Here is a 72,089-nt window from a genome sequence, read left to right as displayed (position 1 = left end):
TTATGACCTCACATTAAAGAACTGGGTAAAAAGAGAGGATACAGAAAAGTCAAATGCTTAACCCTCATTAATTAAATTTCTATTTCAATTTTATTTCAAATAATATTAAAATATTTATAATATTAATCTCATATTCATTTGACATATTTAACCCACCAAACCAATCAAGACACCATGAATGGACTATTAGTTTTGACATTAGATGGATAGTATGTAATGATTATGAAAATAAATGTTTATTAAAACAAAATTATTAAAGAAGTGCAACCACCTAGACTATGTTTAATTGATCCTAGAAAAAACCTATGAAACCAATAATAATTGAAAAAATTCTTTTAATCCAATAAAACATCATGAAAATACTAATTGAAACTACCTAAATCATTTATCTTAGAAAAAACATGAGAAATATTTACCCATAGTTTTTGTATCTCAATTTCAATCCCTTCCCAATTTTAAACCACACATATGTTTGTCATAAAATATACTGATAAATAGTTTCACATAAACTACTATTACTGTTAAAGCTATCAAAAAATTATGCAACGTAATTTGATGTCATGTCTCACATTTTGATACTCGTAAGTTTTCTACTTATGTGGTGAACTTGTCAACTTTGACTTGGTCAAATTTTTTTGAGTGTTGACGTAGTGATGCAGGGAGTTCAGAGAGTTATAACTTCTGACTCAAATCTTGATTTTCTTAGATTTTTCTGGATTTTTTTCAAAATCTATAGTTCAGGTGGATTCCAACTTAGCTAGCTTTGTTGGGGCTGTTTTGATTTTTTTTTTTTGAGAGCTAGAAATTCCATCTTGACCTTCGAATTTTAGTTTTAAAATATCTTAGGAGTTTTATTTTTATTTTTCTGCTTTGTAATAATTTTGAAATTTCTTTCTAAATTTCAAAGATTAGTTGGAAATTCACCTTTATGGTTTAAAGGGTAGATATAGGAAACTTCAAATTTTCTTTTGGAGGTTTCTTAGAAGTTACCAAAAATGGCATATTTTCCCTGTTGTCAAAATCTACCATATTTGGAAATTTTCAGTTTTCTCATTTTGGAGTCAATTGTTATTTAATGGAGTTAGAGATCCATGTAGGAGTTTTTTGGTAATGAGAAATTTAGAGTTTGAATCTATATTGGGTTTTGTCATGAGTTATTAAGTTCTCTATGAATTGAGATCAGTGTACTACATCATTTGGTATTAGAGCCACATGATGGCTAGGAGAGGAAGAGGAAGAGGAGGCATTGCTGAATTTCAAAGAATCATAATGGACTTGCAAAGGCAGGTTGAGGAGCTTACTAAAAGAGTTGATAATCAAAAAATATAAAATGATAATGTATTGAAGGAAGAAATAGATGGAGGAAGCAGTGATCAAATAGAGGGAAATATAGAAGATGAAGCTGAGGAGTTAGAAAAAATAAGCTACAAAGACAAAGTCCTAAGGGCTTTAGAAGGAAAGAATGATGGTATCAAAATTGAAGTCTCAGACTATGCTGGTAGCCTTAAAGCAGAAGAATTGGGGTAAAAGTACAAAGCTGTGTCACCTATAGGCTGACTTATCAAAACAACTAAATTTGAGTATTTCTATTTAAAATCCAATTTTATTCAAACATATGATCTAGAAAAATTCATTCTAGCTATGTTATATGTGGTCTCTATTAAATGTATGTTTTATACAACTTTTTATCCAATTACTAAAAAAAAAATATTTCAGAAAACAAATGTTTCAATAACTCTTACTATTTTTTATGATATTTTTATAATAACATATAAACACCACTTTATACAAATTAAAGTCAAGAATATTCTCATATAGAGTTTATAGTATTTTAATTAGATATAGTATATTTTAATTAAAAAATTCTTCAAGTACGTATTTTAACACTTGAGAAGATGTTAGTTTTGAGAAAGGAAAAAATATAAAATCATATCAAAAAAATTTAAAAATAATATGACGTTATAGAGGAGAGAGATCTCTTCAAGAATGTATAATTTTTATTTTGTTTAGAATATATTTATTTTGAAAAATGTGGTGGGAGATGAAAAGTATCAATTTTAAGTGAGTTGAAATTTGAATCATTATAAAAGACAAAATATAGATCTAAAGCCAATTTTTATTTTTGATTGTTCTAGATATATATGTTATCTATAATATAATCTAAGATGAAAGGCAAATAAGTTTATTTCCATATAGTTTTGTGGTGGGAACTAGACCCCTAACTTTCAACATTTTTCAACAAGTAAAAACTTGTGTTTAAAAATTACAAAAATATATCAATTCTTATTCTAAATAATTATTAAAAATGATAATCCTAAACTTTGTCCATTTCTATAGATTTTATTATTTTACATCATTATCAAATTCTAAATAATACTACCATTTTTATGTCATTGAAGATGAACAATTATACTTTTGTTAGCCTTTTCCTTTATAAATGTATGACGCAGGTTTGTGCTTTTACCCATTGATAGATTGGTTAAATGAGATGAGTAAGTTTTTTGATTGGAAGCCTATGACAGAGGAAAAGAAGATGAAGTTTGCATGCATAAAATTAAAATCTCATGCCATGATCTGGTGGGATCATCTCCAAAAGGAGTGGGTGAGGAAAAACAAGGACAAGATCAAGACATGGAGTAAGATGGAAAAGAAATTGAGGGAAAAATTATTGCCTATAGATTATTCTCAAACTCTCTTTTGTAAGTTACAAAATCTGAAGAAAAACTTATCTTCTATGCAAGAATACACAAATGAATTATATAAGCTATCCATGCATATAGAACATCAAGAAGATGATGAGCAGATGGCAGTTAGGTATACAAATGGTTTAAAATTCACCATATAAGATGAGTTGAGCATGCACCATGTCAATAGTATGGAAGCGGCCTATTAGTTGGCTCTAAAGGCTAAAGAGAAATAGAATAGACAATATAACTACAAGAATAGAGGAGGAAAAAGAGGCACATCAAACCATTTTCAAGGAAGTTCTAGTTATGGTCGAGGAGACTCATCCTTGGGATTTGATAAAGCAATAGATACTCAACAAGAATCTCAAAAATCAAAAAGAGGAAAGGGTTTTCAAAGAGGATGAGGCCATGGTAGTGGAACAAGATGGGAAAATCAAAGAAGGCCTTTTTTTTGCTTCAGGTGTGGAGAGGAAGGACACAAGGCTTTCGAATGCTCAAACTATAACATGCCAGAAAAAATGCAAGAAGGATAAACCAGAGTGAACCTGATGTAGACAGGAGAAGAGGAGAAAGAATTATCACCAGACATAGGAGAAAATCTCATGATGAGGAGATCAATGATCATCCTAGAGAAGGGTGAAACTCCTACAAATAACTCTAAGAATTCATGGCTGTGAACTAACATCTTCAGAACCAGGTGCAGTTCAGGTGGAAAGGTATGTCAAGTTATTATTGATGGGGGTAGTTGTGAGAATATGGGGTCTAGAGAAATGGTAGAGAAACTAGGTTTACAATGTGAAAAACACCCTCATCCCTATTGTATTGAATGGTTTAAGAAAGGAAATGAAGTCACTATTGATAAAATATGTTTAGTAAGGTTTACCATAGGAAAACTTTATAAGGATGAGATATGGTTTGATGTTATCCCTATCGATGCTTGTCATATATTGTTGAGGAGACCATGGTAGTATGATAGGAAGGTCACACGTGATGAAAAGAAGAATACATACACATTCTGGAAGGATGGCTCAAAAGTGGTTTTGTTACCACTTAAGGATGAAATGAAGAGTGAGGCCATGTTATCTGCAAAAGAAGTTTCCAAGGAAACGAAGGTGAAAGGGTGTTGCTATGCCTTGGTAGTGAAAAGGAAATAAGACTAGGAGAACCCAATACCATCTGATGCAATGAAGGTATTAGAGGAATTTTTTTATGTTGTGTCTGATGAATTACCAGATGGTCTACCTCCAAAGAGGGATATCCAACATCACATTGATCTTATCCATGGAGCCACCCTACCTAATCAAGCAGCCTATCAAATGAATCCAACCCAAAATGTAGAGCTAAATAAATAGGTCACAGAACTCATGTAAAAGGGTTTGGTTAGAGAAAGCATAAGCCCATGCATAGTACCAGCATTGTTGACTCCAAAAAAAGATGGTACATGGAGGATGTGCACTGATAGTAGAGAAATTAATAAGATTACTATTAAGTACTAATTTCTTATTCCTTGTATTGAGGACATGATGGATGAATTGGTAGGTGCTGAGTACTTCAACAAGATTGATCTTCAAAGTGGTTATCACCAGATTGGTATTCGAGAAGGGGATGAATGAAAGGCATCTTTCAAAATAAAGGATGGTTTGTATGAATGGATGGTTATGCCATTCAAACTTTCTAATGCACCAAGCACATTCATGTGATTGATGAATGCTGTACTGCAACCTTATATTGGTAAGTTTATGTTTATTTATTTTGATGACATCTTGATTTTTAGAAAAAATAGAGAAGAACATTTACAACACCTAAAATTTGTCTTGGCTATACTAAGAGAAGAGAGACTCTATGCAAACTTAAAGAAGTGCAGATTCATGCAGACTAGCTTAACCTTTTTTAGGATTTGTCATTTTTGGAGATGGTCTTCAAATGGACCTAGAGAAGATCAGAGTGATTCTTGAATGGCCTACTCCTACAAACATAATAGAGGTAAGGAGTTTCCATGGGTTAGCCACTTTCTATCAAAAGTTTATCAGGAATATTAGTAGCATTGTAGCACCTATAACAAATTGCACAAAGGGAAGGAATTTTTCCTAGAGAATAGATGTAGAAGAAAGTTTCAAGTTTTTGAAGGAGAAGGTAACTATAGCTCCTATACTTGCACTTCTAAAATTTGACAAAGTTTTTGAAGTAGAGTGTGATGCCTCCCATATCAAAATAGGTGTTGTTCTTAGTCAAGTAGGTAAACCTATAGCCTTTTTAAGTGAAAAAATTAATGATACAAGGAAAAATTACTCCACCTATGATCTAGAATTCTACGCCATTGTTCAAGCATCATGCCATTGGAGACACTACTTAGTGCCACAAGAGTGTGTGCTATTTATTGATCACCTTGCTCTAAAATACATCAACACCCAAAAGAAGTTGAATACACAACATGACAAGTTGGTCTCTTTCTTATAGGGATACACCTTTGTTTTGAAGTATAAGTCTAGGAAAAATAATCAAGTTGTTGATGCCTTGAGTAGGCATACTTCTCTATTAGCCACAATGGTAACCAAAGTCATTGGATTTGATACTATTAAAACACTATATGCTACTGATGATGATTTTTGGAAAATTATGGAATAGTTGAATGGTTCAAGCATTGGTAGGATGTCTCATGTCAAAGGTGATTATTTTTTGCAAGATGGTTACCTCTTCAAGGGAAGACAACTATGCATACTAGCTAGCTCTATGCGAGAAAATATTATTTGGGAATTTCACAGTGGAGGGATGGTTGGACACTTCAGGAAGGACAAAACAATACACTTGGTGGTAGATAAGTTTTATTGGCTAAAGATCAAGAGAGACATTACTAAGTATGTGATGATGTGCAAGATCTGTCAAATGGCTAAGGGACATTCATAGAATATGGGTTTATACATGCCGTTGCCAGTTCCCATTGAATCATGGAATGAATTGAGTATTGATTTTGTATTGGGTCTTCCACAGAATCAGCAAGGTAATGACTCTATTTTTTGTTGTTGTTGATTAGTTTTCCAAAATGGCTCACTTTATTGCCTATAAAAAGACTAATGATGCCACTAGGATTGCCAAATTTTTCTTCTCAAAAGTTGTCCACTTACATGGTCTACCCCAAACTATTACTTTTGACCATGATACCAAGTTCTTGAGTTATTTATGGAGGACTTTATGGAAGAAATCAGGAACCAACTTATAGTTTAGTAGTGCCTACCACCCTCAAACTGATGGGAAAACAGCGGTAGTCAATAGAAGTTTGGGGAATTTGTTATGATGCATTGTTGGTGAAAAGCCCAAATAATGGGACTTGGCATTACCCCAAGTAGAATTTTCTTATAATAGTTTTGTTAATAGGTCAACAAGGAAATCTCCTTTCCAAATTATTTATGGTAGAAATCCTTCAGGTGTTCTAGATCTCATGCCTGTACCATTGGGTGACAGGATTAGTGATGATGGAGTGGCCTTTTTTAAACACCTTCAACAACTCCAACAAGATGTTTGACACAAGTTACAACTCATGAATGATAGCTACAAGATTCTTGCAAATGCTACTAGAAGACACCAAACATTTACTGAAGGTGACTTGGTCATGGTTTACTTGCACTAAGATCAGTTTTCCTACTTACACATATCACAAACTAGAATACAAAAAGATTGGGCCTTGCAAAATTCTTAAGAAAATTAATGATAATTCTTATGAAGCTAGCTTACTCGACAATCTAGACATCTCTCATGTGTTTAATGTTGTTCATTTGTATAAATTTCATGGAAATGTTCCAGAGGTAGCTGATGGATAGGAAGTTGAGTGGCTACATCACCTTCCAAATAAGAAACATGATACCATTGCCCAAATTCTTGACAAACAGTCTACTTCCACAAGGCACGATCAATACAACCACTATTTAGTATAGTGGGATGGCTTACCAGACACTAAATACACATGGCTATCTGAGTGGGTAGTGTTGTAGTTAGATCCTTCCAAGTTGTACCACTTCACCAATAGTCACTTGTAGTAGAAACGCTTCTTTCAAGAAGGGGAGAGAATGATGCAAGGAGTTTGGAGAGTCATAACTTTTGACTCAGATCTAGGTTTTCTTAGATTTTTTTGGGTTTTTTTCAAAATCTATAGTTGAGGTGGATTCCAACTCAACCAATTCTATTGGGGCCATTTTGATTTATTTTTTGAGAGCCAAAAATTCCATCTTGAGCTTTGAATTTTAGTTTTAAAATATCTTAGGTGTTTTATTATTTTTTCTTCTTTGTAATTGTATATGAGCAATGTTAGTATGCTAATAGAAACCAAATTTAAATAAAGCTTCTAAAAACTAAAAAAAATTCATAAACTTCAAGATAGACTAAGATGAGCTCTCAATTGAGAATATGAGCCATTAATGGACTCTCTCAATAAGAAGCTCTCTTTTTTAGTGGCTTTGTCTAAATAGATACGATGTATGCTCAAGCTTATGCTTCAAAAATGGCTTCAAATGGAGTTGGAATTTGGGTGTGAGTGTATGGTTTTGATGTAAAATGGCTTCTTAAAGTGGCATTATAACTTTACTTCATGGATTGTGTTGTTTTGCAAAGGGGAAGGATCCAATTTATAGGCAAGAGGCTTGAGGGTTTGAGGGCTAAGATGCAAGAATGAGAAAAAGCTCATGGAGGGCTCAGATTGCATGAGAGGAGAGCACATGGATTGTGCTTCTTTACAGCCAATCAAAGAGTGACACATGTTACAGGGTGAGAGGATGGAGGAAAGGGGAAGGATGAGTCAACAAAGGAGGCTCAAGGGATAAAATCTTCATAAAGACCCTCATAATGGCTTGTAAGAGCAATAAAAGGGCTTGGAAGAGTCATTTATGGCCTAGTGGGCTTCATAAAGTTTTATGGTTGGGATATTTTGAGGGAGATGAGAGGAATTTTGACTTGGGCTTGATTAGGAAGGTTTTAAGCTTGCTTAGGCTTGTGCAAATGATTAGAGGATGGATTAGGATGGCTTAGGATTAGCTTAGGGATAGACAAGTGGATGACATTTAATGAGGGCAGTTGAAGGAGGAGATATTTGTTAACTTTGGCTTGGGTTAGTAAGTTTTAACCCATGTTTAGGGAATGTGACAAGGTTAGGAGGGGATTAGGGTTAGGTTTAAAGACATCTTCTAGAAGAGTCTAGACTTTCGATGAGGATAAAGACTTTCTAGAATAGTCTAGAACTTCCTAGGATGAGAATGAAGACTTTCTAGAAGAGTCTAGAACTTTCTTAGGATGAGGATAAATTAGATTTTTAGGAAATAAATAAAGTTTTATTTATTTCAAGGGTTTGGGTTGACGAGATATTTATTAAAACTTTTTTAATAAACATGAGGATTAATATTTAATCTTAATTAAATATTTTGAGTTGGGATTAGGGGTAGGAAATGATGGGATTAGCCTTTAATCAAAATTAAAGAAGGATTAGAAGATTTTGGAAGAGTTTAGTGGTCTTAAGGAAATTGGCCAAGTTTTGGGCAAATTTTTATTTTTTTTTATTTTGGGTTTTTTGGTCAATTTATTAATTAAATAATTAATAAATAAGGAAATAATGTTTAAATAAGATTTAAACATTTTTGGGAGGGATTCCTTAATTAAATATTTTTAATTAAGATAAAGGGATTTAATGGCATAAAAATAAATTAATTAAATAAATAATTAATTAATAAATGATGATGTCATCAGGAATTTTTCAAAAAATAAAAATACTTTATTTTCTAAAGGTTTTTAGGTGTCTACTATAATAACTTCAAAATTTCTTTCAAAATTTTGGAGATTAGTTGGAAATTCACCTTTATAGTTTAAATGGTAGATATAGGAAACTTCAAATATTCTTTTAGAGGTATTTTAGAAGTTACCAAAAATGACATATTTTTCTAGTTGTCGAAATCTACGAAATTTGGAAATTTCCTATTTTCTCATCTTGGAGTTAGTTGCTATTTATTGGAGTTAGAGATCCATGTAGAAGGAGCTTTTTAGTAATGAAAAATTCAGAGTTTGAATCTATATTGGGTTTTGTCATGAGTTTTTAAGTTCTCTGTGAATTGAGATCAATATGTTGCATCACTTAGTAAATATTCATGAGTAATGTTTTGATAAATGTTGATCAAGTTCACCAGTATCATAGTCCAAAATCTTTTCAAGATTTGATCTATCCATTATTGTTTATGAACATTCTTAAATTCTAAAATTAAACTTGATCAAGAACCATATGAGCCAATCACAATCCTATCTCTATGGCCTATCCATGAGCTTTAAGGGACATCATCCATAGGAAGAACTAAAAGAAATTTCTTTGTTGTGATAACTGCTAAGTTGAAGACTTTTAGCCTAAAGAATTTGCTATGCGTAACCCTATCAACTTGGAGTCACGTGGGACAAAGAAACTCAAATTTGTGACAAAATGTAATTCAAAATATAATTATTGAATGCAACATTCATCTATGCTAGAATAAGCTCTCTTTTGGTATTCGTGCATTCTTAAAATAAGTTTTGGAATATCATTTGGACCTATTTGGTTGACCTAGAAGAGGAATCGAAACATGCATATAATAAGTTTTTAAAAAAAATTTAATATATTTTTTAGTTTGGTAATCTTTTAAATAAACTAGATATTTTATTTATAAAAACTAGTTTTTAATTAATTTTTCAAAAAGCCAAATTGTTTTAATTAGACTTTATTTTAATTTTTAAATTGACTTTATAAGTGAAAGATATACCACAACCTTTGAAGCTCATCAAAATTCAAAGGACATATTATATTGTATATTATAAATTTAATTCTAAATTAAATCAAATTATTTAATGAGTATAAGATAAAAAATAATATCATTTTATTTTTAAATATATTAAAGAAAATAAAAAATACAAATAAGTCGAGATCATTAATATGATATTTAAATGATTTCTCAACATAGTTTTAATTATAAGACTAAACATAAGATTTATTTGTAAATATAATTATATGAAAGTTTAGAAAAGATATCAAATCGAATATTAGTGTTTTTTTCATTTTAAAAAAAAATTAAACATTAAATAATGTTGACCTAGTTTATATCTTATGATGAAGGGAGAAAATAGTCCAAAAATGCATTTGAGCAGCAAAATATAATCAAACAGAAAAGTCATAGACTCGACAACCCATCAAATTGGGCTTATTAAAAACTAGAATAAGAATAAGCTATTCTTATTTCATCTTCTTTTAGGAATTTTGATATGCTCATTTTGGGATCAAACTAGGATAGGTGAATTCTAATTCCAATTTTGTATTTTGTAAAAAAACGTCAAATTGGTGAATGCAGGTATTTAGATTTTCCTATTCCTATCCAATTCCTGTAGCCAAATGGGGCATAAAGGTCACTCAATTTACCCAAATATCTCAACAAACATTTGAAGGGTCTATAAGTCATTAGAGTTTTTCAATCGTATGGATTCTATCCTATTAACCACTACCAAGTTCCAGGAAAAGATATGAATCAGAACTATGATATGGTCTTCAATTTTTGTAAGGAAATTCCACCATTCATAAATAGAGTATAATCAACATCTATCCCTAAATATCAAAGATTTTTAGTCGATGACTATGAACTAAGAGAGGAGCAAAATAATTTCAAGGTATTAAGAAAAATTTCATTGAGATTTTGCTATTACCCCTATATTTTAATTCACAAACCCTTTAATTGTGAACATTCAATTTAATTTGACATTATTTAAGGAAATCTTCTCTATTTTAAATTTAGTTTTAGATAAATCATGGAAAACAAGATTCAAAATAGTAAACTATGAAAATAAGAAGGTATGGAAATAGTAGTTGTTGCCAATTATCTTGTTGAGCTCACTTTTTACCAAGACCTTTCTTTTCCTTTAGTCGCCAATGTCTTATCCAAGCTTCACATATTGGTTATATCAAGGAATCTATAAATGTAACTAACTCAATTCTTTTCCCATTCACCCCCACAAACCCATCCTAAGAGAGAGAATGTAAAAAAATAACATAAAAATAATACAAGGTTCACATATTTTATATTGTCATTTTCCCTTTTACATTTCAAATAGAATCAATCACATTAGAATCATTATTTTAGATGTAATTCATTGTATATTTACTCATCTCAATTATTTAATATATTAATATCAACCTTTTCATATAGAAACATATTCTATATTATTTTCTATTATTGAGAGTTTACTATTTATAGAATTAGGGTAGAAATAAAAGGCAACTTGAAATTAAATCAACACTTGAATATCTAAGTGGTATGTGGAGCACTCGAGTATCCCATTGTCCCTTTCTAAGAAGGTACCCTTCTCTACCTCAACCACATCTGAACGTGTAACCACTCAAACACTCACAATAATGAACATGAGTCACTAACTATTCAAGTATGAAATAAGCATAAAGCATAAATTAATAAACCACTTAATTATAATATTCACATAATGAGATATCATAGATAGCTACATTAATATCATGATTCCATTTGCATCATCATAACATACACATCTATTCATTTAATTAACCATCTAGATCATATTAATTATTGTATCAAATAGTTTCATTGAATGAAAAATTAAAATAATTAACTTTATTTTTTCCTTTAATCAATGTTCAAAAAAAGTTGACCAAGTCCAAGTCGACAAGGTTGCCACATAAGTAGGAAAACTAGGATTGTTGAAAGATGAGATGTGACATCTTTAAGGGAAAGCGTAGAGTATAAGGTTGTATTTAAATTCACATTCCCCATGCCTAGACTACAAAAGTCAACTAAAACTGAAATCCAAAAACTCTAGATGATCTAGAAAAATACTTTCTCATATAATATCATTGTCTAAATGCCCGTTCATGAAAAATAAAACAATTCCATTAAAACCAAATAAGAAAAAAAGTTCTAGTCATTGGACTTGGAAGTGAAATGGAGGAAACAACCATCTCAGTCCCTACCATGTTTTCTTGTTCTACGATCATCTGATTGCATGATTCTTTTATTATCATTACCATCTCATCTCCTTCACCCCCATCATCTTCCTTTCTCGCACTTATGGTTGCTACCACTGGAAGGTTTTCATAAGCTTTGACTCACTCTTCATCACCATTATCTAATTAGTCTGTGATCTACAAACTAATTGTCATGTTAGAGGTATTTTTTTGGTGCACATCACTATCATTATTTTACTTATCCAGATTCACAACAAAAGAGATAGGTTGGAGAAATCACGTCAAACTAACTAGGAGTTTTATGCCTCATCATTAAAAATCTTTCATTCATTCATTGTACTTAATTATGCTCTCTTTCTGCATCTAATCCATCAAGAGACAGGGAAGCAAAAATAAATGGGAGTTTTGCAGAATACATATTATTTCCAGCATCTTTACTAGTTTGAAAAGTCTTGCAGAAGTTTCGCTTTCCATAAAGTGTGACTCAAATAATGCACAGACTAGTTAGCTCTCTAGAGGAAAGTGGCCAACCACTTTGCCATCTGCCACTCTCTCTTGGCCTGCAAAAAATATTCAAACATCTTTTCTTTCGGTAAAAAATTGTTGAAAGAAGAAAAGGCGGGTTGATGGGAAGAAAAATGAGTAAGTGTATATAAGTATAAATATGGTGAAAATAAAACATGTTCTCATAGGAAGAAAACTGATTATTGTATATAAATATTCATATATATATATATATATATATATATATATATCAATTATATATAATAAATATTTATGAAAAGGATAGGAAGACAAGGGTTCTCATGAAAAGAAACCTAATACATATAGATATATATATACAATATATATTCATTCATTTTTTAAACATGGATTTTTATTTTTATTTATTGATTTATACTTATTTTTTAATAATTAAGTTTACCTTAGTTTTAAGATCTTGAAAAAAACTAAATTTTATATTCTAAAGATTTGTATGATCATAAGAAACCCTATAAGGAATATATAAGTAAACACAATTATTTATATATATATATATATATATATATATATATATATATATATATATATATATATGCTTTTGATAAAGGAGGTAGGGAGTGGTCCTTGGAACCAAAGTTACAAATATAGCAAGGCAAAGCCCAAGGCCATTACAGTCCAACAGGTTGCTAGAACTAGCATAGAGATAGCTCCCAAAAAATAATAAAATACACATATTGAAGACTATTATAGCTACTGATATATATCACAAGAAGAAGAACTAAACCAATCAAAGGTAGCATCAAACTAAAACTACTAAATAGCTTGCAACCACCAAAAATAATCCAAAACATAGGAAGAATGCTAAAAGAGATTTCGTCCCCTCTCATGATGAACTCTTAATTAAGAGGGTAGAAAGAAAAAGAAAAAAGGAGCTTGCTCAGGATATGAGTGATGAGAATGATATCAAGGAGGTGAATGTAGATAGTGATGTATCAACTTACATAAGTCATAAATTTTGACTCGAATATGGGTTTTGGCTAAAATTTTATAGACAGTCACATGAGGAGTTATTTAGATTGCCAATTGAGCACAACTCGATAGGTGGCCATTTCAACATTTTTTTAGGAGTCTAAAATTTTATCTTGACCTTCAAAATTAAGTTCTTTTGCTTTTTCCAGTTTTTTAGAATGTTGTTTTTTAATAAATCCAAAATCATACTCTTGATTTCATAGATTAGTTGGCAATTCATCTTGCCTTAGTTGGGGTATTTTCTTGGGAAAAATTGAGATTCATAGGATGAATTTTGGAAATTACCAAAAATGGAAAAAAAATATTTTTTCTAAAAATCTACCAAATATGGTAATTTTCAGAATTGTAATAAGTAGGCATTTTCTTTCATTGTAAGGGATATATAGTTGGAGAAGTTGAATGAAGAATCTGGTGTTTTGAAAATTTATGTTGTGTTATTATTTTTTGAGTATTATTTTGAAAGTGGTTTGGGCTACATTAGATAGGAACAAATAGGGGAGCATGAGGACTACTTTGAGCATAACAAGGAAGAGGATGACTAGGGGTTCATAAAGGGAATCGTGGGTAACTCGAGAACAATGATGAAGGATATTGGTACCTTAAAATATAAAATGCAAGATATATCAAGGGACTTTGATCAGCTCAGCAAGATGGAAAGGGGGGAGAGAACACTGGGTCAACACATTGATAGACTCTCTAAGGTCATTGGCAATGTGGAAGAGGTAAATAATTTGATGAAGTGTGTGCCAAAAATTGAAACTAAGAATAGGAATTTAGATCAGTTAGGCAAAGATCTTTAGAAAAGGATGGATGGTCTAGATTCTAGAGTGAGTAAATGGAGAAAATAATCAAGAAACTAGCTAATCAAAACTGCATTATTTTGATGGTTGCGGTTGACAACTTCAACACCTTACTCAACAAGTTGGAACAAAGTAAAGGCCAAGAATCCCATGCCGTGAATGAGGACCATGTAATGGACACCCAGGAATGCCCAAAAGCTGAATCAACTGCTGAAATTATATTAATTCTAAAAATGTTGCAATCAAGTACAAAGAGATGTATTCCAAAGGCCAAACCCTAAGGGAATGACGTCTAGAATATTACAACAGAGAATGAATGTCCCCTATTGCCAAAAAAGAGTGTGATTCACACATCCAAGCTGTTATCAAATGCAAGTCATAATCATTCGATACAATAATCCCATGCTAAACAATGAGACTCTCACCCCTATTTATCCTATTCCTTCACCCTTCTAGAAAGAACTAAAATATTAATTAATTGCAAGTGCTAGAAGCTTTCCCCTTCCAATAATTAATGCACTCTCTAGAAACTCCTCTCTTGCAATAATTAATTGTGCTTCTAGAGGCTTCCACCTTTCCAATAATTAATACACACTCTAGATGCATCTCCTTTGTAATACAATAATTAATTAAATTAATTAAATATAAAGCCACCTTTTAATTTTAATTGAATGACTTTATAAGAAATTAATTTAATTTCTTCTTATCCTCCACTTAGACTTTGGAGAACGTGAAGGCCAAAAGATGGGATCATTACAAATCTGCCCTCCTTGAAATTGCTTGTCCTCAAGCAATTAAGTAACATAATGAACACCAACCTCCACCTGGATCCCAATTGAAGTAATATGTGATATCCATATGGACATTAAACAAACTAAAAATGAACATCATTAGGACCAACCACATGTCCTACAAGTTAGCTCCCAAAACTTGTGCTGATGAAGTATAAGTTTGGATGTCACTAGAAGGCGGCTCCATAGAAGATCTATGAAATCTCTTCTTCCCAACTGTTGCAACAAAAAATTGAATCTTTGTAGATGGTGAAAACAAAGCCCAACTCCACTCAGGAGAGTGATCAATATCGACCACAAACATCAAATTATCATAAGACAATGTGGCATCCATGTTGAACATAGTACTATTGCAGAAGTGAACATCAACACTTTGTTGATCAATAGTATAATATGACTTTGTTACTATATTACTCACCTCATTAGCAATAATAGGTATACAATGATCATCAAAGCACATATGTACAACTGCATGCATACTACTAAACTCCTTGTTGGATGGTTCAACGGACATAGAAGTGGCTGTTGATATGACAGTATCCTCGCATTCTCCTAATTCCATTATTGTTGCATCGCCATCCCTTGACAAAGCGTCATATGTGGACTCCTGACTATCACCAATAGCATAGCCCAGTGGTGTCTCGATCCCATCTAAAGAATCAACTACCTTCTGGTTTGGAGCAACATACAAATCGTCAATGTTGATGCCCATCTTTTTTTCCATAAGTTGCAACATCATATCCATTCGCCTATTTTTCTCCTGTTGCGTACGACGCCCCTTCTCTAATGTACCCAGTAATCTAAATATTACATTTTCTTGATTTGGACTGATATACATTTTGTCAAACACTTTTCCCTCTATCCGGCTATCTATAAGATCTCCACAGGATGGAAGGACTAACAGCTCTGATACCACTGTAATGGACACCCAGGAATGCCCAAAAGCTGAATCAACTGCTAAAATTATATTAATTCTAAAAATGTTGCAATCAAGTACAAATAGATGTATTCCAAAGGCCAAACCCTAAGGGAATGATGTCTAGAATGTTACAACAGAGAATGAACGTCCCCTATTGCCAAAAAAGAGTGTGATTCACACATCCAAGCTATTATCAAATGCAAGTCATAATCATTCGATACAATAATCCCATGCTAAACAATGAGACTCTCACCCCTATTTATCCTATTCCTTCACCCTTCTAGAAAGAACTAAAATATTAATTAATTGCAAGTGCTAGAAGCTTCCCCCTTCCAATAATTAATGCACTCTCTAGAAACTCCTCTTTTGCAATAATTAATTGTGCTTCTAGAGGCTTCCACCTTTCCAATAATTAATACACACTCTAGACGCATCTCCTTTGTAATACAATAATTAATTAAATTAATTAAATATAAAGCCACCTTTTAATTTTAATTGAATGACTTTATAAGAAATTAATTTAATTTCTTCTTATCCTCCACTTAGACTTTGGAGAACGTGAAGGCCAAAAGATGGGATCATTACAGACCAAGGCCTAAGAAAGTACACAAGGGCTAATTCCAAGAAGAATGAATGAGTGGAAGAAAAAAATTGAATGACATGAAAGCTTCTATAGAAAAAATGAACATCCTGACAGACCAAGTGATGAACCTTTTGAAGACATTGTAGCTATCTGAGGGCTATCTTTTTGCTTTTCTTTTGTTGTCTTTTAGTCCATAGTTATTTTCTGACCTCTTATTTTCTAGCTTATACTATCTGTTCTCTTTTGGCTTTAAGGCCTTCTTTTCTCTGAACTTTTATGTTCTTTTTTCTTTGATACTTTGTTAAAGGTTTTGGGTCCTTTAAAACCTATTTTTACATAATCAAAACATTAACTATCTGCAAATAATAAAGTTGTAATTTTATAAAGTATTAATACTACATAAGTTCTTATCATCAAAAAAATTAAAGATCATAAAGTAATGTAAGTTTAGAATAACTAAGTGCACCTTAAACTTAGTACTAATAAAAAATTTAACACTTTTGCAAGAGGTGATAAAAAACCTGAAATATAAAAGAGAACTATGCTTTGTTAATGTCATTTTAATCCTTGATCAGCTAGGAGAGCTCTCCTATCCAATCTATGACATCTTTAGCCTCATATTCCTTGTCCTTATCCTACCAATTAGGTCTACTTCCTTAGTCTTGTGTCTACTTCCTAGATTTTCTAGTAGCCACACCCATAACAAAATTTTCCATAATTTTCCTCTGTATATGACAAATTGTCTCAGCAAAGACCCTCATCTCAACTTTGATGATGCTACCCTTGTACATTTTATCTAAGGATTCCATTTTATCCTATGGAGAATCCATACTTCTAGAGAGCTTTTCTTAAATCTCTTTAACCTTTATTAAAATGTTTCCTATCTATGTTTCTTTATTTCTCTTCTTCGGTATAGCCTTTGTCATCTTTCTCATTAGCCTTAATAGGATCAGTTTTTTTCTTAGCAACCCCTTCCAAGTTGACCTCAATAATTGCCTCATGTTTAGTCATATCAACATCCTTATTCTCCCCAACATAACAAATATTATCTTCATCTATAGAGTCTACATCTTTCATGTCCTCATTTTATGTTTTCTCCTCTACTTCTGTCTATGCCTCTAGGAATTTTTATTCTTCCATTCCAACAAGAATGTTGATCTTCTCATTCTTCTATTATTATTTTTCTTTTTTCTTTCAGATCCTTTTTTATATTCTCTTGGCAAAGGCCACCTCTTGTTGACCTCCTTCCCCCATCAAATTCCTATCTTTTCTCCCTTTGTCCTCTTTCTCTTGAATGTTGACATCCATGATGTCTTTATCAATCTTTCTCTTTTTAGGAGTTTGGCCTTAGCTACTTTGGGGATATTTCTTCCTTTTAGAAGATTTTTTGACCAACAAGGCTTCCTTAATGGAATTTTTAGAGCCACTAGTAGACATAAATAGCTCATTGGTAGTCTTTTTTAAGGTCTCAGGATTAACACTTTCTTTAGTATGGCTCCCCACATAGGTAGGATTAAATTTCTATAAATGAGTTGGTCCCAACCAACTCTTTCCCATCGATTAGGCTTCTGCTATATATATATATATATACATACATATATATATACATACATACATACATATATACATATATACATACATACATATGCATACATACATACATACATATATATATATATACATACATACATACATATATACATACATACATACATACATACATATATATACATACACACACACACACACACACACATGTATACACACATATATGTAAATATACACATGCATATATGTATGTATGTATGTATGTATATATATATATATATATATTTGTGTATGTATACATATATACATATATACATATCTATATATGTATACATATATGTATATATGTGTGTGTGTGTGTGTGTGTGTGTGTGTGTGTATGTATATCTATATATATCTATCTATATGTATATATATACAAACACACACACACACACACACCCACACACACACACATAAACAAAAAATTATGTTCAAACCTTTTGGAGTCTCATTGTGATGTAGTTAGAGAAAAAGTGAAGTTCAATTTTTTTGACAAATCTTTTCTCGCAAAGTTAAGTCTTATATATCTACAAAGTGTTGGGTGGTTTTAGCACTAATCATGTTTGATTTATTTTTAAAGTGGTGAACATTTCATTTGAGATGAGGATTTAAATGCAATCAATGGGATTCAAGTCAAGGTGGAGGAAATGAAGAGAAAAAAGAAACAAAGAGATGAAAGTTGTGGCAAAGAAGGGGGTCTTCAATTGGTGACTAAGAAAGGCATTTCTTCTAGCCATACAAATTTATATTAGACTCTCAAGAAGGAAAATTAGAGAGGCACAATGAGTTGAGAAAATATAAGTCTCAGGCTATGATTATTGGTCCTCGGTGGTAGTGTGTAGTTGCTAGTTTTTTGTTATATCATACTAGTTGTTTGTCTCTCCTAGTTTATGTTTAGTTGTTAGTTTTACTTAGTTTTTGTTTTTGTTTCTTTTTGCTATCTATTATGTTTAATAGTGATATTTCACTTCTTGAGAACCCCTATTTTTCCATCCACCAAACTTGATGTTACTTTTTGTTTAAAGTTTTAGGCAATATCTTGTTATCTCTTATCAAAATATTTTATTTGAGAGAAAAATTATTGGGGTTTTTCTTAAGTGATTGTCAATCATGTAGCTTATATGCATCCCAAGTTTATCTAAAATTATTCTCACACCATAATCTTTGAAAAATTAAGTTTTTTCTAGAGAAAATGTAGATCATGTGAACAAAAAACTGATGCAGGAATGTCTAAAAAAAAATATGAACAAGAAATATTTAAAAGTATAGGTACATCTCTTTCCAATATCAAAGATAGAACGATGATAACATATAGGACAAAGGAGATGCAAACCAATTTTTTTGGAAATATCAGTGATTTAAGTTACTTGGTGTAGTCAATATCTAATTATCCACAACTATGATAAGAGTGTTTTTTTACTAAATCTTAGTTGTAAATTATGCATGTGGCTTGGAAGTTTGAAAATGAAAAATCCTCCCTTTCTTAGAATTTAACTCTTGCATTAAAAAAAAATTCTTTCAAATTTGCCACCCAACCTTATCCATCCACTATTTCCTATGTCCAATAACATCAATTATCTTCCAAAATAATTTTCCAATTAATCCATTTTGACATTTCTCTAAATTCATTTATTGTAAGAGTTCTAATCATTTATGAGTATGATATCTCTTATATATATCTTAACCCTTCAACTCTCATGGTTGGAACTACTTTAAAATTATGATTTTTTTTTCATATTTATTAATAACATAATACCTCCGTATGATCCATAGTTCTCTCCTTGCTCTAGTGAAAATATTCTCATTCATTATCCATCATTAGTATGTTTAACATATCTCAACTATCTATTATGTCATCCAAAAGTACATTGTAATAATTATTACATCTATCTAAAGTATATTATATTGATAGGGGATCTCTCATCACATTGTACAATCTCTTCATATCCTAAATATACCTTTCCCAATTTTAAAAACTACCTTATACTTATTATAAAATTATGTTTTTCATTGGACCATATTTCATCTCAATGTTATTGTCCTATTATTTTTATATTAAAACTAATAAAAAATGGTTGACTCACCTATCAAAACATTTTTTTTAAGCCACTTATAGGAGACAAATAGAAACAAAAATAAAAGCACAATGATAACCTAGCCAATACCCTTTTTTAACATTAAAAACAACCAACACTATAAGAAGACCAACTAGGTAGTGACCCTAATAGATAACCACTTAAATTAGTTCTATATAGTATCAATATACACAAAATTACCAAAAGAGCATAATGAGATAATACTACTTTTACCCATAAAATAATTTTAAAATATAAGTTCTTAATGGCCATGCAGGGCCTGTGCTAACCATAATGGGGAAAAGTTCCTTTAACCCCTCAGTATCCATCATAGTAGTAAGGTCCACTAACTCCATTTTAAAATTGATAGAGACATGCAAGATCTCCTTGCACATTATTGAATCATCCTTCATTGGAGGGATACTAGCACTCTCTAGTTCCAAGACCTCTTCATCATCCTCAATATAATTTCTCCTCTTTTATTTCTAATGTTTCTTGTCTTGAATCTCCTTCTTCACTCTTTTCTTGGACACAAACATCAACTCTACCTCTGAATTTGTTTGCCTATCCTCAATTTTCTTCTTTTAGGGGTTAGAATAAATTATATTGGAGAACCTACTTCTCACACCCAAATCTAGTATAGGATTCCCCAAATTTTAAAAACTCCAACTTAGGGTTAGTCTTGGAAAAAGAAAAAGAGGGGGAGGCGAGAATATTCTTTCCACTAGATGAGGGGAAGATTTGAGTGACATGAGGGAAATGGGTAATGGAAGAAACAATAATAGCAAGGTTGGTATTATGTATGAGGGGTAATAGGATGATGTTATCAACAATGAACAAGAGAAGATGAAATTAACACAAGAAGAAAATTAGGCCCTAGTGAAGGATAGTAAAAATTTTCCTTCCTCCCTAAAAATTCTAACCTTTGTAATCAAACCTTCAAGATCATGCAATAACAAGAACAAATAGGAAATCTCACCATAGTAATGAAATTTTTTAAGCAAGGGAAAATTGTAGTAGTAGCAAGCATCCAAACTAACCTTCTAGAGTCAAATACTTCGTAATAATAAAAATAGACATATTCCCATGTCTTTGACAACTTTTCTCTATTAAATCCCCCACATATGTGAATAAGTTCTTCATTATCCTTAAAAAACACTTTCATTCTGGTCTCATCTACAACTTTGCTAACCCTTTTCTATTTTTTATCATCTAGACAGAGCCCAAAGGCTTGATTGAAAGCCTCTTCATTGATCTTGAAGGTGATTTCATGAATAGTGACTTCTCTATCCTTTGCGGTCTTCACAAGTTGCATCAAAAACATTTTGTCATGACCTTCCATAGCTTCCATGAAAGGTAGAAGCCCAGCCTCAATTATGGCCATACAAGCACACAGGTTATGATGCCATTCATATTTATTTTTTGTAGGGTCCATCTTCATCATTTTACCACCTAGATGAATAATCAAATTTGACTCTACAAGATCTTCCAAGGTGAAATTATTGAAATCACACAAATGTAGGAGATGTAGAAAATACAAAGACTTGACCTATTGAAATATCATATGCTAGCAAAGTAATTTAGATGAACCCCTTTACAAAAAATGTTTCCACAAAATTATTTCTAAAAATTGGATAGTAAGAATTCACATTGTGGATTTACATACCAATTTGAGAGGATTGTTTTGAACTAAACCACAACCCAATATTATAATTTTAAAAAGTAAGAATAAATGTGAAGATCAAACCTTTAACATCATAATTTATAGGACATCTTAGAGTGCATATGATGGCATATCCACAAATATTTTCCTAATCCCATTCATAATAATGCCACATTAAACCCAATTCTAGAAGATAATGACTAGGCTCCATTCATACATCTTTAAAATCTCCAAAATTCACCCAAAGAAATCAAGCTTTGTCTAGCTAGCTACAAAGATTATATAACCCAATAATCATTTAAAGGATTACATGAAATTTCACTCTCAATTATATTTTGTATTTTCACTTGGAGAAATTTCATAATTGACAAAAACCTCACACCATTGATTCCTAAACCAAACCTTGCTAGCTTATCTATCATCCTATCAATGTCCTAGTATTAGTGTGATGATTAACACTATTTAATCTATCAATACATCATTATAACTTCGAATGTAGTTAATTTTATATTTGAATTGATTTTGTGTTATTTAAATTATTTTATTCTACATGTAATATGCATTAATTTATTATTGGCTCATATTGAGAACTATTCAACATTATTTGGATATATAAAGAAAAGTACATGTTAAGTATAGCTCAATAAAATTTAACACATTACTAAGAAATGCATCATACTAATGCATCTACATGGATACATATTAGTGTCATGTACCTTTCAAAATTGATAATAAAGTGAGTCTTATCAAGTGGGTTGACCTAGAAAAAAAAAAATCATACTTTAGTGCATAAATACATGCAACGAGTAAGTTAGTATATCCAATTAAAAATAGGGATATATGTAATAGATCATATAATTTTTATCTAGAATAGAGCAAAGCTCCCTAGTCAATTTTCATTTAATGTTCATAAAGATCATTATTTTGCATAGTTTATTATTCCTAGATTCCATTAAATAGATATAGGTTCTATTTATCTCTAATTATGTGCATTCATTCAATTAGCATAGAATCAAGTATGTAAAGGGTATATTTTCATCACAAAGAATACCAATGTTGAAGGGGCACTATGTAAAACCATATTTTGAAGAATTTATGGGCTTTCCATAGACTCAACTAGACTTGGGAGTTTGTAGGTGTTAGAAATAGGGAATACTTGAGGGTGTTGGGGGGGGGGGGGGGGGGGTGTGTGGGGGTGTGAATCAGTATTCTAAAAACTTTTATCACCAATTGGATATTATTTATTACTTTGAACCATGCATAAGAAAGTAAACAAGTAATGCTGAATAGTTATAACAACCATGCATAAAGAGAACTCATAACACCATATTTTGTTAACTAGGGAAACCTTGGCCAGGGGAAAACCTTGGTGGGGATGATACCCACTAGATTATGTACTAATAGAAATGTTCCTTGTTAGAGGATGGACCATAATAGGAGTCTATAAAATAATTTAGTACATAGGAGACCCTATTAGGATATTCGAACCCTGTTAGGAGTTGTAGTACAATGGATGCCAAAAGAGCTCATTGAAAAAAAATGCACTTCCAATTACAAGAAGAGCTCACTACCTAAACAAGTAATTGAACTTTAAGTTCCTCAAACATAGATGTATAGATGTTGTACCTTCTTCTTGGCTAATCTCCGACCTTAGCTCAATTTTGAATCACAAAATTAGGTTCCTGAAAAACTTTGCATATATTGCTTCACAAAAAGTTTTCATATCACTTTATAAAAGTTCGTATATCACTTTTCACATCAAAATGCACACTTAATATCATAAGATATCCTTTGTATAAATATCATGGTTTTTCACAAATTTTTTCTAGGTCAACTAAGACCAAAATATACTTTTCCAACTTAGAGTAAACATCTAGGATGTCGGCCCTAATTGGTCAAGTAATTATTTTATAAACAAAATAATTCTTTACCTTACATTTCGATGTCCTATATATCTTAATTATTTTTCTTTTGTATTGTTTGTACTAATGTTTAAGGTTATACATATCATTATCAACATTTATACTATCTCCATTTGACTTCACTCTCACAGATAACATCATATAAAGAAGTTATACATCAAAACAAGACACTGCTATAAACCAGTTTCATACATAGAATATTTTGTGAGTACCAAAAGCTAATTATCTTTATTTTTGAGGTTTTCTACAACAAGTACATCATGTGTTTCCATTAATGACAATAATTACATCACTACATATAGCCAATTTTCCATAATCTCACCCTTTGGCATTGATGGCAACAAAGTAAGGGAAATTGGCTAAGTGACAAAAACTTTATCAAAACTTACAATACTTATCATCTATTACATTACATATACTTCATATTACAAATTCTCCCCCTTTCAATGTGTTTACTACATACATAACTCACTGCAAAATTTTCTTCTACAACTTCTCCCCCTTTGACATCAATGAAAAAGGTCAGAAAGTCAAAAACTTTCAAACACTATCAATTTTTTTTGTCTTACTTCCTCAAGCTGATATTATCTTCATATAGTCATCAAACTTTTCCTACAAACTATTCATACCTTTCTTCCATGTGTCCTTTTCTTCTTTGGTAGTAGTGAGCATTGCACATAAGGCATATGATGCAATCTCAACTACATTAAGTTTGGAGTAGGTGAAATTGGCATAAGTGTCCTTTTCTTTGACACATTCTTCTAACTGTCTCTCAATGGTTGATATCTTTAGAATAATAGATTCTCTAAATTTTGATAGTCTTCTCAAAATTTTCTCTTTTTCAAGTTGTGGTTTCTTGATTTTTGTGTGAAAACCAACAACTTGTCCTTCAAAATCATCAGCTCTGCAAGAGGGTTGTATCTAACTAGTTAGAGCTTCTAGCTCACTTAGCTTCCCTTGAATCTTTGTGTCCAAATTTTTGGTCAACTTATGAGATAAAGTACATTTGATGTACATTACCTTTTCAACTTGTTGACATCTTTGGAGTTCCTTTATAAAAGTATGAAGACTCAACAAATCCTTTCGAATGTTTTGACAAATGGTGCTAAAAAGATTAGCATCATGTGAAATTTTATCCTTAGATGCAACAACATTAAAAAAATGTGTAAACTCATAATCAAATGATTTTACAATTTCTTGAGCTCTTTGTTTAGGGTCTTCTTCTATATGTTTGACTGTGAGGGTGCTATGCAATTTATCAGTCACCTCCACTAATGCTCTCTATAGACTCTTGACTTTTCTATTTTTCTCAATCAAATTTTTCAGGGATGAGATCAAGTTATATTGATCATCATCATCATCTCTAAGGTTAGTAAGAGATATAGGAGTGGATGATCTAGATGGTTTCATCCCATCTTGCTCTTGTTTCTTCCCTATTGCCTTCCTTGATTTCCTCTCTTCTTCTTCCTTGTCCTCTCTTTCTTTTCTTCTTCCAACTACTTCTCTTTTTCTTCTTCTCTCCTCTTTTCTTATTTTTTCTTCTTTTCCTCTTCAAGCAATTTTAGCTTGGCTTCTTCAATCTTCTCTTTTCTTCTTCTAGCTATCTTTTCTCTTCTTCAACCAGTCTCAACTAATCCTAAATATCTTTAGAGCAGGGCTCAGGTTGATTAGAACTTGTGAAAGGATCATCATCAATGTTAATTGTAATACTTGTTTGATCAATCTACATAGTATCACCACTTATTGATACTTCTAAAGTTTTCTCTATAGTGGTAGGAGCCTATCTCTACCTCAATCATCATTTTATTGATAGGTGCAATAGTTTCACTTCTTATTACATTCTTATTACCTCCCATAAATAGAATTGGCCTCATTTTGTTTCGTATATAGGGTGCTAGTTTACCCATCAATTTCTTTACTTCTTCATCTTTAGTCTTGCACATAGTTCTTATCATTGATTTTTGAAGTTCCATATCTTCTTCCCAAACTTGTGTCTTCTTTGTTATAATTCTATCATATACTTCCTAACTAACAAAACCTTTAATGTCTTCAAGTTTCAAGTTATTAAGAATCATATATCTCATAGTAGAGATATCAATCCATTCTTCTTCAATGTCATTGTACAAATCATATAGCTTATTCATCTACACAAATTTCCCTTCATTAAAAATGGCTATGTTAATCTTCTCTATCTTTGGTTTCCAGTGTTGCTTTGTTTTACCTATTGGCTTCTTGGAAATAATAACTTTATCTGACTGTTTGTCTTCTTTTTCCTCTTCTTCTTCATCACTAGAGTCTTCAATTGTCAATAATATCTTCTTTATTTTCTCTAGTCCAGTAGCTTGCTGCTTAACTCTTTTTTACTACCTTTTAGATCCACTTGGTTGTTTGACCGATACAACAACATATGAGATGCTCTATGTTGTAGGTGTTTTTGCAATGGATACATCGGATGCTTGACAAACTGATAGAGGTGTCACATACATTACACCTTGTTCACCAGTTTGTTTAGTCTAGAGATTGTTTGTTTAATTTCTTGTGATTCTTCTTCTAACATACTGGCCTCAAATAGTGCTTTCTTCATTATAGTTGTAATCTTCTTATCAGATGCTTTCTCTAATGACACCTAGTAAGATGACTAAGTTATTTCCTCATACATTCCAAATCCGTATGATGCTTGATTTATTTTGGATTTCAACAATAAATTAGTATAACCAATAGATACATCATCAGTTAACTCATAACATAGGGGCTCAAGAAATGTTTCCCAGGTTCTACTACTTCAATATAATTTAGGTCTATATCCACCATAAAACATATATCATTCTTAAATCTATCAACAATTGCAAGGGCAATTCTAAATCTCTATTTCATCTCATTCTAAAATGTCCTCATAATTATATTTTTGCTATCCAAGATTTTCTCTACAAGATGCCTATAATCTTGTCCATAGTACATCTTTCACTACTCATAATAGTAGTAACTGATAAAAATTGAAATCTCTTAAGTACATGAAAGAAAATATGATTAATTAAAGATTGGAATCTAAATACACCATTCTTAGTTCTCTTAAAATTCTCAAGGAGTTGTACTCTAAGAATCTCACTTAAATTTACTTGCTCCTTCTTAATGCAAATCTTTTAGGCTGCATAGATAAAACTTGTTGACAAATCATCACTCTTAGAACTTGCATAAATAGAATATGCAATAATTCTGCTCAAGAATCTCACATCATGTTTTTTGATGGTGTTGATCACCATTGTCTTACCATTATAAACTACCTTAGTGTTAAGTTCCACCTTCTTCTTAACTAGTTTCTCACCAATAGGTACATTGCCTTGTTTGCTAAGACTAGTGACCTCATGAATAAGGTTGAAAGAGATGTCAACTACATCTTCTCCCATCCAAATCTTTCCATTATAATTCTACTTAATATAATCTAAGTCCACTCTTCAGTATCAAGTTTGTGGTAAAATTGATATTTGGCTAAGTCTAAATCCTTTAGATGCTCATATCTAGGCTTAATAGTCACATCATGATTCAAAAAAAATTCCACATCTTTGTTCATAAACTCACTTCCAATAGTTTCAAACTTACTATAGAAGTAGCTTCCTACATCTTCCAAGAAAACTATGTTGTTTAGAGTTATTGATAAATCCAAATTAGGGTTTTCCTCTAGGGGTTTCATAGGAACAACCTTTAATTTGAGTCTCTCAACATTCTCAACATTTTGAACTACTGACATGTCCATGATTACACCAAATTTAAATTTATCAAAGAATTTTTGTACAAAAAATGATAAAAATACCTTTTTCAAAGTAGGGTTTTGCTCGAAATCACTTCTCCAATTTGCTTCTAGGTGCTCTAGTCTTTTGAGATGATCACAATGTAGAAATAATCAAGTTCATACTCTATTTATTAAGGTAGAAATTGCATTAATTACGTACTTTTCCAAATAAAAAAAGCTATTAATTTTATTTTGAAATCAAATATCTACTCAGGATCATCTGTTTGATCTTCAAATGCTATCTGAGGTTCACCATAGTTTCCTTTCATCATGACAATGCTTCACAAAACTTCACTTCATGAGATTTACTATTAAAACATAGATTTCATTTTCTATCATAGAATAAACTTTCTCTGCTATAATAATAACTTTTATATCCTTCATAACTTGTTTCAATAAGCTCCAAATTGCAAGTGAGCTTAGCTACAATCCAAACCCATCAAGATACATCTTCTCTCAACCTCACTACTCATAGCTTGATCTTTAAATGGATTTTCAAATTCTAGTGCTATGAACAATCTTAATTCAACTTGGTTGAATCAAACTTGATTGTTGACTTCAATTTTCCTATCTTAGCATCATCTAACTTTTCCTCTGAAATATCTAATCCCTTTACAAATGCCTCATTAATTTTTTCTCTAAGTTCACTTACTACATTTGTTTGATCTTCATTGTCTTTCTTAGTTCCAAGGTTACTTTCATGATTGCTTCTATCATTTCCAAGGTTTCTTCCATTGTTGCTTCTATTTTTGAAGTTTTTTTCATGATTCCTTCTATCATTTATGAAGTTCCTTTCATGGTTCCTTATGTCCATTTTGTAGTACTTTTATATATGTTTGAAGTCATTGCATAAATGACATACTAGGGTTTTTCTTTTAGGATTCTATTGATCAATAGGTGCTTGACAATTTTGAGCTATCTGTCCAAAGTTGTTACACTTATAACACATGTTTTCTTTCTTTCTTCATAAGGTCTTCTTTCTCTTGATGTCCTTTCATTAGATCTTCTTCTATCTATAGGGTTAATGTTTCTAGAGATTCTACTATTTCTTCTATCATTATCATATTTAGGTTTCTTACAATCAATTTCTTTATAAGCAATACCATGAGAATTATGACAATAAAATTTTGTAACATGATTAAATGACTTATTAGTACAATCTCTTTTCTTATGACCTATTTCATTACATGAAAAACACTTGCCTCAAAATTCATACCTAGTTTCCTTAGGAGATTCCACTTCCTTAGGTTCATTCATTTTCTCAGTTTCCTTCTCTTATCTAACTTACTTGGATTTATCAGAAGATTGACTAGGTTTAGTCTTATCATCTAATTTCTCTTTCTCTTTCAGATCTGATCTACTTATAGGTTTCTTTGTAGACATGTTAAATAGATAACCAAGGCTAGTCTTATCAAAGGTAGGTCTTTGTATTGACATTGATTCATCAAGCTTTTCTCTCCTAGTATAAAGTTTTTCAAGCTCTAGCTTGCTCTAAGTTAATTCACCTTTCACAATAGTTTTGTACTTTTGAAGTTCTTCATGATCAAATTTCAATGCTTCAAGCTTAGATGTCTTCTTTGCTAGATTGGTTCTAAGATTTGAATTTTCAATCTTCAAATTAGATTCAACTTTTCTAGGATCATTCTTCAAACTCAACTTTAGATTGGTAATCTTCAATTCATGCTTCAAGATCTTGTACTCTATTTTTAGTTTTGAATATTCACCATCACTAGTTTCAGATTCATTAGATTTGGGCTTGGATTTTAGATGTTCAAACTTGTCCTTCAATTATCCAATGTATACTTTGGAGTCTTCATATCTATCTTTTAGCTTATCTGTTTCTTTAGTAAGGAGATCAATTTGTTCAAGTGCCTATTCTTCATCAATTGTTCCATATCCATACGAATCTTACTAAAGTTGTTAAGCCTTTTTTGAGTAACTGTGCTTTCATACCAATTGCTAGAAATAGGGAATACTAGAATCAGTATTCTACAAATTTTTTTCACCAACTAAATATTATTTATTACTTTGAACCATGTGTAAGAAAGTAAACAAGTAATGTTGAATAGTAATAATAACCATGCATAAAGAGAACTCATAACACCGTATTTTGTTAACTAGGGAAACCCTGGCCAAGGGAAAACCCTGGTGGGGATGATACCCACTAGATGATGTACTAATATAAATGTTCCTTGTTAGAGGATGGACCCTGTTAGGAGTCTATAAAATCATTCAGTACATAGGAGTCCCTATTAGGAGACATTGAATCCCTATTAGGAGTTGTAGTACAATGAATGAAAGAAGAGCTCACTGCCCAAACATGCACTTCCAATTACAAGAAGAGCCCACTGCCCAAACAACTAATTGAACTTTAAGTTCCTCAATTATAGATGTATCTAATGATTTGCATTCTTCTTGGCTGATCTCTAACCTCAGCTTGATTTCAGATCACAAAATCAGGGTCTTAAAAACTTTGCATATATTGCTTAACAAAAAATTCACATATCACTTTACAGAAGTTTGCATATCACTGTACAAAAGTTCACATATCACTTTTCACATCACATTGCACACTTAATCTCGCAAGATATCCTTTATATAAATATCATGCCTTTTCAAAAATTGCTACTAGGTTGGCTAAGACCACAATATACTTTTCCAACTTAAAGTAAACATCTAAGATGTTGTCCCTAATTGGTTAAGTAATTATTTTGTAAACAAAATAATTTCTTTACCTTACATTCTGATATCTTGTGCATCTTAGTTATCATTTTTCTATATTGTTTGTACTGATGTCCAAGGTTAGACAGATCACTATCAACATGTATACTATCTCCATCTAACCTCACTCTCATAGATAACATCATATAAACAAGTTATACATCAAAACAATACACTGTTGTAAACTAGTTTCATACTTAGACAATTTTATGAGTACCAAAAGCTAAGTATCTTAATTTCCAAGGTTTTGTACAACAAGTACATCATGTGTTTCCATTAATGACAATAATTACATCACTAAATATTGCCAATTGTCAACAGTAGGCATGTTTATTCAAGTTACAAAAGACTCATGAGTTGAGTTTGAGAGAGTCAAATGGTAACACTTGCATGTTTTTTGGTGGACTCAATATGAGCTTCATGTCATAATAATCGAGTCCCTCATTAAGACTCTTTTTGTTTGTTGGAAACACATAGTCCCACTTAAGATAAAAAATGTTATTAAGGGTTTAAGATGGTGGGAAAAATATGATTGTGGTCAGTTTTTATTGCTAAAAATAGGTTTTTAGGGCTAGTAATATGTTTTCTTAAAGATGTAGTTTTTTCCTTTGCCAAATCCTTGCTCAAGTTCTTACCAAGACCAAGCCCCACTATTTTTGGTTGTGGAGCCCATAGAGAGTCTATGTTTTCCATCTATATTTGGAAGACGTGCTAATTTATATGATAAAAATGGTTCTCCCCTTCATATGTTTTTGATAAAGAGATGAATTAAAAGATTCTAAATAAATATAACAAAATTCTATATAAATATATTAATTATTTATATATCCTACTTAATGAATTCTGACTTGAAACATATAAATATAAATAATTAAAAATTAAGTAATAATACATGTAAAAATAATATCCTAAAGCATAAAAATTAAACTTCTATTTTCACTTATATTTTAGATTATGTTGAAGTCTACAACCTCAATCTTAAAATTGGGCAAGCCTAATGGACTATGTTTAATTGATCCACAAAGTTTTGAAACCAATAATTATGCATATGTATTTTTTATCCAAATATAAATCATGCAAATAATACAAAACAAAATTTTCACCCTTTCTTTTCTCATCTAAGCATGTATCCTTTAAAAATTTTGGACTACAATTATTTTCATCTTACAACCCAGCACAAAGCTTTCATTTAAGCTCTTATTATTTTTTGTTATTTTGAAAATGGGCTATAGCAAACTCAAAAGCCATATAAATAGTAGATTTTAAGATTTAAACTTTAAGAGTCCAGGAAAACTAGAAGTTAATGCAAGAGACAAGGTTTCAAGAAAAAGACAAAAATCTAGAGCCAAAAGGACAATAGAGCAATAACACAACTAATAGATAGAAAAAATAATAAACTAAACAAATTTAATGCAAATTGTTAAGGAGATTTTCCACTTAATCTTGTGGATTATTCATATGGAAAACAAAAACCTACATATCTTTAACTTCCTTATTCACAATTTGGGATACCAATATCTTTGTAGAAGCCCTAGACCTATTACAAGGTTCCAAAAACCTTGACTAGTATCATGAGAATCATTATCCTAAATAATAGTATTGATCTTAGTGTTCATTTCTAGTTTACTACTTGAAGAATTACTTAGATGTTGGGAAGAAGCTTCCATAATTTTATGAATTTTATCACCAATCTCCCAAATAGAATCTTTAATGCCAAAAGAGAATTAACCATTCCAATTTAGCTAGTAACATCTTTGATCATGTACAAGAAAGTAATATCATTTCCTAGTCCAATATTGTCCCAATAAACAATCTTAACACTAATGGATAATTATTTGGTTTCCAAATCCTTAATTTCTTATAGAACCCACTTTAGTACCTTAAAGAAACCATGAGACCTAAATTTTACATCTTGAAGGATGTCACACACGTCATCCTTGTTATTAGTAGTATCAACAACATCCTCACTCTCTAGTTTAACCTTATGGTCAATTTCCTATCTTTTTTTAATTTTATCTTCCCCGCCCTTATTATTGTCCTCCATGAAATTTGTAGCAACCTCAATTTTTCCTAATGAAGCATCAATCTTTCTCTTGGCCTTAGAAAACCGTTCACCCAAATTGAGAATCCTCCATGCGAAGAGGTGAAATAGAATGGGAATTGGAAAGAGAAACATGGATAGTACATGAAGATAATGAGAGGGAAGTGAGGAAAAGGGAGAATCCTTACCATAATCATTAGTATTAGAACCATTAGCATTAAACATTTCCTCTTCCCAAATTCAAATTTAGAGAAGACCATATGGTTATTGTTGGAAACTTACAATTGGAATAATTATTGTTTTGTCATTGATGTCAAATCTATGGATGAGACATATTTCTACCTAATCTAAATGTCATATCTATTTGATTGATGAAAATGATTTGAGAAGTTAATCATAAGTATAACACCTAGAGGAAAGGTTGAAGTTATGAAAAGAAATCTACAATGGACATTTAATTAGATATACTTTGATAAAGAAAAGTAATTATTTATATGAAGAAAGCTAAGATATGTAGAGAAAAACATTAAAATACTAAGGAGTGTCGAGTAATGCTAGTATCAACTGAGCTACAATTAGTGCTAGGAAAATCTAGTGTTGACCAAGCATTACCATTGATCAAGCAAGTTGATGCCAAGCCAAAAAAGCTTTACATCGATTAAGTATTTTAGTGTTGACCGAGTATAAAAATTTATAGATAGCTGAGTCATAGTAAGAGAATAGAATTCAAAGAAATCGTAAGATCAAGCCGAATCAATTGATTTCTTGGGAGATGTAAAATGTGTTGAAGATAATATTGATGAGTTGGATCATTAAATTCAAGGAGGAAATTAGGTAAAGACCTGACAGATGGATTCTAGAGAACTTTCCAAAGGATGATCAAGAAGATGAATAGATTCATTAAATTAAATTTAATTTGATTATAAACCCTAAGATCTACTATGGATGTAGAAAATAGTAAAGCATGTATTGCCTATTTAAAGAGATACAAAACAACACATTTTGTGTCATGTCTAGTCAAGCACATCCAAGCCTAGCCACTATGTGTATGAGCGAGTTTGTATGTAAAGAAAGGCATACATAGCAAGGTTGATAAAAAACACACAAGTGTATGAATGCGAAGCTAAAAGAGAAGGCTTACAGATATGATGTTGTTATTGATAAGTGAATTATAACATAAGGCTTAAGTGTTGATGAGAAGAGTGGACTGATTTCTTGAAAGATGTCCAAGAAAATAAAGATCAGAGATCACAGTTAAAGGCTTATCAATGAACCAACATAAGGATCGAACATAGATTCAAACTAGAAAAATTGAGTTGTAATCACATAGATCAAACCTATTATTTTCTTTCTTATCATTATAAACAATTTGTATTGAAATCCTTTTAATAGAGGTTGACCTAATAATCATTTGAAGACTTAACAACCTGTGTAAATCCTTTAATTGGGTGACATTCTAAATGGAATGATCAAAGTCCTCTTACAAGGCCACTCATAATAGGGTGATTAAATCCTCTAACCAAGTCACATTTAATAGTGTGTTTTGTAACCTTAAAAGGGTTGGCTCCTAATAGAGCACACTTCAAAAGAGTGAAAAAGAGTGATATTTTGTTGGTGATTTTTCCCAAATTGGGGTTCCACATAAAATCCTAGTGTCAAACTGTGATGAATTTGTTATGAATGCTTACATTTGATAATTTTTCAATTATGCAATGAAAATTATGTTTATTATATTTTTACAATAAAGATCAAGAAATGATAGGATAAGAAGAACAATGAAGTGTTTAATGTTTAATTGTTCAAGTCATACATATAGACCTTGAGTAATTGATTCACCCCCCTCTCAATTATTCTCAACATTTCTAACAATTGGTATTTGAGCATGGTGCTTAAAAATGAAAAGTTTGAAGGTACTTAAAGCTAAAGATCATGGAAAATAAGAGAGATGTACCCAAAATGAACAAGGAGAACTTTCCTACATGGCAGACCTTGATGAAGCTGCATATATCCAATATCAGTGATGTTGCTATCAAATTTTTGGACAATGAATATGTTGAAGTAACAAGTTCTCCATTGACTACTAAATAATTGAGACAAAAGTTAGATCATAACAAAGAAACGTTCAAGATTTCCATAGCCCTAAGCTATGCCAAGTTTGATGTCCTAAAAGATTGAAATACTAAAAAGAAGATGTGGGATAGATTGAAGACCATATATGGAGGTGATGACAATGTTTTAAAAGCTAAATAAAAAAGCTAGAGAGGAAAATTTGATGACATGCGAATGATGGAAGGTGAGAACATAGTATAGTAGTGCATAATAATCAAAGAGGTTGTTAATGCTATTCGAGGTGAAAATGGAGAAATCAAAGATAAAATAGTGATAAGTAAGGTATTTAGGACTCTACTCCCTATCTATTCCATTAGAATATCTATAATCCAAGAATTGAGATGCACACTAGGCAATAACTTGACCTTAAAAGGTGTAATTGACCTAGACTTACTTCTTTTGAGATGTATAGTTTTGATATCTACACACTTGCTACCATTAAATCTACTTTTAAGTTACAACTTGTTCTTAGGAAAGATGAAAGGAAACCATGTGAAGAGTGAAAATGATAGTTCTGATGATGAGATTGACGAACTTGAATCCCTCATTGCAAAAAGGTTTGGAAGAGGAAGACGTAAATACAAAGATACATTACCTAGAATTTTTTTTCATGCGAAAAAGTTGATCATATTGTGGCTAGATGCCCTGACAGAGAAGATGAAATGAAAGGAAGGAAAGCAAGTACAAAGGAAGAAGAGATGACAAAGACTATAGGAGAAGCAAGGATGAAAAAGATAAGGAATCTTTTTATATTTCTAAAGAAAATATTGATAATGAATTTGAGAGTAATGATGATGAAGTTTTCTATGCTTCTATGAAAGAAGATTTTGATGAAGATGAGAAAAATGCATTAATTTCTTATGTGAACAAAAGTGGTAGATGGATAATTGATAGTGGATGTTCGAACCATATGATTGGTGATAAAGAATTTTTTAGAGATATTGGTCCATGTAATGGTGGATGTGTATTAAATTTGGTAATAATATCCCATGTGTTATAAAAGGTAAAGGCACTTTAAAACTAACTGACAAGATAACATGTGACAATGTTTACTGGTTTGAAGGACTTAACTACAATTTGTTGAGTGTTTCACAACCGAACAAAATAGGTTATGGAGTTGAAATTCAAAATAGAAAGGGAAAGACACACGATGGTGATGGTAAGCTAATTGGAACTGGTAAATAGACTAAAGGTAACTTATTCTATCTAGACCTATCAAGTGAGACATGTATGTTTGCACAACAAGAAGATGTTTGGTTATGGAACAAAAGATTATGTCATGTAAACTTTAACAATTTGGTGAATATTAGCAAGATGAAGAAAGTAAGAGGATTGCCTAAACTAAAGAAGCCTGACAATGCTATGTGTAAAGTAAAGTTTAGTTTCAAGAACAAAACATATATTGCTAGTGATATTTTGGAATTGGTTCATACTGACCTATGTGGACAAGTCTGTTGGTGTTAAAAGTTACTATGGAGATCAATATTTCATTCTATTTGTACATCACTATTCTAGAATGATGACTGTGATGTTTCTTAAAGCTAAATCTAATACTTTTTAATTATTCAAGTGGTATTTAGCTAGATTTGAAAAAGAAATAAGGAAGAGTCTAAAGTGTTTGAGATCTGACAGAAGTGGTGAATTCATCTTAGATGAGTTCAATACATTCTGCAATGATAGAGGAATCAAAAGACATATGTTAACACGAAGGACCCCTTCTTAGAATGGGATAGCTAAAAGGAGAAACAAATCAATAATGTACTATGCAAGAACACTAATGATGGAGAAGAATGTGTCACACAAATATTGGAGAGAAGTGGTTAATACTAGTGTCTATACCCTCAATAGAGTACAAGTCAAGAAAAGTACAAATGCTACACCTTTTAAACTATGGTATGGTTATGCTTCCAATGTTAAATATTTCAAAATATTTGGTAGTAGATGTTATATACTGAAAGATAATATGAATGGAAAGCTTGATACAAAAAGTGATGAAGGCATATTCCTAGGTTATTCTAGTAAAAGAAAATCTTATAAGTGTTTAAATTTTAACACTAAAAAAGTTGTGGAAAGTGAAAATGTGAGAGTTGATGAGCTTGTAGAAAGATATGATACTTCATGTAATGAAGAACATGAAGACTATAATACATTCATCTATGTGGATGATGATGCTCCCAGCACTCAAAGTGAACATACAAGTCAAGTTGCAAGTTACTATCAGATAAGAAATGATGGAGTGCAAATGCAAATTGTTAAACAATAGAGAGCAAGTGTTGAGAAAAATACTACAGATGTTAGATCATAGATAGACATTGTCGAACATCAGATAGTGATGTCGAGCATTCAGAACCTAAACAAGGAAGAGGAAATGACCCTGAGATTATTTTTCCAGATGGACTAAGAAGGAAACTACCCATGTTAGAAAAATATGTGAGAAGATATGGTAAACCTAAAAAAATCATTGGAGATTTTGAATCAAGTGTAATGAAAAGAAGAAGACTCAAAGACAATACATGTTTACTTTGTGAGTTTGAGCCCATGTCAATAAAGGATGCTTTAGAAAATGAAGATTGGATACAAGCAATGAACAAAGAAATTGACCTTGGATAGAAAAGAATAATACTTGGAATTTAGTACCAAGACCTAAAGAAATTTTTTTTTTATTGGGACAAAGTGGGTTTTTAGGAACAAGATCAATGAAATGGTGAAGTAACAAGAAATAGGGCAAGACTGGTATGCAATGGTTATGCACAAGAAGAAGGAGTTGATTATGGAGAAATTCTTTCTCCTGTGGCCAAACTTGAAGGAGTTAGAACTCTACTTGCATACTTAGCTTACAAGAATTTCAAGGTATAATAAATGGATGTCAAATCTGCTTTTTAAAATGGTATACTAGAGGAACAAGTAGTATACATTGAACAAATTGAAGGATTTATAGATCCAAACAAAAGAAACATGGTATGTAAACTAAATAAAGCTATTTATGGAGTAAAGCAAGCCCCAAGAGCATGGTATGAAATACTACATAACTACTTAGTGAAAATTAGTTTTGAAAGGATAAATGATAAAAATAACTTATATTTGAAGAATGGTAAGAACGATGAAGTACTATTATCTAAGATATTTGTTGATGATATTATATTTGAAAGAAGGGAAGCATTATGTATATCATTTGCTAATGAAATGAAAAAGGAATTTGAAATGTCTATGTTTGGTGAAATCAAATTCTTTGTTGAATTACATGTATGTCAAATGAAGTTTGGTATTTTCATTTCACAATCCAAATACATCAAGGAAATATTAAAGACTTTTGGTATGGAAGATTCAAGGCTAGTGAGTACACCAATGTTTACAAGATATAAGCTATCTAAGATTGATGATTGTACTGATGTGAACCAAACCCTATATAGATCCTGATAGGAAAATTACAATATGTTGTTCACAATAGGCCAGATATTGCTTTGGTAGCTAGGATAATTGCTAGGTATTTTAGAAAATCCTAAAGAGAATCACATAATGGTTGTAAAAAGGATATTGAGATATTTGAAAGGTGCAAAAGATTGGATTATATTACAAGAGAATTGATATATTTGAATTGAAGGTTTTCACTAACTCAAATTAGGCTGAATATATTGATGACTAAAAAAACATTATTGGAGGTGCATTCTTTCTAGGAAAAATATTGGTGTCCTGGACAAGAAAGAAGCAAAATTGTATTTCCCAATCAATAGTTGAAGCCAAGTATGTGGCAAATGTAGTGAATTGTTTAAACATAATATGGATTAAGTAATTGTTGAAAGGTATGAAAGAAGAGGATAAAAATCCATTAGTTATCTATTGTGATAACACAATTGTTATCAACATTTCAAAGAAACCAATGATGGACACTAAGACAAAGAACATTGCTATCAAGTATCACTGCTTAAGAGAATTAGTTCAAGACAAAGAAGTGAAGCTAGAATATGTGAATACAAAGGAACAAATTGCTAACATATTTACAAAACCATTACTGAAGATTCTCATGAATATTTTAAAGTTAAACTAGGGGTCATTCCCCTAACTAAGGATACTTAAGAAGATAAGGTGAATTTAATCACATGTGCTAATCAAAACATTCTACACAATGGTACAATACAACTCTACTTTGGGACATTTCTAAGGTAGAATATTGAACAATACAACATAAATAGATCAGTCATAGATAGATGACAAGTATCAACCAGACATAAAAAATCTACATAATTTAGATGTATGAAGAATTTGAAGCTAAGAGAGATACACATCTTTTGCATTTTTTTGAAAGAGGGATATTATTAAGAAGAGATTGACATCAAAGAGGGAGAAATTACTGATAAAAAAGAGAAAGAGAAACAAACTACTTGAGAGAGTATGCATGGATGAGAATCATAATGAAACTAAGGATATTGGTCACTCATGGTAGTGAAATCTTCTAGATTATATGGTAACCTAGCTACTACTAGTATTCAGTTATTTGAGATGTTACCATCAATGCCAAAGATGGAGATTGTTGGAAACTTATAATTTGAACAATTATTTTTTTCTATTGATGTCAAATATATGTATCTTTTTGATAGATGAAGAGGATTTGAGAAGTTACTCATAACTATAGAACCTAGAGGAAAGGTTGAAGTTATGAAAAGAAAGCTACAATGAAATTTGATTAGATAGACTTTGATAAAGAAAAGAAATTATTTATATCAAAAAAGCTAAGCTAAGACAAGAAAAAGAGTAAAATAATGAGGAGTGTCAAATAATACTAGTGTCAACTGAGCTACAACTAGTGTTGAGAAAATATAGTGTTAATCGAGAATTAGCATTGACCAAACAAGTCAGTTGATGCCGAGCTAGAAAGCTTTATAGTGACTAATTATTTTAGTGTGGATCGAGTATTAGAATTTAGAGATTATCGAGTGACAGTAAGAGAACAAAATTCAAAGAAATTGTAAGATAAGCTAACTCAGTTGATTTCTTAGGAGATGTAAAATATGTTGAAGATAAGATTGATGAGTTGGATCATTAAACTCAAGGAGGTAATTACGTAAATATCTAATAGATGGATTCTAGAGAACTTTCCAGAAGATGATCAAGAAGATGAATATATATTGAATCAAATTAAATCTAATTGTAAATGCTAAGATCTACGATGGATGTATAAAATGGTAAAGAAAAAATTGCCTATTGAAATAGATATAGAACTAAAATTTTGTTGGTGTGTCTAGTCAAGCCCAATTGAGCCCAGCCAATGTGTGTATGAGAAATTTTGTATGTGAATAAAGACATACAAAGAAAATTTGATCAGAAACACACAAGTGTGTGAATGTGAAGCTAAAGGAGAAAGCTTGCATATATGATGATGTTATTGGTAAGTGAATTGGAGTAGAAGGCTTGAGTGTTGATGAGAAGAGTGGAGTGATTGCTTGAAAGGTGTCCAAGAAGATCAAGATCAGAGTTGATAGTGAAAGGCTTATCAGTGAACTGACATAAGGACTGAACAAAGATCCAAACCAACAAAAGTAAGTTGTAATCATAGAGATCAAACCTAGTATTTTCTTTCTTATCATTGTAAATAGTTTGTATTGAAATCCTTGATAGAGGTTGACCTAAAATTCATTTGAAGACTTAACAACTTGTGTAAATCCTTTAACTAGATGAAATACTAAATGGAATGATCAAAGTCCTCTTACAAGGCCAATCCTAATAGGGTGATTCAATCCTCTAACCAACTCACATTTAACATTTTTTTTTGTAACCTTTAATAGGCTAGCTTGTAACAAAAGTCACTTTGAAAGAGTGAAAAAGAGTGACATGTTGCTGGTATGGTTTCCCAGATTGAGTTTCCATGTAAAATCCTAGTGTCAAACAGTGACAAATATTTTATGAATGTTTAGATTTAATAATGTTTCCATTATACAATGCAAGTTATGTTTATGATTCCTTGAGTAATTGGTTCAACCTACCCCCCTCCCCGCCCACCCCTCCCCCCAATTATTCTAAACATTTATAATAGTTATTCTTAGCTTTCTTCCTAGTATTAGATTTATTCTTCTTTTTGGCCGCATAGGATGAGTAGGGATTACTACAAAAAAATTTCCCAAGTAAGCATAAATAGCCTTTTTGGGAGAGGGATTCTCAAAATAATTATCATCTAAATCAAACCCCCACATCTGCATCAATCTCCTTAGACAAAGTATATTCAGAATCATAATCCTTTGTGATAGGGTTTTCCATATTATTAACTTTGAAATAATGATAAATGAAGACTATTAGGACATCATGAAGATCTAAATTACTGATTGGATTTGCAAATAATTCCACAATAATAGAGCTAACAGATAAACGAAGATAGAAAGGTAAAGATACATCTTGATTGTACCTGAAATCATGTAGGAGGACAAAAGGGTAGCTACCCACTCTAGTATACCTTCCATCCAAGGTGATGTATCACATCAGTTACTTGAGCACTTTGCTCATTTTTTTTTGATATTTCAGTGGAAATATAGTTCTTGTTCATATGAACAATGGATTCCTTCTCAACATTATTCTTCAAGAAATATTTGAGAACACCCAAAATCTTCCTATCGTGATAACTCATGTTGACCATTGGAAGGTTAGAGGTATGTAGACATAATAACCCAACAAAAATAACCTTGTACATAAAAACCCTAGGTCATAATAATTGAATGACAAAATAACCCTAGGTCATAATAATCTATTAACAAAATAACCCATGGTTAGTTTAGATCAAACTAGTAAGAAAAAGAGGCTAGTAAAAAAATAAGGAATTGTGAGGCATCACAGATGCTATTTCAGTTACTTTTAGACCATATATCCATTATAGATCCCTAAATAGCCCCAAAACACCTTTAACATGCTTTAATTACCTATAAAATAGTAAATAACTATAAAAACAAATGTAGTTATGTGGGAATGATCTAATTAAAAGTTGTGATGAAAAAATATAAGTGAAGAGGAATTATGAAGAGAGGAAGGACAAGAGAAGTAAGATTTTGTAGAGTGATAAGAAGTGGAGAAATCCAAATTCATAAAAGAAGATATTTTGTACAATGCCTCTTCAATTTTTAAGAAGTCAAAGAAATAATAAATTACTTATTTTAAGTGGTTACACATTTTTCTTTCATCAACAAGGTTCCAATATAATAACTTGGCATTATGTCTAGAATATTTTAATAAGAAATGCTCAAGTCATTGTTATACTATGACACAAATAGAATTTGGTGATGTAAGTAGTAGTAGAAAACATAATCATGATCCAAAACCTAAGATGATGATTGTTTTCAAGATACGTGGATTGCAAAACTTACCTAAAGGGGCAATAGATGATCCCCCCAAGTTTCCCATCATAATGTGAAATTTCTAGTCATCTATCTAAGATGATCTTTTGAAAACCAATAATACTATTGAGGGATGGCATAGAGGATTTAGTGATCTTCTTCAATCGTTGAATAGCTTAGTCCAAAAATTTATCAACAAATTAAAAGAGAACAAAGTTACCAAGAGAATAAAATAGAGGAATATATGGTTAGATACACAAAGCAACCAAGCATGAAAAAATATCATGAACTCACAAAAAGACTAAAAAGACTAGTTGATGATTATGATAACCATAACATTTTAGATTAGTAAAAGGGGAATTTCTCATAGTTTTTCACTTTAATTAAAAAATTGAATATTTTTTTAGCAACAATATGTAATTTATAAATTTTATTTTCTTTTTTCTATATTTTATAGGGGTATTATGTCCATGGGTTACCTTGGCTTGAGTTATTATAACCTTGGGTTATTTTGTCCCTAGGTTATTATGGATGGGTTATTTTGTCTAGGGTTATTTTGGTTGGGTCATCATGTCCTCTAACCAAGGCTAGAGATAGTTGCAATGAAAAGCTCATTAATAGTAAAATTCCTTCCACAAATCTTCATGCTCCCATTTCTCCAATCATTTTTGGAGAAAGTAGTCATTTAAGGGATTACCTCCATGCAATTTTTACATATATTGAATAGTTTACCACATTCTAAGACTACTCCAAACTTTGGGCTCCATCTTGCACTCTTTACAAGGTAGATCCTCAACTTCCTTTCTACCACCAGTCATACTAGTAAAAGCTAAAATCACACAAAGAGAAATGAATTTTTTTAAACCAATACTCTAAGAAAAAATGTTTTAAGAGAAATTAATAATCTATAATTCATGTGAAATTGAGATGAAATAATAGAAATAAATATATTGCACACATCTTTTATTAAAAATTGTCATATTGAAAATAATTATCATCATTGGACACACAACTTCTGACATTCACATGAGTATTATAATTCCCAATGATGGTTTTGGAATAATGACCAAAATATTACTTACACTACTATATCATCCATTGGGAAACTATAACCCTTTCATTTTCCAACCAATCTTCCATGGTGTTAATTTCTTGATATCTATGAGATATGAAGATCTTATCAAAGGTTTTGATAATATCTTTTAAAATCTCATATTAATGAAATCTCCCTCCAACCAGTCCTTCTTGCACCTAAAATTTATAGCAAGAAGAAGAGCTTGATAAGCCCCCATGACCTTGTTGTCATTTGGAAAAGAATCTTGATATTTCTTCATTAGTTTTTCATTGATGATAACTCTAGCAACCCAAAAATAACTTGTATGTCCAATGATACTTGATGATGACTAATTATATATAAAAAAGTAAAAAGCACCATGTAAGGCCTCACCCTGGCCCATCATAGCATAACATGGCAGTTTATTTGCATTTCAGATACATTATATTTTGAGACCTTGTTATATGTTGGAATATTTTGGTTTGATATTCAGACTATTTGATACTATGGGACACTTTATTTTATGGTGATTATCTATGATATTAGAACTTATTGAATGATTTTTAATGATTATTTATATTCATGTACTTGGTTGGTTATTTTATTGAGTATGAAATTATGTTTGAATTCAAAAGTTAGATGGATTATATATGCACAATGGTTTAGAAATGGAAAAATGTTTGAAATTTGATTGAGAAATGCTTTATGTTTTGATTCAATTATGAATATAGTTTGATTAAGGTTTTATATATGCATATGATTTATTTATCTTGGACTATTGATCTATGGTTTTAGTTTGCAAGAAATAACCATGGTAAAATGAAGAACCAAGACTATACCTTTGTATGAACTGAGAATGTCAAGGTTAGATCTAATGAAGAGATCTTAACCTTATTGTTAAGTATTTTACTTTGTGAATCTAATGTGAATGAGTGTGTTAGATTAGATTCATTTGTGTGAATATTTATTTGCCACTCATAATGTTAATTGTATATTATACAGTGTCACTTGATACTTGTGTTGTTATGTATATAAGCGGCAAGTCATATTTAGATATCAAAAAAAGACAACCAACCTTATTCCTAACCAATTAGAAATGTTTAAATTGCATCCCCTTGCATAAAAATATCTTATGAAGGCTTTAATTAAATTAAATTTCGGATTTCAAGTTTAGGTGACTTCAGAGGGCTTTATTTGAGTCCTAGGGCGTTCTTTTAGTGAAATTAAGTTACCTACATGTTAGTACTATATGTTAGGGCTTTAATTTTGACTTTACTTTAGTTAAAATCATATTTCTAACACTTTTAAAATCCCATTTTTTAAGTATTGCGAAAATGGAAGAAGTCCTACCCAACTTCCCACTGTATCTTCAATGAGTTGAAGATTCCAACCAAATAGGGAACTTGAGTTAAAGTGATTGTTCTCTTTCATGATGGAGGAAATTTAGGAGTTCAATTTTCTTTTAGAGGGAGATTGGGAAATGGAGTTGTCATTGACCCACTCTCTAGTTATGGTGATTTTTTGTTTTAGAGATTGGATCAAGGAAGGATAGAGGGCTCTTCTCAAATCAGTTCTTTTTCCATATCTTGGAGAAGTTTTGGAGCTTTTGAAATGTTTTATAAATTATGTGTTGTATTGCTTTTCTGAATAAAAGATGTATAAATTTTGTTACAGATTCATATGTGTGTTGTTCATTGTCCCTATTATATTGTTGGGTGTGGATGAATTTATATTTCCTTATTTTTCCTTTGATTTTGAGAGTATGATGTTATGGGTGTGGAAGGATATCACTCACCCTTGGGAGGGAAGAAGTGGCCTTTGGGTGAAGGGCTTAGTTGGGTCTATCCCCTAAGTGCCGAGTCTCTTCCCTGGAAGGAAGAGGGATAATCATGTAGTATGGGTTGCCTGTGCTAGAACATTGTTATGAACTTTAGGGGAAAAATTTTGTGAGAGTTTGTCTTTATTTTGTATGCCTTGTGAAGGAAAATTTGGGTTTTCTATATTTGGCTTCTCCTTAGGGTTTTTAGGCATACCTTCATCCATTCTATTGGTTTCTCTAGTAAGCTATCAATTGTATAATCTCAAAAAGGGTGTTAAATATTGGATCATGTATTGTTGATTTATGTGTTTGTGCTTGATTGTTACCTAGTTGGTCTTGGTTCTCCAAGCTCGGTGGGTGGTCTCATAGAGACTTAGGCTGGGAGGTGAACTCTCCATGGTTTTCAGGGTTGTTTTGTACAAGTTTCTAAATGGATATATGTTGAAGAAAATCTTGGAAGGTTTTCATTTTTTGTTGGAGATTTGAGGATGATTTATTATGAACATTTGTAAAAGTTATGTATGGTGAAAGATCATAAGCAGATCTTCATTTATGTATTTTTATTTTATTTTTGTAAGGATCCAATTATGATTGTAATATTTGAAAGGAATTTTCAATACTATGAATATATTTAAATATTTATTGAAAAAGAGTAAAAGTATTTGAAAAATTGTAGCAAAATAAACTATTAATAATTTGATATGATTTCTTAAATTTTTTTCAAAGATTAAAAGTGAATATTGTGTGTGTGTGTGTGTGTGTGTGTGTGTCTTGTTCGAATTTTGGGCATGATAGAACCATCTATGCAAAAACTAGGTTATCAACACTACCACCATTTATAATTACATTCTAACATATACCCCTAGACTTGCAATGATTCCTACAAAAATTCTTGCTTTGGCAAGGCTCCAGTGTCTTCTTTCCAAACAACACTCTTTGAATCAGTAAGTTCTCCCCGTTTTGTTGGGGTTCATTCACTAAATGGTCAACCACATTCACCATAGTAGTTCCTTCATTGCTATCTTTCTATCAAAATTCAAAAAGATCTATGTCCTTCTTTAGGAAATTTGTAACAAGTACCCTTAAATGCACCACTATATATTATATTCCTCTATTAAGAAGGCTTTGGTTAATCTTTAGTAATCTATTTATCCTACAGTTAATTCTCCTTTCCTTGGGAATCACCTTGATATCTTCTCTTCAATTTCTCCTGTACCCTTGGAGAATACTGATAGGCATCCTCAATTGAACCAATATTCAACACACCAATCTCATCCTAAATATTCATCATACCAATATCATCCTAAATATTGAATCACAAACCATTAATATATCTAGCCACCTTTTCCTTAGAAAGTCTTCTATTTCCAACTCAAATAGTCAACTTGTAGAACTCCTTAGTATAATCCTTCATAGTCATATCCTTATATTTTAGATTTTGTAAGCTCTTAAATAATTTGAGTTCATAATCAGAAGGAACAATCCTAACCTTTAATTTAGTCACCATCAATCTCCACCTAGTGATCTTCATTTCACCTTCTTGTTCTCTTTCTCTTTGTAGTTATTTCCACCATAAAGAAGAATGTCCTTTCAACTTAGTTTGTACCAACCTTACTCTGAGTGGATCTCCAATATCCTCTAACTCAAATTATTCTTCCAATTTACCAATCTAATCAATCTGGTCTTTTGGGCTCAAAGTACCTAAGAAATAAGAAACATCCATCTTAGGCATCAACTTGAATTGGGATCCAAATCTATGCAATTGACCATCTCTATGTGATTAGTTGTTTCTTCACCACTATATCCAACAAATTGAAAGTCTTCAGTAGCTTCTTCATAACCATCTTTAGTACCCACATTCCTAGGTACAACAAAAATAATTATCATGATCTCATTCTTCATCAACTCCATCTCAGATCTAAAATCTGATCTAACCTTCTTTGAAATATTAGTCTGCATAGCATCACAAAGACCATTAATTTCCCTAGGGTCCAATCTTCTCAGAGACATTTTCTAAAATCTTTGTAAACCCAAAGCACCAAATCCAAAAGATCAATTAGATCCAACCTTCACTCTAATACCACTTAATGCAATGCAATGTAGGAGAATCCCCAAAGGAGATGTCCTAGTCCCCAAAAAATAAACACACAATTGAATATAAACAATAACACAAATATTTAGATCCATAATAATGCCAATTCCCATAATATAATCAGTAATTACAATAATAATTCTGCAACACTCCACAAGATCTAACTTCAACTAGTCTAGATCCATAACATGGTAGAGAAATCCAAGAAGCATCTAAACATTTTCTCACATGCCACCAAGAAACCTTCTTGTTTCCCAAGCCCAAACTTAGCTATTATCTCGGCTCAACTTCTCTCCTTTCAAGTACTCTATATTCTCATGCTGAATCAATCGTCACTCTATAAAAGATAAGACTATGTATTTATGCTAAATTAATTCATAGGTTGGCCTAGAAAACCTTACATTAAATAAACACTCACTTATTAAATAAACCCTCAAGCTACAAGTTGGTTTGGCAGAAAACATTAAATACATGAAATGACTAAATTTTTAGTATGTACCCCAATATTACAATGAATAAATAACTGTTATGACAACATGAAAGTACATGCCCTTAGTCATAGGTCCATGTTTCATCTAACTATCCAAATCCAATAGTTCACACATCAAATCCCTTTGATCAAAGCTCATAAATATAATCTCTAAAGTCTACAAGTAAATTAGGAGCACAAGATCAACAATCACCAAAATAACTCTAACTTCAAGATGATACCTCCAAAAACTAAGCGTGTTTACGAAAAGGTTTCCCAATATGCTTCAAGTACATCTCCAACTCTATGAAGCCTAACTCCACAAATTTGAGCTCAAAGACCTTGCATACTGGATTGACGACTACCCTTAGATGCTCCTACATCAAATAGGAAAACTAGAAATAAAATGTCAAGAAAATATTCAAATTTATAGATTCAAACTATATGGTAGTAAGCTCATTTTCTATTGTGCTTAAGTAATCTGAATATCATAATTGTCAATCACTATGTTAAATAATGCCTAAGAATTCTAAATAGATAAGGGTTGAGTTCGATAAAAAAATGTGTTCATAGTTTGGCATTCTGAAATTTTGGGTCAATTTTTCTTTATTAATAAATCCCACTTCCACCATTCGGTGAATATGATTGGACAAATATACATGCATAATTCATTTAAATTCATGGTTCCTATAGGAAAAATGTAATTTTCAACCTTGCATTAAGATTTCTAAAATGTATATTGATAATATTTGGTCTTGGTTTTTATTTGGAACAAGGTACTAATTTTTTAATTCACTAGATAGATTAATTCCATTTTATCATGTAAGTCTTGGTTGAAATTAAATGCTAAGACAAGTATGCAAATTTTAGAGGTGAAATGATTAGTTGTCCATAAAAGAAAACTTGGTTGATTATTTCCTATTAGCATACTAAGAGTTTTATATTGAATTAAATTATATAAATTATTAATACATTAGAGCATGGCACCTTGAATATGATTGGAGTACACATTGAGAACAATCATACTTAGACTTCTATATGAATGTTATGGTAGACTAAATTACACTAAAGATTCTTTTCTCTAAAAACTTCTATGAATAAGTGAAAAAGAATCATTGACTATGTTGAAGTTTTCTTTTCATAAGTAAATGATTGGCATTGAACTCTCGAGTGATGATTGAAGGGTAAATGTGATATTTACTTATGATGAGGAACTACTAGTATTAGTTTTTTTTTTTCTAAATTAACGAATGTTCATTGCATTGTTACAAGTCATGTTAAAAATTTCATCATAATGCTCTTTGTGATATTTCTATCAAGATTTAACCATGTGAATTTTGAGTCAAACTCATTGACCCATATTTCATGAGTAGTGGTTCACCGAAACCATCTTTCTTGAGAATTAATGGAACACTTAGCAATCATTGGATCTTGGTGATGCTCACAGAGGTGAAACATCGATACTTCCCAAGAGTTCATCCATCCCAGTACTACTCTAGCTTGAGCATGCTTAACTACAGAGTTTCCTCCATGGTTAAACATGCTTTTCTTGCAACCCCATTTGATCTTATTTGATTCACAGTAGTTTTAGTTATAATCATGTGTTAGAATAAAACCATACTTAGTTGATGTTCATAATTTCTAGGAAGCATGTAAAATAATGTTTTCCTATGTTATGATAGTGCAAGATAGAGATTTTTTGTTTATTTCACCATTTCATATTACATTATTGGTTTCCTTCTTATGTCAAGAGTGTATTTTCACTTCCTTATGGGATGGGCTCTAAAAGTGGATAGTCAAGGAGGGATAGAAATGGATACATCATTTTTGTTTCTTTCTACCACTCGTTCTGAATACAAATGGATAGATACATTGGTTTTTTTTTTCTTTCTACCACTCATTCTGAATACAAATGGATAGATACATTGGTTTGTTTTTCTTTCTACCAGTGATTCTAGATTAAGTGCTTTCACCAAAGTTTCTAGTGCACATGCCTAGATATGATTGTATATTCTCTTTCCCTTCCTCTTCCACAAATTATATTATACATATAGGAAATATCTTGTAATTCTAGTTAGTTTCATAGCTACACTAGATCCATCTTATCATATTGTTCCAAGTTGCTAGGCTTCTTGAGCTAGGGTCATGGTGTTCTTCATGTTAGGAATGACCTCGAGGGAGAAAATTTCTCTGTGGTTTGGTGGTATAAGAACCTAGGCCACACTCCTATCTTAGATAGAAGATCAATGATATCCAATGGCTAAGGAGACATTGACTTTAAGATGGACACTGTGGACACTTAGCTTCAGAGGCATTTCTTATTTTCATTTATATGTTTCTCTTTCATGATATCATACTTGTATGTTGTAAATTTCATTCCATTTTTGATATGCAGGTCAACAACTTTTATGTAACTCTTTAACATGTATGACCATTCAAATATATGTACATATATTACTATGTTGGAATGAACTTAAATTTGTAGATCAACTTCCTAATTATATTTTATTAATGTCAGTCATGTGAACACATGTGTTCCATATTTTGGTTGATACATGGCTTATGAAATGTAATTAATTATGTATATTTTCATTTGACATCTAAATCCAAATCTAGTTTAATCATTTTAAATATTTAAAGTAGTTATTGAATTGATTACGTGTAGCTGACCATTGACTTTACTTACTTGAATTTTTTTTCATTTTATATTCATTGATGATGTTGCAATGTTTAGTAGGATTAGGATCTTACATATGGTATTAGAGAAACATTAAACCCTAGGGCCCCTGGATACTATGCTAATGTGTGCAATTTTATATGGGTGCAGGTGTTTGATCTATCACCATGAACTCTAGGGGTAACAATCAGCATGGATCAAGAAATGTTTCACAAAATAATGGATCTAACCAAACACTGTGTCATATTTTAGCCCTTCTAAATTAGCAAGGAGCCTTTTGGCAATAACAAGGTCAGCATATAGATACCTTGGAAAATGATATGAGAGGTAGACATTATGAGGAAGAAGTGAGAAAAATATATGAGAATAAACACTTAGAGATCCTATATAGGCAAGAGGAAGATCAAAATAAGACTTGAATGAAGAGGATCAGTTTTTTAGAGGCATGTAGGAAATTGGAGGAAGGAAGGAGGAATAAGTAGGGAAAAAAAAAAACGTGACTATCGAGTTGTTGAGAAGATTATATATAGAATGTAGATTACATCAGTTCTAAGAAATGACCTCAAGAAGTTCAATCCTCCTACCTTCAATGGTAAGGATTCCATAGAAGATGCTAAGGTGTGGATAGCCACTATGGAGAAATATTTCCTTGTCTCAAATTTCAAAAGAAAAGAAAAGGTAGTCTGGGCCACTTTTTAGCTGGTGGGTGAAGCAACCACTTTGTGGGAGAATGTAATAGCTAAGAAGAAGATACAACATGGTGAGATATAATGAGAATATTTCTTATGGTTGTTCTGTAAGAGGTGGTTACCTCACTTATTTTATGACAAGATGGTACTTGAGTTCTAAAAGTTCATATAGAGAGTTGACATAGTTAGTACCATGAGTAACTTTGTCACTTGGATAAATATGCACCCCAATACTAGAATGATAAATAATCTAGGACCTATAAGTTTTTTATGGTATTGCATCTAGAAATGTACAATGAAGTAGAGATGAATGAGATAGAAACAATGGATTATGTACTTAGGAAATCTCTCAAGTAGATAGAAAGGTTGAAGGATGCAACCCCGATTATAAAAAAAACTCTTAAGGATTCAAAATAAAATTTCATGATGATAAAAAATAGAATGGTAGACATGAATAGATTAAGAACATGAAGAGGAAAGATTTTTTTTGAAGGAAGTCCACTTGGGAGTCTAAAATTGAGAACATAGGTTATAATCAAAAGTATAGGACCCTAAGGCATTTTCTTCAAATTTGGAGGTGAACATTATGCTATTGATTGTCCACAATGCATGAACCATAGAGAAGGGAAATCCCTTATGATGTTGCATCATATTAAAATATAGTTGTTTATCATAGACATGATGGCAACTAGACTGTTCCTATTTAGTTAGAAGGTTCATAATTCAGGGTCGATGATGAGGAATCTCACTCATATCACTGACCATGGTGCTTCTTATGTGTGTGACAGAGATGTGTTGTTGTACTAGGTCTAGTACCAATTTATATAGTGCTACTTGGAGGGAGATGCAGAGGATGTATGTGGACCCTTTTTCTTATGTATTTTACATGGACACTTTGTGTGTAATTTTATTTTCTTCAAGATTTTGGTGTGTAGCATTATTAGTTTGTTTAGACATGAGGTTGATGCCTCCTTCTAGTGGAACTTTATGCCCATGGGATGTTACAACATGATCCTAGACACCCCTATCTTCTCACTTGTCTTTAGTGACACCAAATTTATTTTACCTATTGACTAATTTGATATGTATTTGAAATTTTATCTTGAAGTGATATCTGATAGATAAATTTATTTATTAGATGATAACACATGATGTATGAAATTTTAAAAATTGTGAAAATCATGTTAAATGTCAATTGATGAAAATTAGATATTAATGAATATGATGATGTAGATAAAAAAATAAATTATTTATATTTGTTTATGTTAATATGATAACTATCCTATTGATGTGGTTGCAGGTAGAAGACAAGAGTGTGGGTGATGTAAAGGAGGCTAGCTCCTCAGAAGGAAAAGGTCAAATCATCTAACACACACCACTTAGTTATTATTTTTATTGGCTTATCAACCCTTGTTTCTCCCTTATCTCAAGTCAACTTTAAGTTTTGTTTCTACCTAAAGCTTGTATGATGAAAATATAAAATTGTAAAATAATAAATCATTTTATGTTATGTGTTATGATATATGAAGATAAGCAATAAATAAAATTTTGTTAACTTAGTAGTATAGGTACAATTAATGTATATTATATTAGAATATATTCAATTGAAAAATCATTTCATTTGAAGTAATGAAAAATTGACCTTGTTCATTAGATGAAAGTTGCCATTGTTAATAGAAACGATAGTAGCATATACTCTATTGTGAATAATGAAAGTTAAATTTGATCTTATTAATTTAATTATCTTAAATGTCTTAAGATATGATTGCAATGCTTATAAATGCATTGGTACAATGCATTGTGTGGGTTTCATTCATTTAACATAATTGTAAAAGGAAATAGTTATTCCCTATTAGGAAAAATTGATTAATGGATAGCCTTATTTCCTTCATTAATTACATAATTAGTTAGAGATGAATTATTACATCATCTTACTCGGATAAAGAAAAATGAAAATTGGATTAGTTGTTCATTTAGGGATTATTATTTATAAAAATTTATGATATGAAACAAACAAAGAGCTAGAAAAGGGAGATTGATAGACTTGGTGGCTAATTGGAAAGAAAATTTTAGTTTTGACATTCTTAGGAGCCAACCAAACTAGAACTTTTGATCCAGGTGCTTGCCTTTCAGAATTTTCCCATTCACTTACATTGATTTTATTTGTAATCATCTGTTAAATAAAACCATACTTCAAATATGTTCATAATTTTTGGCAAGCGTGTAAAATATTATTTTCCTATGTTATTATAGTGCAAGAAAGGGGACTTTTGTTTATTTCAACATTTCATATTACATTATTGGTTTCCTTATTCTATCAAGAGTATATTTTCACTTCCTTATGGGATGGCTTCTAAAAGTGGATACTCTTGGAGGGATAGAATTGGATAGCTCATTTTTTGTTTCTTTCTATCTACCACTTGTTTTGAAGACAAATGGATGTACATTTTTTTTGCTTCTTTCTATCACTAATTCTGGATTAGGTACTTTAATGAAAGTTGTTAGTGCATATGTGTAGACATTCTTATATAGTCTCTTTCCCTTCTTCTTCCATTAATTATGTTCTACATATAGGAAATATATTGTGATTATAGTTAGTTCCAAAGCTACACTAGATCCATTTGATCCTCTTGTTCATGTTTGCTAGGCTTCTCAGACCAAGGACCTAATGTTCTTCATTTTAGGAAGGACCCTAGGGGAGATAACCACTCCATGGTTGGTTGGGAAAAGTTCTTGGGGCACACTCCTGTCTAAGATAGAAGATCGATGATATATGATTGCTAGGGAAACAAGGACTTTCAAATGGACTGTTAGGTCCAAGGGTATTTCTTATTTTCATTTATATTTTTCTCTTTCTAGTATGGTACTTGTATGATGTAATTATCATTCCATGTTTGACATAAAGGTCAAAGTCTTCTATGAACCTAGTAAATGTATGACACTTCAAAATTATGTTCAATACATTACTATGTTGGGATGAAGTCTGATTTATAGGTTGACTTCCCCATTGTATTTTATTAATGACGTAATCACACGTTCCATACTTTGGTTGGCACATGGCTTATGAAATCTAATAAATTATGTATCTTTTCTTTTGAAATGTAGATTAAAATATATTGTAATTTATATAATTATTTAAAGTAGTTATTGAATCAACCTCGTGCAGTGGACTATTGACTTGAACTACTTGACATTTTTACTATTTACTTTCATTCATGATGTGGTAATATTTAGTAGGATTGAGATCTTACATATGGTATTAGAGAGGCATTAAACCCTAGGGCCTTGAGCTATTGTAGGTCACAATATAGTGTAACTTGTTTAATTAGGATTGGGAGCTTACATCACATTCCCTCATTCATACTTCAAAGGTCACATTGAACTATAATCCACAAACTCTAAGTCATCTAGACACTTATTTTGTCATATGGTTTGTACATTGATATCATGACCTAAATATTGATGGTTTATTGAAATTAAAAATTAAAATCCACAAAATAAAAATTAGAAAATGAAATAATCATTTAATTCAAAAGTGCAATATCTTGATCTTAACCCTAGTTCATCCAAAATCTTACAACCTCGTCAAAACCAATAGTGAAAACAAAAAAATTTAAATTTTTTCAAACTCTATTAAAATGAGCTTGAAGAAAAATAATATCAAATTTTTTTTATGTAAATATCAAATTTTAAATGCTCAATGATTTCACACCAAATAAAATCCCTTGAAACTAAATGAAAAAACAAAGAGATGTTTTTTGAAATTTTTGTGTGACAAAACAAGATTTAAAATACACACAAATGTACATTGAACCATGAATACACACATGTACACAAATATGTACATGCACATGGGCACACACATGTACACAAATATGCACATGCTCATGGACACACAAACACTCACATGCTTACAAATATGCATGCATAAATAGGTGCACATACACCAACATGCACATGTGTGCACACATACATATATTATGTAGACACTCATTCATTAGATCTAAAAGTAAATTAAAAAAAAAAAAAATGAAAATAATATTTTTTCTAAGATATATATATGAAAAATTAAGGAGCAATACTATCATAGTTTTGTAGACAGAACAAAAGAACATGAAAATATGGAGAAGAATAATGTTTATGGGTGTCTTAAACTAAGAATCACAAAGAGGGGAATGAGACCACATTTTTTATTTAAAAGTTGATTCCAAGAATTTTTTTTTTAGAAAGAGGAAAATTTGTCTCTTTCTTAGCAATGAAAAATGCGGCACTCTAAAAATTAATTAGAAATATGTAGTTAAAATAAATATAGAATTAATTTTTTGACTAGTTTTAGTACAAGTAGCAACTACATAAGGCTAATTTGTTTAACTAAATTCCTTTAATAATCTAGTGAATCATTTTAGAACAATAATTATAAATTTGTTTAACTAAATTCCTTTAATAATCTAGTGGGTCATTTTAGAACAATAATTATAAAGTAAAGTAAAAATACATGTCAAAATAAGATATAAAGGAAGGATGAATGTTTTTGATAAATGAGGCAAGGAGAGGGCACTTAACCTAAAGATTAAAAATACAAAGAGGAACATCTCACACCATTACATACAAGTCAAAAACTAATACAAAAACCAATATACAAGTCAATCCTTAAAATAATAAAAAATATCCAAGATCTACCATTACTACTGATATCGATCAAAAAAGAAGAAATTAAACTTATTGAAGATTGCATCAAACTAAAAAATAAAAAACAACTTGCAACAATAGAGATCTATCCAAAATATAGGTATGGATTATCTATCTGCTAATAAATGTTAAGATTGATGTTTAACATATTTTCAAGGAAGAACCATGAATACACACAAATGTACATTGAACCATGAATACACATGCACACAAATATGTACATGCACATGGGCACACACATGTACATGAACATGCACACAAATATGCACATGCTCATGGACACAAACATTCACTCACATGCTTATAAATATGCATGCATAAATAGGTGCACATATACTAACACACACATATGTGTGCACACATACACATATTATGTAGATACTCATTCATTATATCTAAAATTCAATTTAAAAAAATAAGAAAACAAGAATTTTTCTAAGATATATATGTGAAAAATTAAGGAACAATAATTTTTTTTAGACGGAACAAAAGAACATGAAAATATGGATAAGAATAATTTTCATGGGTAAGTGTCTTAGACTAAGAATCACAAAGAGGGGAATGAAGGCACATTTTTAATTTAAATATTGATGCCAAAAAATGGTTTTTAGAAAGAGGAAAATTTGTTTCTTTCTTAGCAATGAAAAACATGAAACTCTAAAAATTAATTAGAAATATGTAGTTAAAATAAATATAAGGTTAATTTCTTGACTAGTTCTTGTACAAGTGGCAAGTACATAAGTAAGGCTAATTTCTTTAACTAAAGTCCTTTAATAATCTAGTGGATCATTTTAGAACAATAATTATAAAGTAAAGTAAAAAAAAAATGTCAAAATAAGATATAAAGGAAGGATGAATGTTTTTGATAAAGTTGGTTAGGAGAGGGCACTCAATCTAAAGACTAAAAATACAAAGAGTTAGCCAATAAGACCAAAATCCAAATACAACTCAATTTTCAAAATAATAAAAAATATCCAAGATTTACCAATACTACTAATACCAATCAAAAGAGAAGAAATTAAACTTATTGAAAATTGCATCAAACTAAAAACCAAAAAATAACTTGCAATGACAGAGATGTATCTAAAATATATGAATGGATTAACTTCTACCAATAAATATTAAGATTGATTTTTAACATATTTTTAAAAAAGAATCAATATAGAAAATGATAAATGTTAATAAGATTGATTTTTAATATCTTTTCAAGAAAAAAACAATCTTTTGATTGGAGACAAAGAAAAATGGATTCTCTCAATTATAATACCTTTGTTTATTATGGACCTTACTAAATGAAGTCTTGTAGTATCAAATTTACCAACCCAAAAGTTATGGGTACCCTATCAAATAATCAAAACTTAAATACTATAAAGAGATTATATATAATATCGACCTATGGAATTATTCTCCAAGGCAAAGGTGGCTCCTTACCTTCAAGCTATGAGAGGCTATAATAGAATGTTCTCAACTAAAATATATAATTGGTAGAAAAAAGGTTGTGTTTTGGTTGGTATTACTAAATTCAAAGTCATGCCCGATTTGATAATCGAAGATAAAAGGTTGAAATGTGATGGAGACAAACTCGAGAAACTAGGCTCTTGAAAATAAAGAAACTAGTGGTGGCATCTAATAAAAATGGGTATGTTAGCAAGTTATAAATTACTTTGTCTTAGATGGCCTGTTTGCATGTCATGAATGATTTATCTTACATGGTAAATGTACCAGCTTTCATAGCTATGATTTCTCTATTCTAAATCAAACTAGGAATAGTCAAAGATAAACATATCATTTTTATTTCATCTCTTATTAATAGTCTTACCAAATGAGCTTCCCCTCTTTACTTCTATGAACTAAATTATGTCATTTATCAAAACTAATTTGACAAATTTTCAAGACACTATTTTAAATCTTACCCCCATACATATGAAAAAGGATCCTCCACATAGCTCTATGCACAATGAAAGTATGGAAACATGATGCCTAAAAACTCTAAGCCTATGATGGACCGTAAAGCTAGTAAACCCCATATTTTAAAATCTTGAAAGTATGGAAACATGATGCCTAAAAACTCTAGGCCTATGATCAACAGTAAAGCTAGTAAATCCCATATTCTAAAATCTCTTGAAGTTGAGCATCCCAAAACCACCCAATTAAAGGAAAGGTCATACAAAGAAGTCAAGCTTAACTAAAATAAGGAAAATGGAGATGGGTTAAAAAAAGATATCACTTTTGCTGATATTGAAGAAATGGAAGAAGAAATGAGTAAATGGAAATACACAAGGACAAAAAACATGAGACAAACATGAGATAATTTTGGAAGAAAGAATGTTAGTTTAGTTTCTTAAATAAGAGCTTAAAGGAAAGAAGATCAAAGATGCAGTTGTTTGTGAAACTAACTTTGAGAATGAGCCTAAGAAGGATGAGTCCTTGGATAACTCTAAGGATGAGAAGAAAAATTCTTAGAAGACAAAAAGAAATATCAATTGATGGTATTAATTTGGATGACTACAAAAAGATTTTTAGTATTAATTTGGGTGACTACAACAAAGTTTTTGATAGATATTTTACCTTCCTTATTTGTAAAATAGATATGGTTCATGAAGAAATTCCCTTCGCTACAATATTTCTAAAGAGAAAGAAATTCCTATCAATCTAGCTTTCTGCAATATGATTGAAGTCCAATTGTTTATTGGGAAAGAATAATTGTCACTAAAAGGAAAGGATTTATTTGAGAACATAGAATGTTGAAATTTCAAAAATGAAAATAAAAGGTGTCTGAAATTTCCATTAAAGAGAAATCTGTCCCGCTATTTTGCGATATGATTGAAGCCCAATTACTTTATGTATAGTATCACAATCTCCATTAAAATATTCCTCTCCGCCCGATTCCAATTTTTTTAAGTATATAACAAGCTCCATGGATATGAAATGAATAATGTTTGACTAGGATTATTAGGCATATTGGTTTAAACATCCACCATGAAAACCTCAATACATATAAAATGACAGTGGATTGTAAATCTGACAATAGCTCTCAGAGAATGTTCTATTAAAAAAAAATTGTATCTCTCAATTAAGGTATGCAATAATAATTATTTGTTTAATGCTTTCGGTTCTGAATGACCTAATGGCCTTTGCATGACAGTTATAGGGATCCTCTATACTATTAGCACCATAGATCAATATCTACATTAATATTTTTAAATATGTAACCTATTTCAGTGAAATTCATTCTCCTTAATAATACTGCCGGCTGCTAATGTTGTCTAATTGCCAATAACGTTATTGCTGCTTAATTGACATGGCCATGTTGCGTGATAGTTCCTCGGGGTCACAAATACCACCTATACATATAATAATCTGAGTAATTACTGAGCATATCATGATAATACTGCTTGAAACAACCTTATTTTTTTTGGTTTTCATGGCAGCATTCTGAGAAAGCATTATCCTTACTTTTCCTATCTAGAGTTGTTTCCCTTCGCAATATAGGGCTAGACTGATTTTCATCATAAAGTCCATTAAAATATTGTTTCACTTAAACTTTTATCACTGTTGAAAGTACTAGAAAAGTGTGTATGCTAAGAATGTACAAATCCCTATTCACCGATTCGAAAGTTCAATTAAAACCTAAATCCATATACTCTAGATGATCAAGAAGCATATTTGTTTGGATGTGTAATATTTGGATCTAAACATTGATTCATCCAAGATCCAGCAATTCTACTAAAAACAAGAAAACAAGGTTCTTTCTGGGATCTCCGTGTAAAACCAAGCTTCAAAACATTTATATACACACATAATCTAGACATTCATTCAACCACAATCCAGCAACTCCATTAAAACTAATTTAGGGATACACAAATTTTCATCATAAAACCCACTGACTGATAGTTTCACTTAAAGCCAAACACCCGATCAAAACCAAATGCGAAAGCAAAATTCTCATTTAATTTGTATGTGTGCTTGTGGTATCATGTAGGCACTTATTTATTCAGATAAAACCATTAAATCGAGGTTGAGGAAATATATTTTCTAATTGATTCAGAAGTGGAACATCATGATCTAGACAGTATTTCATCTAAAATCCAACAACTTTATTACAACTAGATGAGAAAACAAAAGATTCATTTGATTCAGAAATCTAATATCATGATCTCCTCACCGGTTTATCCAAAATTCAACAAATCTAATCAACTGAAATAACAAAATTCCCACTGGTTTGGAATATTATAAAATAGATACTTATTCATTTAAAACCCAAGTACTCTGTTAAAACCAAATTGAATTGGAATAAAATTCTCATTTGATTTGGATGTGATAGTTTAAACTAGATAACCGTTAATCCAAAATCAAACAACTTCCTCAAGTTGATAAAACAAAGTTCATGCTGAGTTCTCTGTGTGAAAAAACAAGCTTCAAAGCATATATATATACACACATAATCGAGTTACTCATTCAACCAAATTCCAGCAAATCCATTGAAACTAAACATCTTCCAAACATTTACACACACACATAATCCTAATCCCAATTCATCCGGAAATTCTATTCAAACCAAATGAGAAAATAAGGTTCTTACTGAGATCTCTGTGAAAAAGTAAGCTTCAAATCACTTATATGCACACATAATGTAGACACCCGTTCGTCCAAAATCCACCAAGTCCACTAAAATCAAATGAAAAAAAAACTTCTTTCTAAGATATACATGAAAATCCAAGTTTCAAAACATTTAAGAAACACAAACACAATCTTGACACCAATTCGTCCAAATTCAGCAACTGCATTAAAAACGAATGAGAAAACAAGGTTCTTTTTGAGATCTCAGTGAAAAGCCATGTTTCAAAACATAGGCGTCCATGTTTGCAACGAATAAAACAAATAGAAGACGAGAGAAATCTAAACCTTACTTTTTGGGATGGCCTCTCTTAGATGTAGAAGCGGCTGAAAGACTACTGTTCTTTGCTCTTCTCAGGGCTGTCTCCTTACGCTTGAGATAAATTGCACAACCCCTGCATTCACAGTTTTGAGGATGTGGGTTTCCCTTGGGATGCTGTGTACAAACAACACACCGACACCCATCTCGGTGCCTCCCATGCTTTGTTGTTGGAGGAGGATCTGATTGCACCATCCTTTCATTATCATTATCATTATCAGTATCATCCTCATCTCCTTCACCCTCAGCGTCTTCCTCTCTCATACTTATGGTTGTTAACACTGGAGGGCGTTCATAAGCTTTGGTCTCAGACCAATCAACCATATTATATGTCTGGGGCGAATTCTTATCAGTCTCACTGTCTGTTTCTTCCTCCGCTGCCTCTTCATCACCATCATCTGATTTGTCTGAGATCTGAGTGCAAGTTGTCATGTCGCAGGCATTCTCTTGGTGCACATCACTATCATTGTGCCTAGATGCACAGTTTCTGCACAATCCATTGTGAATAGAAGATCCAAAATTAATGGGCTTTTTGCAGAATAGGCATGATAAGTCGCCCTCTCCATATAGTGTGCTGCAAATATTGCACAAGCCTTTTAGCTCGCAAAAGGGAAGTGGTCAGAAGCTTTTGCCGCACAATATACATTAATACTTTTTCCCCCATTTTCATTCATTCTGTTTTTATCACTCTTGAGTAACTTTTCAATAATATAGTTTTAATGGGATTCGAGATCTCTAGAAAAAAAAAGAATTTAACCTGATTTACAAGTATAATATAAATACATACATAGATAAGAAAAAAATATGTTACTATCAATTTTTAATTGTAGTTTTCACATACAATTTATAAACTATATTGAGCGATAATAAATTCACATATCATTATAAAGTGTGTCATTAGAACAATAAAAATTCAATAATAAAAAGAAAATTCAAATATCATGAAAAAGAAATTACTCTTGTGTGTGCGTTTGTGCAGGTGTATGTATGTATAATTTATAAGTTATATGTATGTGTGTAGTAGTATCTGCACATGTGTCTATGTATGAGTTTGTCTATACCCAAAAAGTCCATGTTAAATGAGCATAAACTGCCCGCACATCTAATGCAATAACTTTTGCATATCTAATGCAATAACATGTATCATATACAAACTTTATGATGGAATGAGGCTTGCACGTGATACTTTTGCTCAAGTTAACTTTTACTATGATATTGTGGGACTACCTTGATAGAAGAATGACATTTAACATTAACTATTGTGTAAGCTTCTAGGGCTTAATTTTGAAGGATATTTTAAATTATTTTCAAACCTTTTAGTGTCCCTTTGAATAGTAGTTATATATTTTATGTCAAGCTGATGAATTTATTGTGGGATTCTAAAACTCTTTTGGAACAAAGTCAAGTCTTTTGGATCTACAAAGTATTGGATAATTTCAGTATTACTTATGTTTTATTTTCTTTAAAAATCACACTGTAAGGCTTGATTTTTAAGAAGTGTTAAATGATCAAAGTTGACTTACTTTTTTAAGCTTAATTTCTTTTGCGTGATGTTTAAGGGTGATCATAGAAAATAAATTTGCTCCAAAGAAAATACAAGTCACAATAATAAAAATATAATAATTTAGAAGTTAAAAAAAAAATGTCGCAACCAAGAAAATGTAGGTCATAATGAACAAAGAAATGATGTAGATAACATATATAACAAATCTTACACCCACCAAGATTTTGTAAAGAAAATTTCCTGTTGTAAAATAGTAAAATAAATCTCACAACTATAAGTGTGGCCACTAAAATAAAAAATAAAAACTTCAATAATAATCAATTCTTAAAAATATTTACCAAACTTTAGTAAATTGATAGAATATTTTTATATCCAATTTACTACTATGATCTTTTCTTTTTAAAAAATTACTCATATTATTTAAACATCATAAATTGTTTATACTTAAATACATTGAGACTTAGCTTATCCTAGATAACCAAATAAATAATTTAAATCATTCACCTTTCATCCATTTCCCTTAATTAAAATAAATTTAATCAATTATAAATCCTAGATCTTTCTTAACCTTGGATTCTCATTGTTGCAACTACTTTTAAATGTAAAAAATTTGTCCCAGTCCTTCACATTTCAATAACTCCATGACATACAATCTCTCGTTGATCCTGGGAAATCTTATCATTTATTATCCATCATTGGTATATCAAACATACATGAAATATCCATCACATAATCCTAAAGTATTTTATACCTATCATTAGATCTTCCAAAAGTATCGCATATGCAGGCCCTCTCATCCTATTTGATAATATATTAATATCCTAAATATATATTTCCCTATTTTTAATTTATCATTATACTTATCAAATCATTATATTTTCAATCTGATCATATTTTATCTCAATCTTACAATCCTATGTTTGTAAATGTTTAGTTTGAGAGTTAGAATTGGTTTGATGAAATTTCATTTATATAAATTTTAGATAAAAGTAAAAGTAGCTTTTATAGGGATCCAAAATCTAATAGTATCAAGTTACAAAATATAATCATAGGATTTGAAATGAGTAGGAGCAAGAGAGCAAGATGGAGAGCTAGTGGTCTAGAACACTTTAGAGAGGAGTTGGAGGATGATGGTAATGCAAATGGATTCATAACTAGAAGGTTGTCTTGGTTTTGTGGTTGTGTAGGCTTTTGTGGCATAGTCCATTGTTCTTCCATTATACAAGGGTGCCACTTGGCTATTTATTGGGGGCTTGGGGCCTCTTTCCCTTTGCTTTGTGTTTGCCTTTTTTGGGTATTGTTGGTTCCCTTGTTCAGGAGCTTTGGCTTGCCATTGGGAATGATGGTTTGAACTTTTTTTAAGACTACTGTTGTTTTGGTTATTGAGGTTTTATGTTGACCTTCCTCTTTTTGGTTTTGTGAGTCTTCTCTTCTTCATTGATTCCTCTTCCCTTGGGGTTTTTTTTCTTGGATCTTGTTGTTGGGATCTTAGGGTTCTTATCATTTTTGTGTTGGCCTATCTATTTTTCTTAGACATTGTCTTTTCCTTAGGTTACTTCTAGGTAATCTTGTTGGCTACTAAAGAAGGTTTTCTTGCTTTACTGGTGGTGTTTTTTGCTTGGATAGGATGGGATCATCCCCTATTTGGGATCTTCACACTTTTGGGCATGGTGTACCCCTTTTTTATGCTTTGGGTGTTGATATGTTGGGTCATCTTGTTCTTTTTATCCAATTTGCTTTTGGTTATGGGTTTTCCTACTAAAGAATCTAGAGGCTTTTTGTGGTTTTTCTCTTTGGGTCAAGCTTCTGGTGCCTTTCTAGATCATCTCCTCCTCTTTGGTTTTTTGGAGGCTAGTCTCTAATGTGGAGCTTTCTATTTCCCCCTTCTCTTCCTTGCTCAAGATCTTCCCTGGTTGGTTATCTTCCTCTGATAATCTTATTGAGGGAGAGACCTTCTCTATGGAGGGGGAATCTCTCTTAGTTCCTTTGTGGTGGATTTTGTATTCTCTCCATTGTTATCTTCTTCTAGGTTTCCTTTTAAGGTGGGAACTCCCTTTGAGGTGGAGGCATGCCCTTTCAAAGTGGACTGTTGTTGATATCAAGAGTTTAGTTGTTGTGGCCACCCTTCCTCACATAATTGTTAGGTAGTAGGTCTATTTCTAGCTAGTTGCATTCCTTTAGTTGGTCTATTTATAGTGGTTTTGTCCTCTTATCATTTATTGGGTTCTTCTAGTTTCCTTCTTCCAGCTATTTCACTAGTACATTTGGTACCAAATTCTAATGGTAGTCCCATCACAATTATGGAATCACAACCTATTGTTGTTACAATTCCAATGGTCTTTAATTATGGTGTCACAACCTATCATCATCGCAAGTCCAAGAGCAGACTGTTAGAATTGCGATAGTAATAGGTTGCAATGCCATAATTGTGATAGGACTACTATTAGAATTTGGTACCAAATGTACTAGTGTTTTTCTTTTCCATTCATGTTTGGAGGTCTTTACTCTTCCTTGCCCCTCCTTTTCTGGCTAAAGGGTTTTTCTTTGGTGTCTAGTCTAGAGTTCCTGCCTAAACCCTTATGTTTCAAATTGTAATCTCTTAGTTTCTAGACTAATGTCCTGCTAGTTGGCTCCAATCAAAAGCCATTGAAATTCACCTCTTATGAATTCCTTTCAACTTACCTCTTAGGCTTTTTTTTTTTAATGATCTTACTGGTTCTTTTGGTTGTATGGGTTTAGGCCCTATCCAACTTTATCTGATGAGAACTAATGTTGAAAAATTATTAAATATCACAAATTCTAACAACTAAAAAAATAGAGACCAATGCAAAACCAAAAAAGAAGAAGACAGACCAGAAAAACAAAACACAAAAACTAATAGAGAACCAGAGCTAAGACAACTCCTTTCAAAGTTTGATAGCCTATATTTCAGCTATCTTTGGTTCCTCCTCCATGTTCTTTGTCATAGTAGTTTCTTTGTTCCAATGAATTTTTCCACATGTTCTTTTACCAAGTCCTCCCACATCTTCCTCCTATTCTCCCTTTTCCTCATCAAATAACTTCACCTTGATCTCAATGCCCTCTAATCAAAATACATATAAAGGATCCCTCATTCTTCCTCACCCTATGGTATGTTATCATGTTACAATATATTTTTACCTTAGATGATTTTTATACAACCCTTCCATGGCTACTATTTCCCTATTATAAACCCTATTGGAAAAGAGAAAATGATAAACATGTCATTTTTTGTTCTTTTGTCTCTTATCAATAGTATTACCAAAGGGGGTTAGCCCTTTGCACCATAGACTAAGTCCCTTACAAACATAAATTTTACAAACCCTTACTCATGATTCATATTATATCTTATACCCAAGTTGAAGATAATATGTAAAAGGATTCTTCACATATCTCTATGCATATTGAAATTATAGAAAGTAACATGCTTCCTAATAATCCTATCCCTAAGAATGAGGGTAAAGCTACTAAACTTGCAATTTAAAAAACTCTTGAAGATGAGTTTCTAGTAATCATACCTAAAAGAAGGAAAGACCCTACAAGCAAGTTGATCTTGACTGAAATATGAAAATTGGGAAGGGTGCAAGAATTTTTTTATTGTTTTCATTGATATTTAATAATTGGAAGAGTAAAATGAGGAAATAGAAACCCATGAGCATAACAAAATGAGATTAGTTTGGGAGAAGGAATGTCAAATGTGTTTCTTAAATGGGAACTTAAAGGGAAGAAGATCAAAGAGAATATTATTCCTAAAAACAAATTTGTGTATGGGCTTGAATAGGAGGAGTCCTTTGATAACTATGAGTTCGAGGACTATAAACATGGGAAGGAAGGTTCTAATGAGTGTATTAAAGGAATTGTAATTAATATTACTATTAATTTTTGTGACTACAAAGAGGTTTTAGATAGAGAACATGCATCCTCTATTTCTAATAAGGACATGCTTGGTGAAGAGGCTTCTCACCCCCACAATGTTCATAGAGAGAAATTAATTGCTACAAAAATCTCAAAAGGAAAGTATTTGACCCTAAAAGACAATACCACCTCTACTAAGAATACTTTAACTTGTCTAAGATTACTAATGGAATCATTTTAAAAAGTGTTTGCATGGGTCCATAGGTAGAAAAAAATCAAGAGGATAAAAAGAAGAAGAAAGAGGGAGGTGACATAGATGAGAAAGAGAAAGTGATGGATGAGGATGACATAGAGTGAATGAAGATTGATAGGATGATGATTTTTAGAATTTTTTTTGGTTTTGAATGTGAAGAATTCTATGATAGTTTTCCTACTCATGACCTTTAGGCTAAGCCTATTTCATTGTTTAACTAGAGTGAACATAGAAACTTTTATAATACTAGATGTTCTATTTATGTTAATAACTCTAAAGAATATAGGTATAGGAGTAGGAATTTTATTATTTCTTATACTATGTTTTTGGTTGGTGTTGGTGTTGAAGGTTTCAAGTTCAGTCCTATTAATTAATTGGAACCAATAACCTTGTATAGCCTTCCAACTACAATTTTTTTTATTTTGGTAGATTTTCTAGTTATACTTAAATATGAGTTGATATATTATCATATTGTTTCATAAAATAAATAAGTATAAGACTTTTAATTTTTTATTAAAAACTATAAAAATATTTTCAAAAGTAAATTGTGATTGAAAATTAATAATTTCTACAATGAGAAATCAAAAATATTTCACTAAAATTAAATCTTAAATCTAGTAAGTTAAATAATAATTAATCTATGTATAAAATATTATTTTATATGTAATTTAATTTAAAATGATTCAATGATCTATATAATATTATCTAATTTAGAAAGAAATTATTAAATTTTACTAGTCAACCACCTTTTGATATACAAAGTATATTTAGTATTTTGATTACTATCAATTATTTAAATATGAAACCCTTCTCTTTGAAATAATTATGTAAAAGATACTTATATTTTTCAATAACATTTTCAACGTATAAACTATTCTTAAAAATATCTACATTCCATTCATATATTTTGTCTTCAAATTTTTTTTATTAAAGCAGGTAGGAAAAGGGTCTCCAAAGAATTTTTCTTCTCCGAGTTATTACAACCAACCAATAGAAAAGAGCATCACTAAAAAAAAGTGTTAGAGAACCTCCACATACCAATACTTAATAAAAAACTAAAGTAGGTATTACTAATACTAGAGTCTAAGTTATCAGCCTAAACCTTGCTGATAATCACAAAAAATAACTAAGTCTTAAGATACTAGGGACTAAAATAAACTAGTTTAAACATAACAATGTTTAAATTGTATCCAAAAATTAAAAGAAATAGTAATACAGAAAAGAACTATAGAAAATATTAAAACAAACAAAGAAGAAAAGCCACGGTCAGGAAAAGCTAGGCCTATTTCATGTTCTCCCTATCTTTTGTCAGATACATGAGATCCTTGATCCAATTGTGAACATCCTTAATGCTCTTCATTTATGCATGAATGTTATTGTTTTGAATGCCAACTTTCTTGTGTTTTCTATGACCCATGATTGTTCCATAGATGACCTTCCTCATGACCTATGACTGTTCCATATAGTCAAAATGGCCACACCCAGCTCAATACTAGTGATGGAATTGTCAAACTTGTTGTTTAGAGAAAATACATTTTCATTGAGGACCTTGATATGATCTTCCAACTACTTTTTTTAGCTTTCTAACCTTAATTTCTTCATTGGTAACCATATTATGTGAGGCTTTGATTTGTTCCTTGCAAGGGTTGTCAACATTGGGGACCTCAATATCATGCCCTATAACAACCTCAATATGGGCTTTGAAGGACTTATGTTTAACTTCCTTGGACTCCTCGCCATTAGCTTCAAATTCTAATTCCTCCTAAGTGGCACTATTCTCATCATTGCTTTCTTTGGAGTTTCTTTGACCTCAATATCATAGGTATCATCCTCATTTTTGTCCTAGATTTCATCTCTACTTTCTTCCTTGTAGTTCTTACCTTTTTAAACCCTCAATATTTCTAATCTCCTTTCTCCAAAGATATGATAACCTTGAGCCCAATTTCTTGTCTCCTTTATCCCCTTCAAACTCTTGAGTCCTATTTATCCACCTCAATAATTTTCTTTTAGATTTTGCTCTTTTTAGGGGTTCCAACTAGAATAGTTTTGGTGGAAGCATTTTTATGTTTAGTTGAGGTTTCCAACAAGGCCTCTTCTAGGGATTTTGTTTTTCCCTTAGGGTTTTAGGGTTTTTGCTTGGGTTTACTAGATTCTTCAGGCTCAACAAGAGGGGCTTTTGGGTCATTTTATGACTCCATTTCATCAATGACAATTGAGTTCCTTGGGGGCTCTACCAAACCCCTGGTGATGGGAAAACACATGGTAGAAAACAAAAATCAACTAGGGAGACAACAAGCATAACATTACCAATGATGACCTCTTCTATTTATCAAGAGTTGGCAAACTTAGTTGAAAGCATGGAATTATGGCATGTTGTTGTCTCAAATGTTTCATTCACATATTTTTAAATTTAATGTAGTTTCTTATTATTATTTTATCCCCAAATTCATCAATGAAATTAAGGTTCATATGATATGAGGAATAGTAGTATTGAAAAAGTTCACAAAAGAAAGGAATAATGTCAAAATCTCCATACAATTAAATCAAGGATCATATAATATAAGAAGTTGAAGTATTCAAAGTTGAGAAAAGAAAAAAAATGGTGTCAAAATCACCATGCAAGAGGAATCTATCTAGCTTTTTAAAAAATTTAATTGAATTCAAATTGCTTATTTGACCAAGTGGAAGTGGAATGTAAATAGAATCATTAATTTTATAATGTGGAAGTGTTGAAACTCCACAATTGAAGAATTTACGTAGACTTTTCACAATAAGATTGAAGCCCAATTGTTTATTGGGCCATGACTAAGTTTCACTAAAAGGATTGATTTGCATCAAATTATTCCTCTTCGCCTGGTTCCCAAAATATATATTTTAGAAGAATACATCAGCAATACATATAAACTGATTAACGTTTGATCAGGGTTTGCTACACGTAGTGGTCTGAATTTCCAACATCATAACCAATGATAATGGATGGTAAATATACTGAGCTATGTGAAGCCTTGCGAGAATAGCTCTCACAGAATACTCAATGGAGATAATAACCGTACCTGTAAATGAAGGCATGTAATCCTAATTATTTGTTTAACATTGGGTTTCTGAATATCCTAACGGGCTTTTCATCAAAGTTACAGCAATACTCTATACTATTAGCAACATAGATCAATGTGCACATTATATATTTTAAATATGTAACCTCTTTCACTGCAACATATATTGGGTTTCCTGCAGATTTGCACTCATCAGCTGTCATGATTCGTATTAATACTTAGGCCTACTGTCACAACCCACTCCATCTGAATTCCAAATAAAATGGAAATTCTTTCCTACGTGGATTCATTTTCTTGAACTATGAAACTATGTTAACTAATTTAATTATGTATTAGGGATAATGAGTAGGTTGTTATAAAAAGAATCAGTTACATAACTAAGAAAACAACCGTTCAATGACTGAGATAAATATAATAAAGTTTTTATGATGGAAGTTGGAGGGGTGGGAAACGAGGAAAACACAAAAATGCACCTCTGGCTGTCATGGTTATCCCACAGGAAAAAGGACAGCGATGTGCTAAATGAACAGGTTGAATGGTGACGATGGTAGAAGGGAACGATGTGGCAGTAGATAGATGCTCTCATCATGGAGAACAATCAAATAATTCTGCGATAAAGATTATAGATAAGCGCTCAAAAGGTGGGGCAAGCACATTAAAAGGGCAGTCACAGCAGAAATCCACGAGTGGAGTAAACTATGTAGCAGGTATATGGAAACTATGTCCTATCTCACAGAATATCGCTTCTGGTATGTTCCACTCTCACAATTTTCCAAACAAAAACAAGATAAGCACGTTTACTCTGCATACCTCTGAGAAAGCAGAATAGGAAATAGGTAACTGTAGCTAGCTTGGAATAACAATTACATAGTGAAACTCTAATCACTTCAAAGCATTTAGTAGATTGTGTTGAATGCGTAATATGTGATCATTACTTACACTGGTCTGTATGGAGAATTTCTTTGCAACTACATTTGCATGTTGTCTTTTGCCGTTTCATTTTCCTTACCCATGTCCGCTTCGAAATCAATGGAATCGGTCCTTTTATCATGCACGGCAAAGGCAACAAGAAGAAGCAGTAAGGGATTGCTAATGGAGGTAAGGCACCAGTTGATTATTAGTTCTTTTGCCGGAGAAGTCTTATGTGAATCATCCTGTCAAGCAACTGCTCCTCCTGTGCACCCATATCATCTTTCTGAGTCTTTCTATGGCAGATGGTCGGTACCCATGTCCTGCCATCTTATTTGCTGTATCCCTGGTTGCATCTGGTTTATCATGCTTGAATCTTGTTTAAAACTGTGATACGATTTCAGTATATTTTCTTTTATGATCAAATGTTGTTGATAACCTATGACTGCAACATGGAGATGGCCACATATTTAGATTTTGGATTGTATGCAATCTAGGCATGTTTGACATTGGCTTAGCTCCACAAAAAGGTTCTAAGCTTCGGCTTGGTTTAGCTCAAGGCTCTCCTGCATTACTTATGGATTGGATGCAGTGTGGCCGTAGTTTGTATTTGATTAATTTCACATAATGGGCTAAAAAAAAAAATGACCTGGTTTATCTTAAGGCCCTCTAGGTGATCTAAATGTTTAAGATTTGCTGCATCCATTTCTTTTATCAATATTAAGTGCATCTAACCCTAGAGCCCTTGAAAACCTTGTTATGCCTGGTCGGCAAATGTGCCATCAGTTATTGTTATCTTACTGTCTTAGTAATTTTGTAACGGCAACAAGTCCCTTCAGGTGACAGGACAGATACTCCCTGTTTCGTTTTGTGAAAAATGTTCTGTGTGTTTGAAATTGCTTAATACACAACGCAAAGCTATTCTGGGTCTAAGTCTGTAAAGATTCCTGAGTGTTGTATTGAAAACTCGGTTATTTAAATTTTCGAATGCTGAAATCAATATATGTTAAAAAACACAGCTTTGTTTCAATTCTTTCTAAAATGAGACAGACCTCAATATAAATTCTGTATAATGATTGAACCATATGAAAATAGTAATCTTATGAGTTCTTCTATAGTTTCATACCAACAATTCTGTGGAATAAATATAGTGTCTACCTTGAATTAGATATCTAGAGACATTTAAGTATTGATAGGGGTCAATATTGTGTCATGATTTAATTGAAATAAAGTATGAGTTAATAAGAGAGTGATTGTACTACCTTACCATTATGTGGTGGGGTCCAAATTTTTGGAAGGAGTTTTTTTTCTTAACATGTGATTTGGTTTTCTGATGGATATATGAGAAGGAAACTTATTGAGCTTAATTATTTTTCCCTTTTAATAAATTGAAATATAACATTTGTGTTACTTGTCTTGCAAAGATGTGTTACTTGTCTGATTGAAATATAGACAATATGTTGCACAATTCCATTACCTTCTTGGTTTTACCTGTTTAGTCTCCCTTGTTGCCAGGCTGGGTATCTTTCATGTCAGGAAAGATTCTGAGGAAGCTTAACAGTTTCGTGGTAGGGTGGTAAAGCACTCCTACAATATTCTCGCCCTTGTGTTCTTAGACAGGTTCTGGAGCTCTTTTCAACTTGGTCGCCATGGTTATACCACCTGGTATCTGGTATTTGGTATTAGTAATCTTGTAACGAATTTACAGTTTCTTTTAAATTTAAGCATATATGTAAAGTTAATGATAGTTAATCGACTAATCTTGACTAGTCAATATTCAAAAGACTTTGACTCTCGTTGATTTTTCCACATATTATGGAGATTGCTGATGTGACATTTGTTTGCAGGGACAGTTATTACACCTACCACTGTATGTGATGATAGTTGCTGGCACCTCACATACAATCATCTTGGTAATTAGAAATAATACTAATATTACTGAGACTATCATAAAAATACTACTTCAAACAGCCTATATTTTTGTTTTCATGAAAGCATTCTGCTAAGGATTTACCTTTAGTTTTCCTATCTGAACTTGATTCCCTTTGCAATTTAGGGCTACACCGATTTGCATCAGAAAACCCACTAAAATATAGTTTCACTTAGACTATTATCACTGTTATAACTACTAAAAAGTAAGTATGCATAAATGCACTGGGTATAAGACTCCACACAAATTTTGATTCCCCAGTCACGACTTCCTAAGAAAAACTAGAGCACAATAGAACACATACACTCAAATATAATAGAATAATTTTCTAAATTGGGCACTAAACACTTTTCTTATCAAAAAAAGTTTCTCTACGATCAGGGATTTGAGCACATGCTTCACATTAAAATATGTTAGGTTACTATTTAAAAGATAAGATGCAATATTAACAGCTGCAGCTTATAGAAAAGCTCATCGAAACAAAGGAAGATCTTTAGATTGTATCATACAAAGTGTTGTTTCTATAAAGTCACATTGTTGAGAGTATATCTAATAGTCATTTCTCTCTTGATCCTATCATACTAAATAAAATGGATTTTATTTTATTGTTTACATATTCTCCCTTATTTGCTTGATCTTCTTTCCATTTTCA

This window comes from Cupressus sempervirens, chromosome 10 (genome assembly GCF_028749045.1).
Source record: "Cupressus sempervirens isolate cs-2001-9-10 chromosome 10, ASM2874904v1, whole genome shotgun sequence".
Classification (NCBI taxonomy): Eukaryota; Viridiplantae; Streptophyta; class Pinopsida; order Cupressales; family Cupressaceae; genus Cupressus; species Cupressus sempervirens.
Note: the sequence above shows the minus strand (reverse complement) of the source record.